Source organism: Barbus barbus, assembly GCF_936440315.1.
Source record: "Barbus barbus genome assembly, chromosome: 19".
In the NCBI taxonomy this organism is placed as follows: domain Eukaryota; kingdom Metazoa; phylum Chordata; class Actinopteri; order Cypriniformes; family Cyprinidae; genus Barbus; species Barbus barbus.
The window spans coordinates 4,768,075-4,840,163 of record NC_136747.1 but is presented as its reverse complement, the minus strand read 5'-3'; the positions used below and the strand labels follow the sequence as shown (position 1 = coordinate 4,840,163).

The 72,089-nt window shown below is 37.3% G+C and overlaps 1 protein-coding gene across 1 annotated transcript; it reads left to right on the top strand.

The window, feature by feature from the left end:
* Positions 1–38,659: 38,659 nt before the first annotated feature.
* Positions 38,660–60,335, top strand: LOC306885589 (delta-type opioid receptor-like; the record flags this gene model as incomplete). Its single annotated transcript, XM_079442234.1, has 3 exons — positions 38,660–38,898; positions 59,292–59,647; positions 59,806–60,335. 3 exons carry the CDS (start codon positions 38,660–38,662, stop codon positions 60,333–60,335), a joined length of 1,125 nt encoding a protein of 374 aa, XP_079298360.1.
* Between the last annotated feature and the right edge of the window lie 11,754 nt (positions 60,336–72,089).

Sequence of the window (72,089 nt, the reverse complement as noted above, 5' to 3'; positions counted from 1 at the left end):
GTTTCTATAGAGCTGAAGCCTCCACTTTCATGCCTTTTATCCGAGGAGCATCAGAACACACAAAGAGACTTCCAATTCCTCGCTTTCATTCTCCTCCTCTTTCAGTGTTAAGAGAAGTGATGTGCATAAGCTCATTCATCTTTATTTTTCTTTTCTGATCTCTGACAATTATGTCCACTTCGTTGATTGATAATTCATTTTAATTGTCTGCAAGATCAGAAGAGCATGAAAATGCATTCATGTTTTCTTAAAAAAAAAGAAAAAGGGTTGGACTAAAGCCTTCTATATCCTCCAGTCGTCTAATATTTGTTTATTTTAAACTGAGATATGCACAAGTCAGCTGGAATGATTAATTGTGTTAAATCTTATTGTCTTTTTTTTTATTTTTTCCCCTAAATTAACCACACGAACATTTTACAGTAATATTGTTAACAGTAGTTATAGTAATGTAATGCAATTAAGAATAACAAACACATACTTGTTACACTTCAATGGGAGCAAGGAACGAGGAGTATTTCCAAACACGATCTTTAATAGTCCACACACGTAGGAGACACAGGAACACAGGGAAAGACATTCAGAACCGACAAACACTCACAGAAGGACTGGGGCTTTTAAACACAGGGTAATTGGGGAAGACGACGAAACACACCTGGAGCAAATGAACACAATCAGACTGGGGAGAAACTGGGTCACAGTGAACACATGAGGAGCAAAAACACAACCAAAACAGTCCAGGATCCTGACAATACTGTTGAATTGATTAGTCTTTGTTAATATTATTTTCTACATACTTTCTTAACACTTTAGAATAGGGAACATGTATTCACTATTAACTATGACTGTTAACTGCCTAACTTGCAGCTTATTAATAGTTAGTAAGGTAGTTGTTAAGTTTAGGTATTGGGTAGGATTAGGGATGTAGAATAAGGTCATGCAGAATAAGGCATTAATATGTGCTCAATTATTACTAATAAATGGCTAATATTCTAGTAATATGCATGCTAATGAGCAGCCAGTTAAGAGACCCTAAAAGTTTAACAACCAGTTCTCACTATTAACTAGTTGCTTATTAGCATGTATATTATAGCATATTGCCTGATTATTAGTTCCTATAAAGCACATAGTAATGCCTTATTCTGCATGGCCATATTTTAAATCCCTTAATCCTATAACACACCTAAAATTAACAACTATCTTCCTAACTACTAATAAGCAGAAAATTAGGAGTTTATTTAGGCAAAACCAGAGTTACTAGTTAGTGAATAGTGAGAATGTGTCCCCACACTAAAGTATGACCTATAAATTAGACATTGTTCATGATGTTTATTCATAACATTAACAGACATGAATTAATAATGAATAATGACTTTCTGTGCCATTTAAATGGTTCAGAAAAGGCTAATATAAAAGCCAATATAAAAACATTACACACAAACCAATAAGACACAACTGACTGAGCGAATATTGAACTGTCACTGGTTTCTGTGAACAAGGAATTGTTCAATTAAAACCTCAGTTTATTTGCATAAGCATCAAACAACACCATTAAATCAAGCCTCTCTCACAGTGAACAGGCTTATAAAGAATTCATCAGGATTCATTCTTTCCTCAGGATCTGATTGCTGAAGTCCGATGGCGCTGACTCCCGCTAGCAGCTCAACAGTTGTGATTGCTCTTGTCATTTAGCTGTCAGCCCCTGTGATTATGTCATTTCTCTCCATGTTTGCTGAAAACAACGGCTGCATTGAGCTGAGGTTATTACTTTATGGATCCTTACTGAAAATAACAGCTGTCACGAATCCTGTCTGTGATTTTCCGTCTGCTCGCCACCAGATGATGCCTTCCAGTTACATTGACTCTCACACTACACAAACTGTTGCATGTCACCCCGGACTACATTTCCCATCCTCCATTGCACTGATTAAACACATAGCTGCAACCAATCAAACACACTTTACAAGCCATGGACTTCCTCTTTCTGATCGCCAAGTATTGTTTAGCATTTATCATTGTTTTAGCTGATAGCTACTTTACGGAACCTGCCCTAGTTTTCCTAGTCTAGTCATAGTCTTTCCTCGCCTGTTTTCCAGTGTTCATACTTTTGCCTGTGTATTTCGGATTATCTTTCGTTTTGCCATTCGGACTCTTTACCCCTGGCTGGACTATTGCTGAGTACCTAGATTTTATCTCTTCGCCTTGCCCTGTTGGATATTGTTCGCTGGAGATTGATCTCGTCTGTTCTTGGATTACTCTTTGTCTTTCCTACGCTGTACCTGTTGTTGTTATCGACCCATGCCTGTTTTTGACCACATCTTTTAATAAACAAGCTTTGCATATGGATCCTCACACCTCTCTCAGTCGCCTCGCAACAACAGCAATATATGCTTGTCTGAAAGTTCTATTACAGTGAAATCACAAAATAAAATGTAGCCAAATATGGCACCACAACTGATATACACACAGTGTGTTCATTTAAACAAAATTTCAGTCAAGCAGAATTCAAACCTGAAACTCTTGTTTGTCACTCTTAAAAATAAAGGTTCTTTATTGGCATCAGATCTGTTTTTCTCTATGACAGTGTGAACAGTACAAACCGCATGGAATCTGATCTTTTCAATTCCAATTTGTGCCACTTCCATTTGTGGTACTAAATCCAATACAGGTGCATTGCGACCGCAGTGTGAACAGTCATGTCGGAATTCATGTGACTTTTACGTCACTCTAGATCGACATTTGTCATAATTCCCTGCTGACGGGAGATGCTTAAAATATTTTACAGACCCAAAGTTATTAAGACAGTTGCGAAAGGTAATCAGTGGAAGTACAGTGATGTGTCAGAACTCATAAGAATTACAGTGGCAACTCTACAAACAAAACATGAGTGTTCGTATATAAAAGTTTCAAAACTCCTTGTCTTTATTTTTCATATTGTCTGCACATAATTTTGCCGGCTTCTGTAGCAGATCACACTATACATAAACTCATAATTGCTTTCTGTGTTTACTTCCATATGACAGTGCAAGTGTTGCCAAATCCACAGTTTCCGGTCCCGTGGAATTAGTTGCTGTGGGATGTTTTTCAACTATGTGGGTTGACCCCCCATTAATGCGATATTTACCCCTCTGAAGATGGTTGGGCTAGTTTTGGACTAGTTTTGAGAAAAGAAATTGGGCGGATTTTGTTGTCTAAACATGGAAACCCTGTTCGTATTGTTCTTTTGCGCATGCCGGTCAGTTCAGAACCATGTTCTGTTCACACTGTAAAACTGATATTAGCCACATTTAAAACAACAATGTGAACAGCTACACACACACAAAAAAAAAAAAAAAAAATCTGAGAAAAAAATCTGAATTGAGCACTAAGGCTCACAGTGTATCCCATTTCTGAATTCATATGTGGCTTCCATAGATTCTGACCTCAATGCCACCAACTAGAGTAAGCAGAAGCTCTATAAAGGTTAATAATAACACAGTCTGCAGGTGTCTAAATGTGTTTGCCATCAAGCAATTTTGGAACTTTCTTTAAAAAGGCATTCCTCCACAGCCCTTCTGTACAGCATTGACATTTAAACACTCTTTCCAGCATCAGCAAATCAATCACAAACACAGGCGGCACACTAGACGGAAAACTGGATTCAGTGCTATCGAATGAATAGTCAGGAAAATATATAAGATGTATTGTTAGCCCATTCATTTTCTTTACAACTACTTTCAAATGTTTAAGTGTGAGTTGGGTGGCAACAACATCTAGACTGGTCTGCAAGGCCATAGCCAAAATGCTACTGTATTTAGATTAGGGGTCCCGGTCCTGGATGGCCGCTGTCCTGCAGAGTTCTGCTCCACTGCTATTCCAACACACCTACAATCTAACCAAATTCTACAAGGTTGTTTGAGATTTGCACGCAGGTGTGTTTGATTAGAGATGGAGCTAAACTGAAGATGCCCATCCCTGATTTAGGTCAATCTACTATCTGGTCCAGCTCACTGAAATAATAATCACCTGCATCTATTTCTAATTCCCATCCCAATCACGGACTGCATATACACTTCCATTCTATCAGTCAGTGTCTGCTCTTAAAGTATTTACACTTGTGTGGATAGTTCCCTATCTGTTGGTCACTAAGAGTTATGTCGTGACGACATTAGGGGAATTACCTGGGAGCCCCAATCACCTCTGATAAGAGAAAACGCCAATGAAATTGGCTAGTGGATTTTGCAAAACCTGAGCCACTCCCCGGGCGACAGGTGCATCCACTCATCAGGTTTTCTGCTGAGGAGCCGAGAACGTGTCCCTGGCAACCAGCGATGATTCAAGATTGTGGCATGGGGACATAACATCTCCGTTCCTTCCATCAGGGAACGAGGGTTACGTACGTAACCGAGACGTTCTCTATACACTCTATGGGGAGTATTATTTGCTTTGAGACAAACTTCACAAAACAGCTTTCAACCAGAAACCATGATTTTTGATTAGACCAATTTGAAAATGTACTTTATATAAATGACAGTTATTTCACTTTTTTTCAGTGTGGTCTTTATTATGCTTTCCTCTTATTCACCTCTTTCTTGTATGATGGATGGATGGATGGAAAAAGTGTTGTACCAGACTGAAATCTCTTAAAAGAAAATCTCTTAAAAATTATGAAATGTCTGCATCATGATCTGTTACTAAAGGCAATGTAGTTACAAGGTCTGTTACTATCGACTGATGGAGTCAACTCTCCTGCTCAGCTGTCCAGTTATTTCAGTTGTAAAAATGTATTCCAATTCTGGAATAGGATATACTTCAGGTCAGGAATCAGATAGTTGTTATAACACTGAAATTTTTAAACCATTCATTCAAGCACAAGAAGACTTTTTCTGTAATGCATACATACAGGTATGTATCCATCATTTCAGAAGTGAGGGGGACATAAATGTAAAAAAATAAATATTAATAATAATAATAATAATTGACTAAGAAACCAAATACACTGCTGGATCATAACCAACAATTATATATATATATATATATATATATATATATATATATATATATATATATATACTAACTAGAGCATTTGGAACTAAGACTTATATTGTTGACTTTAAAAACACAATAGGCATTTGTAATGTATATCATACTGCTAGCCAAGGTCATGGGTCATACATTTGTAAATGTATATCACTGTTTTGACTCCATGTGGTGGCATTGTTCTATATTTGCTGTTTTGAGAGACCCTGCTGATAAACACTTTAAAGTGTGTTGTACTGCGTCACACATCTGATTGGAGGTTCATTCAACCTTGATTGCCCACAAAAACAATTAGAATGTTTCTCCTAACAGGGAATGCACAATTTAACTATATATAATTATAAGATTGCATTTTACATGTGCTTTAATATATAATACAAAATGCACTTATCTAGAAGAAAGTATATTAGCTTCTCTGAAGTATTTTCGCAGTTATGTGAAAATGAGTTAATGTATGTATGTAATAAAAAAGTATGTAATATATTTCACAAAAACTCCTCACACTCTTCACACAGATTTAACCATGTTATCTAGTTGCAGGAGGACAAGCATCATTAGCAGAGACAGCAGCGGTCAGATGTTCCCTAATTTGTTCCTCACGCTGCGGCTCATTACCTTTAAGGTCATGATTGCCATCCAGGTTTAGTTCTGCTTTCTCTGATTCAACAGCAATATCAGACATTTTGTAATTCAACACAACAGGTTCAACTGGGAAGCATAAATTTACTTGAAGTGCTTCAGAGAAGATGAAAGTACATCTGTTTTTCAAACTGCCAAATGACCCTTCAAAGTCAAAGCATTCGTTCTAAACAAGTATTCATATGCAATTTTGTTTCTCGGATAAATTAATCTTATTTCAGGGATGTTGAGGTAGTTTTTTACTGAAAAATAAAACAAAGAGTTGCTTAAAAGTACAGATATAATGCTATTATATGCTTTTCATATTTATTCCACGTACGGTATTTCATTCTTTTTTTAATGAATAAAGAGAACCACCTTATTGAATAAGGATAAAGCTTACCTTTTGTTTGGCATAGCATCTAATTCAAGCAGTTGTTTAGTGATCTGGCTGTAAACCTTGAAGGTCAGTGGCTACATGTGGGACCTTGCAGAAAACACCAGCAGCTGCCCATCATTTCAGTCATGCAAACTCAATGGTCAAAACATACCTGTCTGAAGCCCAACCTGAAAAAATAATTGTCTATGAAAGACATTCATAATTGATCATTTATGATTCATTTTACCCAGTATGTTTATGCCAGAGTCATGGGTAGATACAGCTTGTGATACATTTGATACATACCTGATAAAGTCTGGAGTTACAATACTTACAATATTAAGCTTAGAGCTAAAATAAGATTGTTTAAATTATAACATGATATAACATTGTATATAATGTTTACAGTGTAACACAGTGTAAAGAAAAACAGTGAATGAGCTGATTTGCAGCCATGTTGGTCTAAGTTTTTTCCCCAATATGAACTATTTTGCAATGAAAGCATCTTGATTGAGAGGAGAGACCAGTGTCACTGTTGGTAGATGAGACTCTCTCCTTCTTAGCGCCAAACCGGGCAAATCTGAAAGTCCCTGCACGTCTCTTATTGATCCACTTGTAGTAACAGGTGATTCAACTGCTGATGGGCAGATCTGTGATTGTGAACTTGAATGAAAGTGTCTGGGAGAGGCAGACTTTTTAATCAGGTCATTTTATGTCAAGCAAAATCTATTCATGGTGTTATGTCATGGTGCTCGGGCACAACTTGGATTTTATATATTATATATTATGGATTTTGTATTGGTTTATAACAAAATTATAAACGCAACACTTTTGTTTTTGCCCCCATTTTAAATGAGCTGAACTCAAAGATCTAAGACTTTTTCTATGTACACAAAAGGCCTATTTCTCTCAAATATTGTTCCCAAATCTGTCTAAATCTGTGTTAGTGAGTACTTCTCCTTTGCCGAGATAATCCATCCACCTCACAGGTGTGGCATATCAAGATGCTGATTAGACAGCATGATTATTGCACAGGTTTGCCTTAGGATGGCCACAATAAAAGGCCACTCTAAAATGTGCAGTTTTATCACACAGCACAATGCCACAGGTGTCGCAAGTTTTGAGGGAGCGTGGATTCGGCATGCTGACTGCAGAAATGTCCACCAGAGCTGTTACCCGTGAATTGAATGGTCTTTTCTCTACCATAAGCCGTCTCCAAAGGCATTTCAGGGAATTTGGCAGTACATCCAACCGGTCTCACAACCGCAGACCACGTGTAACCACACCAGCCCCTGACCTGCACATCCAGCATCTTCACCTCCAAGATCGTCTGAGACCAGCCACCCGGACAGCTGCTGCAACAATCGGTTTGCATAACCAAAGAATTTCTGCACAAACTGTCAGAAACCGTCTCAGGGAAGCTCATCTGCATGCTTGTCATGCTCATCGGGGTCTCGACCTGACTGCAGTTCGTCGTCATAAACGACTTGAGTGGGCAAATGCTCACATTCGATGGCGTCTGGCATTTTGGAGAGGTGTTCTCTTCACAGATGAATCCCGGTTTTCACTGTACAGGGCAGATGGCAGACAGCGTGTATGGCATCGTGTGGGTGAGCGGTTTGCTGATGTCAGCGTTGTGGATCGAGTGGCCCATGGTGGCGGTGGGGTTATGGTATGGGCAGGCGTATGTTATGGACAACGAACACAGGTGCATTTTATTGATGGCATTTTGAATGCACAGAGATACCGTGATGAGATCCTGAGGCACATTGTTGTGCCATTCATCCACGACCATCACCTCATGTTGCAGCATGATAATGCATGGCCCCATGTTGCAAGGATCTGTACACAATTCCTGGAAGCTGAAACATCCCAGTTCTTGCATGGCCAGCATACTCACCGGACATGTCACCCATTGAGCATGTTAGGGATGCTCTGGATCGGCGTATATGACAACGTGTTCCAGTGCCTGCCAATATCCAGCAACTTCGCACAGCCATTGAAGAGGAGTGGACAACCTGATCAACTCTATACTAAGGAGATGTGTTGCACTGCGTGAGGCAAATGGTGGTCACACCAGATACTGACTGGTTTTTGGACCCTCCCGGGCACCCCAATACAGTAAAACTGCACATTTTAGAGTGGCCTTTTATTGTGGCCAGCCTAAGGCACACCTGTGCAATAATCATGCTGTCTAATCAACACCTTGATATGCCACATATGTGAGGTGGATGGATTATCTTGGCAAAGGAGATGTGCTCACTAACACACATTTAGACAGATTTGTGAACAATATTTGAGAGAAATAGGCCTTTTGTGTACATAGAAGTTCATAGGAGTTCAGTTCATGGGGGCAAAAACAAAAGTGTTGCACCACTAATATATATATATATATATTAGTGGTGTAAAAATTAGTGCGTTAACGCAGGCGATTAATTTTTTCAGTTTAACGCGTTAAAAATATTTAACGCAGGGGCAGAGCTAGGGTTGGCCACCCACTCACAACTGCTGTTTCTGTCATTTTTTCTCTTGACAAGAAGTGCGTTTATTCAGACGCACACTCCACTTCACTTCAGCAGCAAGCAAGAGTCAAACGAGTGTGGAAACGGTACTGTGCTCCCAGCGTGTGCTCCAGTGCGTGCTGTAGCCTGTATCATTTCATGTCGAAGCACAAAATAAACTACGTGCATGCAATGTCGTGGTTAGTTAAGTCATGATGTTACCAAAAAGGCGATCAAAGCTGCCTTAAAATTGTGCGTGCATGTAATATATGTTATATGAGTAACATTTAAGAAAATGTCTCTGAAATGGTTTTCAAAATTGTCCTGGAGCAGCCCAGCACTGTCGCCCTCATCTAACAGATTCAACTCTTCAGCTCATTAATATAGACTTTATGACCTGAAGTCAGAAATGGTCAAAAAAGTTGAGAGAAAATATGATGCATGTCAGATCCGCGTCACGTTCAGCAGAGGCAGCTCTTAAAAAAATGACAGCCAAAATAATCTAATAACCAGCTGCTGTGAAGTCTATTTTTCAAATGAGAAAGAAAACTTTATAGCTTTAAGGATTTATCCATATTTAATTAAGTATTTAGTGTTTGTTAACTTAAATTTCAATTTCTGTACATTTCTGCTGAAGGGCACAGGTAAATATGACATTTATTAATGGGTTTATGTGAAGATTGTTTTAAAGTTCGCTTAAATTAGAAGTTATTTTTAAAAGTCTAATAAATGTTAAAATTGATATCTCTCAAATATACTGTAATGTTGAATGGCTATAGTCGATAGGTAAATATTGGTGGTGGGATGCAATTTTATAGAGAAATCAGTATTAGTATCAGTGATACTGGACTTCAGTCATAAAAAAAGATGCCATTAAACAAATATTTAAAAAAATACTGTTTTTGTGTTGTTTGTACATTCATTTGAAGATTGAATGTTAAATTATTGAAGTATAAAAGTATATATAAAAACTTTAATGTTAGGTGGGATTAATCGCAATTAATTTCAGAAAAATGTGTGATTAATTAGTTGTTGTTTTTTTACTTGATTGACAGCACTAATATATATATATATATATATAATGAATGCAGTGCAGTTGTGCTACAGCAGGTTGAGATGTTATACTATTCTAATCTACTATTCCAGTGACTCATTAATCTAATAAAAATGTGTGTGTGTGTGTGTGTGTGTGTGTGTGTGTGTGTGTGTGTGTGTGTGTGTGTGAAAATATTCAGATGTAACCCCTTTGTAATCGTTAACAAGTAACTAATTTAATTACACTTTTTTCTCAGTAACTGTGACCGCAGTTACATTTTTGTAAAAAACAGACTCCCAAAAACAAAACAAAAGAGACTCCCAACACTGTTTATAAGTCCTTATAAACAGTCAATATACTAGTAATATGCATGCTAATAAGCAGCTAGTTAATAGTGAGAATTAGTCCCTAATCTAAAGTGTTACCGAAACATGTTTTCTGTACAGAAAAATTGCAACAAAAAAAATCTCATAAAATCTCATCACTTCTCCACAAGACATATAGATACTCCTCAAAAAATGTTTTAGAGGAAATGAGTTCCCAAGAGAGAAAGTGTTCTTCACAGTGATTCACGCTATAGTAATAGTTCATCTCTGATTTATTTGAGCTGTAAGAGTTTTGAGTGTGGTTATAAGAGCTAGAGTCTACAGAGACAGATGAGCAGAGGCTGATGTATGAGGCTGTCGAACCAGCTGTGAATCCCATTGCAAATGTGAGTGAGAAAAATGGCCAAGATTAGGTGAGTGAACATGCTGGTGAGAGTATGGATGTAATGGTTTATGAGCATCCAGTTGGTATGAGGGTAGAGGAGGTGTTTCTGGACACATGCTGCTGCAGAGCCCTGCTGATGACAGGAAGGATGATGTAGAATTGTCACATATTCCCAAAGTAAAAGATGATTTGTTGCATTTGGGGTTAAATGAACAGCAGGAACCATGGTTATAAAGACCTTCATGAGAATCAAGGCTTCAGTGTCAGTTCTGCTCCTGTTGTAATCACTGAAATTGTCTATACTGCATTATGAATCTCATATTTACATGCATTGTGTAGGATGAAGTTCTTTTTTTTTTTACTTCGATTACTTTATACAATGTATGTAGCATTTCATATTTATTCTATTCAACCGGAATAGAAAGACTAGACCTCTCTCTCTCTCTCTCTCTCTCTCACACACACACACACACACATAGACACACACACAGACACACACACACACACATAGACACACACACAGACACACACACACACACACATAGAGAATTTAATTGATTTCTTTCCCAAATTGCATTGATTGCTTGAATATGAGACACCAATGATTCAAGAGTTTAGGATACATATAACTCACCACTAGTAATTGTTAAAGTGGACTCTACGCTGTCACGACTCATTTGCTGTCTGAGGACAAAGAGTACCGAAGACAAGAAAACAAGAACAGGTTAGTGCTGCATCGTTATCGCCACTTTATAACCAGAATGCAAATGGACTCTGTAATGCACAGTGCACTCACCAAATTAACTTAGAGAGACTGTAGAGGTGTCTGTGTTTAGTATTTGAGCAGCCTCCCAGTTCTTGAAGCAACTGCAGTTATTTGTAACACTGTGGTCACCGTGAAATGGAAAGAATGGAAAAACAAAGGAGGAAACAAGACATTTAATAGTTTTTGTAATACTCCACTGATCATCACACACAGTATGCTATTGCATATCACAGCAGACGTTCCTAGGAGTGAGTGAGAGAATGCAAACAAGGTAGAATTTAGAACGTCTCAGAGATCTCTTTCATCTCTGAGACTTTCTAAATTCTACCTTGTTTGCATTCTCTCACTCACTCCTAGGAACGTCTGCTGTGATATGCAATAGCATACTGTGTGTGATACACTTGGTGCCTTTTGTGCAACAGGATTCAAAGAAATTTAAATGTCTCATATCCATGTAATTCAGCCTAGGTGAATGAGAAAAATGAGTCATCACAGTCTATATGTTTTTTTTTGGGAACTTTCATTGTTCTTTGCCATAGACTCTTCACTAAGGAGGAATTGCACCGGCTGATATCACACACGTTCTGCACAGTTCTTCATCTTGCAGTTTGTTTCACAGTGCTAGGTTGTGTAGGATGCAGCAGATTACCACAGCCTGGCATACTTTACTGGGACTGATTTATTTCACCACTGCAGTAAACTACAGTCATATGTTAGACTGACCTAAACGGTGTATGATCGATGCCAGTGATTCAACATTACCTTGTTTCAAACAGGAGACGAATTGCTGAATAAAGTCTTTTTTTTTTTTTTTTTGTGCACAAAAAGTATTCTCGTAGCTTTGTAAAATTACGGTTGAATCCCTGATGTCACATGGATTATTTTATCGATCTCCCTGCTGCATTTCTGGACCTTGATTGTATAAGGACCCTTGCTGTCTATGGGAGGGTCAGAGCGCTCACGGGATGCATAAAAAATATCTTATTTTGTGTTCTGAAGATGAACGGAGGTCTTACAGGTTTGGAACGACATGAGGGTGAGTAATTAATGACAGAATCTTAATTTTTGGGTGAACTAACCCTTTAAGACTCAGGGAAGAAGGAAGCAGGAACCAGCAAACGTAACTTAAGAAAATAAACCTAAACGACAAAATAAAATAAGCAGCAGCCGCCTCAGAACAGACTCCAATGCGTATTGGTGTTTCCGCTCTGGAGAGCATCAAAGATTTCTATTTATGTGTTCTTGCAGCATTGAACACTGAATCACAGACATACTGTATCTGTTGAGTTCTGGAACACAATGGCCAATCAGGATGCTTCAGTTAGTCAGAATCCCTTCACTGCACAAAACACTAGGGTGCAAACGAGCTAAAGTAGCCAAATTCTTCTTCTTCTTATTATTATTTTTACCTTAAAGTATCAGTTTCAAAATCACTCTGATGGCACACTGGCTTCTGATTCTTTCCCATGCTGAGAGGCAATGAAATTTCACGAAAAGAGTGGATTGCTTTAGTGAGTGAAGTGACATTCAGCCAAGTATGGTGACCCATACTCGGAATTCGTGCTCTGCATTTAACCCATCCAACGTGCACACACACAGCAGTGAACACACACACACACAGCAGTGAACACACACCCGGAGCAGTGGGCAGCCATTTATGCTACGGCGCCCGGGGAGCAGTTGGGGGTTCGGTGCCTTGCTCAAGGGCACCTCAGTCGTGGTATTGAGGGTGGAGAGAGCGCTGGACATTCAGTCCCCCCACCTACAATCCCTGCCGGCCGGAGACTCGAACCTGCAACCTTTGGATTTCAAGTCCGACTCTCTAACCATTAGGCCACGACTTCCCCTTCTTTACGACAACAACATTGTACACTGTAATTAGGAGAGTGAAATACAACAGTGAATTCCACTCACTTAACTGTAGGGGGTTCCAAAATACAAACAAAATACATTTGCTTTAATTGCTAATATTTAAAATACTAATGAGGCTTAAAGTTATCATATAATCAAAACTGACTCTGTTTACTTTGCTTAGCACACATTGCTAGTCTTGAAGTGAGTAATTAGTGCATGCAGGTAAATCCGCTGAAAAAAAGAAAATTGCTTGTTTTGGTAATCTTTAACCAAAATCTGAACATTTACTTCTGCTTTTGTAATGGCATTCCTTCTCTGAAGACGTTTGGCGGCTTTGTCAGAACTTAACCACACCTCTCCAACCCTTAGTTTGCCATGAGTGAGAGATGAAGAGGAGGAGCGCAAAAACCCCGCCCTCTATTCAATATTCAGTTTCAGCTGGAAATACATCACTATACTGAAATAAAGTTAACAACATCTTCCAGTTCACGCAGATTTTAAACTTGGGAATAATGAAATGCATTGGATTGTTTACTACTACACCAAATAATAATAATAAAAATAATTTTAGAATGAAAAGGCAAGGTTGAATGTGGAAAGCATCATGATTTTTGTCAAAGGGAGAAGCCTGACCCCTGCTTTTCCCTTGAATAAGCAATGACAGATGCAAACCAAAAACAGAAACATTCAGCCAGAGGAAGTTTGTATGAGGGATTGGATTGGAAAAAGCGTAAAAAACCTTGTTAACCTTCGCCGTACTGCCGGCTGCACCATGATAAGATGCTTCTTGACAGCTTGAAAGAGACGGCATTATTCACACAGTTCATTCAGGGAAACAAATTCTCAAGGTAAGAGGAGGAGTTTTACACAATGTTGCTCTTTTTAGTGAAATTTAATGGTCATTACTTATTGTTCACGATGAAACAGCATATGTTTTAGCCATAGTGTGGGATTCTCAATTGATGGAAGTGTGTATGATTCATCTTTATTGTCAGTGGGATTCAGGCAGACCACAGTGTTGACTCATCAGTCCTTGCCTGCAGCAATGTCTCTCTGTGACACTTGTGTTACCAGGGTTTATGTTTCAAAGATTTCTTCATTGCATGCAGTTTTCTGCCGGTAGCTGTTTGGAGGATGTGAAGCATACAGTTGCTTTAAGAAAATATACATTGCTACAACTACTACTACTACTATGCTTGCTACTATTTCCTATTTTAGAATAATAAACTGTGAAATAACACAAATGGAAGTATGGGAATTATGCATAAGATGCTAAACAGTATTGACTTCACATGTATGCTGCACAATCTTTTCTTCAATATCTGGTCCAACTCAACCATCACCATGGAAGAATAATGTGTTCTTACCTCAGGGACTTGATGTGATGGATTAATTACTGCCTGCAGATATTGAGATTGACATTTTAAATATTAGGTATAGTTTATTACTCTGTGGATGTAGCATTTAAATATGTCACAGCGGTGAGGTTTTCCTCCTGGGTCAAACAGCTTAAAATGTATCAAAAACTATTTGTTATGTCAATGTAGGTTTGAGTGACAGCAACACTTCCTTGAGCCAGCTAACTGCCTTGTTGACTTAGTGTCTGGCTTGTCACGGATCAGTGTTTCTGACAGACTCTGCCTCCTCTTAAAGGAATTATCAATCAAGAAGGTCCAGCAGAAGGTCAGCTGTGTCAGGACCAGTTAGACGGTACCTTCATGTTTCCATAGCCTTGTGAAAGAGACTAAATAGGACATGGCATGATGGAACCTTGCTGGTATGGCTTAAGTCATCCTATCACACTTATTTGCATAATTACGATGAGAATATTTGGCATTTTCATTAGGTTGCAATGTGTACTGTCCAATTTTTGCTTGTAATAATTACCTCATGTTCTTACAGTTAATCCACATGAAAACATGGCCAGGTCACATTTCACTCAAAAAGAAAGAAAAAAATAATTAATGAAGGAATTGTTTGCATTTAGCAAATTAAGTTTAGATTTTTTTAAATTATTTGCATTATAATTAATTACACTTTCACCCCAAAATCACATTACTGTAGTACTTCCAGCCTTTCCCCCCCCTTTTTTTAATTATTTAATTTTGTTTTTCTTTTAGGTTTGTTTGTAATTTTCATTATTCACAGTGGCAATCATTTCTGTATTTTAGATTCTCATTACTATAGTGCAAAAAAGAAATCATCCTTATATTACTAAAGGTACTTCAGTTCAACACATTTTTATAATTACAGTGAGAATATTAAGCATTTCCAATTTTAACTGTTGTTTTCATTACATCGTGTGCTGTGCCATTTAATAATGAAAGTCAAGACCAGGGCTGTGGAAAAACAAAAAACAAACAAACAAAAAAAAAAACATGTCATTAGTATGATCAATCAATCAATCAATCAAATCAATCGTTTGCATAAAGCAAAAGAAAACTAAGATTGATTGGTTGGATTTCTTTTTTTTTTTTTTTTTTTTATCTCACACCCCTGTTCTCTGTTCTCTGTCCGGGGCCGGGGGCTGTGAGGATGAGCTGGCCGCCCGGTCGGGGTCTGGGCTGGTGGTCTTCTCTGCTGCTGCGGGGACCGGGGTGGTCTTCCTGTCCCCACGCCAGAGCGAAGGGGGTTCAGCTCCTGGATCGGGCGCTGATTACCCCTCTGGGGGTGGTGGTGCCTGGATCTAGGAGTATAGAGTGCATATAGGGAGTGTGAGTGTGGGTACCATGTCCATTTTTGTGTGTCTACATGTGGGGCGAAGGTGAGAATATTCGTTGCGTGCATGAGGGTGGGAACGTATGCTTGTGTATATGTGTGCTTGTTCGTCTACGTCTATGTGTCAGGTCGGGCCTTAGACTCCACCTCACTCATCATCTCAGTCGACCCCCACCCCACCACCATGCCCTGCCGGTGGAGGATGCCGCCGGTGCGTTGGTGGTTTCTCGCGCCGGGGCAGGATGCTCGGGTGAGCGCTGGCCCACTCTCGGCGGTCGCTTGGCGGGGCCTGGCCCTACTGGCCTTGCTGGGCCCCGGTTGGGGGGTGGGGGGCCCTTGGATCTCCGGGCCCAGGGCTCGGTCTGCCCTGGTGTGGTCGGCTGCCGGCGGAGCCTGCGGGCTTGCCGCCACGGCACCCTGGGGTGTCTATACTGTGGCTGTCGGATGTCCCACCTTCGGGCTCTCCTCTGCCCTTTTCTGAGGGGGGGCGGCAGTTGTCCCTGCGGTGGTTCCCCTGGGGGTCCCGTGCCCTGGGGGGCCTCCGGATGTTTGGGGCCTGGGTCTCTTCCATGCCTGCTTCATGCCTTGCGGGATGGGGCTGTTGTTCCCCACACACACACTATTAAACATTTACATGGAGGAACCTTATGAACACAAGCGCGCTCACACACACAGGTGTACACTCAAGCATTCACATTGGTGTAAAAACGGGTGCTCACAGACACACATTGTTCTGATCTGCTGTTGCTTCAAAACTTATTTTGTAATATTAGTTATGCGTGTTGCTCAATAACATTTAACATTTAGAATTTATTGTGATTCATACAGAGGTTGGTTGTTGCTGCAGTTTCTCTGATGTTGTGTCTTCTGTTGTGTCTTCTGTTGTTTTCTCTTTTTGTCAGCAGGTATCGAAGCAAATTGTTTGAAGCAAAATATCGAAGCAATTTATTTATTTTTTTTCTCTCTCTCTCTATCCCCCATTCTCTTTCTTTTCTCTCTCTCTCCCCCTTCTCTGTTGACTTTATCCACAATTTTTTTTTTTTTTTTTTTATTTTGTTTTCTAATTCCTTTTTTTTATTATTATTATTATTATTATTTTTATTATTATCATTATAATAATTATTTTTTTTTATTTATTATTATTATTTTTTTTTATTTATTTCTTTTTTTTTTTTCTTTTTTTTTTTTTCTTTCTCTCTCTTGTTTTCTCTGTCCCCTGGTCTTGTCGGTCATAGTATGGTTAAATAAAAGGGTATATAAAATTTTATTAATTAATTAATTGAAAAAAAAAAAAAAATAAATAAATAAATAAATAAATAAATGTATAAAAAAAAATATATTAAAAAAAAAAAAAAAAAGGCTGTGAATGATGATAGCATAGCTACACATACGTACTGTCATGTGTTATCTGTGTTACTGACAGTAAAAAAAAAAAAAAAAAAAAAAAAAAAAAAGATTGATTGGGTGACTGAATTGTATGTGTGTATGCATATTTTTATTTATTTATTTAGTCATTTAGCAGACGCTTTTATCCAAAGCGACTTACAAATGAGGACATACGAAGCAATCAAAACCAACAAAAGAGCAACAACGTGCAAGTGCTATTACAAGTCTTGATTAGCCTAACGCAGTACAGACAATTATTATTATTTTAAATAAAAAGACATAGATAAAATACAATTAGAATAGAGAGTGCTAGAGTTAGAGGGTCAAGTAAAGATGGAAGAGATGAGTTTTTAGCCGTTTCTTGAAGATGGGTAAGGATTCGGCTGCTCTGATTGAGTTGGGCAGGTCATTCCACCAGATGGGAACAGTTAGTGAAAAAGTCTGTGAAAGTGTTGTTGTGTGTCTTTGGGATGGCACAATAATGCATCGTTCACTTGAAGAACGCAAGCTTCTAGAGGGCACATAAGTCTGAAGTAATGAATTTAGGTAAAGGGGTGCAGAGCCAGTGGTGGTTTTGTAGGCAAACATTAATGCCTTGAATTTAATATGTATGAATGCATGTATGTATTTTTTTTTTCCAGGTGATGTACTGTAGAGTTGCAATGCAGTTCTCATTATTCAATGATTATTGCTAGATTCTCATTAATATAATGCAAAGCAAAAAAATAAAAATTAAACAAAAAAAATCAATATGCAAGTGTTCTATAATTAAAAAGACATTACAGCTCAGTGTTCTTGTCAGGTCCTGTACATTCAACCTTGTCTAGAGTTATTTTGGTATTCCATGCATCTATTTTGCTTTGCATAACCTCAAAAATTAACAAGACATTACATGCATTGACAAGCATGAATAAAGTGCAAATATGGATTATTTGGTGCTACTAAAGCCCTGAAAGAAAGTTGAATGAACCCAGTATGATGACTGTGCATATCTTTGTAAATTTTTATTTAGGTGCAAATGCCTCTTGGCACTAATCACGTTATGACTTTTTATAGTACATCATTTCAGAATTAAAGCCAATAGAGACTATAATGAGGAAGGGAAAGAATCAACAATATGCAATTATGCAAAAAGCACCACTTTAATGCAATTTACAGTTGTGTTCATGAATCATAAGAAAAAAAAAAAAATTCAGTCAGTTTGAATGGTGTGTTTGCGATGCCCTTGCAGATAAATAGAAATCTGCTGTGCAGACAATGAGACGGAGAAAAAAAATAATAAAAAAAGTCATCGCAAAAGGATAGGAACGGTAGTACACAAACAATTTCACACATTTATAAATATTCCTTTGTTTCAGTCCACATCCAGTCATCCTGTCAATGTCTGATCAACACAAGTGAAGTGTAAAAAAATCAAGAGCATATCAGGAAAGCACATAATATGTATTGAACTTTTTACCAATACAAGTACCATCCTTAAGACTAATGTCACTCCTAAAACATAAAATATTGTCCAGGTATTGGTCTGACATTTAACACTCCATATGGTGAATCACATGCCTAATGATGTAAGATTTAATCCAGTCCACTTTTCTCAATCCTCTTGTACAAAAAAAGAAAATTTTTGGGAAAATATGTTTTTGCTTGTTACCCAGTTAATGTCTCCAGTTGTGATTGACAGATAATGAGGAGGAAATAAATAGAGAAGAACAGGAAATGTTTGAGCTTCTGTCAGTTAATACGTACAGCAATGAGGAGGGCTGGACTCTAAATTATGTCAATATGAATATTTGAATATATTTGAAAAATGCATGAATAAAATAACATAGCAAAAGCATATGCATGACAGACGAAAGACTAGATGAAAAAGATTTACACTGATGTTTCAGAATTTGCTGATTTTTTTATAAGATTTATTTATTTATTTATAAGATTGTGCAAACAAACAACACGTTTTCATCAACCTGAAAAATTTTCAAGGATAAAAATAGTGAATGCAAACTATGGGAATAACTCAAATAAATTGCAAGCAGGCGTTCTTAAAGGTGTGAATTTTAGCTGGATTTAGACCCTTTAAAATGTTCTTTCACTGACTCAAAGAGAAGGGAAAAAGGCGGGAAATTATTTCACTAGTTAGGCTTAAATAGTTTAGAGCTGAGTCTGACATTATTAGGAAATATTATGAAACATTAACTAGCCAGCACAAATTGACATGCATTTAAACAAATGTACAATGAGCTAAAACAGCTCACCTGCTGATGACCAGCCTAAATATATTTTTCATTTACAATAAACAATACTGATGTGTACTTAACTTCTAACGTCAAGCACTATGGTCTTGTTATTCCAATCATTTTGAGTCAGACTTGTTGACTTTTTCCAAATGGATTACTGAGTTCTTAACTTAAGATTTGTGGCTATCAGATCAATCCAATTCATGAATGAATCATTCCATGCGATTTGTGAATCAGTTTAGTGGAATTTGAAAAAAGAATTGGGTCAAAATATGCAACATGATACAGTCATTAATATATAGTCTGCGTGCATTACAATGATGTATGTCTGCCAGTAAACCCTGACAATAAAGTTGAACTGAACTAGAATTCAAAGTCTGCTAGGCTGAAATATCTGTGGGAGGAACTCAGTTTGTAAACTTTTCGTCTTATGCACCCATACAGACAAGAAGGATATACCATTTCATCAACACCAAACCAGAAATATGATACTGTAACTTCTATTTTAACACAAATCATTTAGAATTATCAATATTGCTCTTAAAGTGGCCATTATTACAATGATGCACTTTGAAACTCAAAGCAGTCAATGCGGCTGGAGCACAGACTCGCCAAGTGCCTCCCGTTCCCTTTAATGAGCCTCCTGAGCTTGTTTAATGAGATGTTTACAGAAATGTCTCTATAGATATTGACATATATTCTGTGAGTGTCAGCCACCCAAATTGATAACACAGAAGCCAGTTGTGTTTATAGGTTTATAAACAAAGCAAAATCAAACTCTTGCCAAGTACCCCCTTGAGTGCAAGTATACCCCTGACTGGGAAAGACTCTAATTGCTTGTGATCTTGTTTATCTACTGCTGTAGATTCAGTCCTTTAATAAATGCATTTAATATGAAGTCCTTGTTCAAATCTTTAGTTTTCCCAGCATTTGAAATCCAAAGGACCGTTATGTAACATTAATTACTGTTTTCTTCTTTTACTTTTGTATGACACCCACAGTAGTTTTTTTCTTCTTCTTCTTTAGAAAATGACACCTGTGCTTTATAAGGTTGAAAGACTAGCTAACAGGTTGTCTTGCTGATTAAATCTGCATACCGTGAATAGTCATTCCCAGATGCCCTTATTATCAGTTTTTAAAATATCAATGAACTAAGTTTCAATAAGAAACTTTAATTTGAAACAATCCACTAGTTACTAACTCATTTAAATACTTCTCAGATCTACACATAGCTATTTTGGCAAATAGATAAAGACAACAATTTGGTAATGTTATTTTGATAGTCCAATTATTTTTTGGGTGCACTCTATTTTACAGTATGTGCACTTACCTATACTTACGGTGTAGTTACCTATGAAAATACTGGATAATGTAAGGTAACTACATTAGTGTTAGGTTTAGAGGTAGGTTCAGGGTTAGTACCTTATTACTCAGTTATTGCAATTACTATAACAAGAACATAGTATGTACATGAGGGACAGGACTGTAAAATAAAGTACTACCAATAACTTTAATAACTGCTAGTTGACGTGTAGTTTTAGAGTATTAGTAGACTGTCTGCCTAAAATCTGCTAACACTATTTTGTTGGTCCTCAAACACACATTCTACTGACTATAAGTAACTCTGTACTGTACATGTATTCTACTAACCTTAAACCTAACCTAACAGTTTACTAATACTCTAATGACTGCTAGTTGACATGTAGTTGAAAATTAATGAGAGTTAAGCCCAGCTCACACTGTGGTTTTGGCCACGATTCGGTCATCTGAGACAAATTTTGAAAATCCTAAAAGATTCATATAATCCTAGGCTAAAATCTGTAGTCTTTGATTGCTGGTTTGACATGTTCACCGACAGCTGATTAATGGCCATTGCGATCAAATTTTTCCTCCGACGAAATTCTGGCAGTGTCAGAAGATTTGGCGCACAGTCTTGCAGTGTGACGTCTCCTCCATATAAAGCACTGCACAGTTTCCAGTATTTCCATTTCATTTCTGTGAACTTTGAAAATGAGCTCTGAGAAAGGTATAATATTTTCATGAGTTCCCCTTTGGGAGAAACAAATTAACTGAATTTTGATTAATAATAACAGTGTTTGCCTGAACAATAAACTTTAATTATTAATTACCACATCAGTCATCAACCAACCTAATGGATTTTAGCAAGCCTGCTATGTCAAGACAAAATTACGTTGCAAGCGGAACCATGTAGCCTACCGAGGGAGGCACCCTTGAGATGAAAATAGCACGCGGCTGGCCTCTGGCTCACCTGTCAGAGCGGTTATCTCCTGCTGTGACATTATGCAGTTTTCACTGCGAGTAAAAGAATAATCTGTCAAACAAAGGACATTGCTTTGCTGTAGATGAGGTCTTTTGCCCATGTCGAGCTGTTTCAACATTGTAAGATATACAGCTATGTTGTAAATTAGAAGCTATGCTGCTAAACATGACATATTTTGTGAAGATATGAATGTAATTTTACTGGCTGTCAATTCTTGAAGTTTGGTTGCTATAGCAGTGCTATTCATTTTTGGTAGCATTATATATATAGGGCATTCCTATGTTGTTGCTAAAGTATTCTGGGATGTGTTTCCCAAAAGCATTTAGCAGTTAGCCAACTATGGTCACAAATTGATGTTGATATCAACATAGTTCAACGATTCTGTGTTTAAAAATCAATTCAAATGAGCATTCGCAAACAGCATCGTAAACTTAATGGGTGGAACTACAGCTCCTGATATGTGGATGCAAACAAGCAAGCAAACAAACAATCAAACAAATAAATAAATAAATAAGCAAGCTAACATGCAGTAGATTATACAGTACATATTTTATTCCATTAAATTGGATATGTTTTTTAGTCTACGGTATATATTCATAACAATTATGTTGTGAAGAATGCTCACGAGTTCATCAAACAACAGTGGTAAGTAAATCATTCCTCTATCACGGTGAGTAATGGCATGCACTTCATGTCACATGTATAGTTTATCTCTCTCTGTCGGCGATGAGGGATTCACATGTGATAAATGCAGGGATATAGTTAGGCTGACAGAGAAGATTTTAGAACTAGAGACACGCATCCAAACTTTAAATGAGGACAGTAAGAATGTGAGGGCTGTAGATACTGCTTTGGTTGTGACTAGCTTAGGGAGTCCTGTTAATTGTTCGGTTCCTGTAGAGCCCATGCAGCAGGGCAACTGGGTGACTGTAAGGCGGCCTAGTCGCGGGTCAAAACACCGCTCTTCCGTTCCGATCAAAACATCAAACAGGTTCTCCCCACTCAGTGATGCACCCACTGAGAAACCTGATGAAAGTGCTCTAGTTATTGGCGATTCTATTGTACGGAACGTGAAAATAGAGACACCAGCCACCATAGTCCATTGTTTACCGGGAGCAGGAGCGCCTGACATCTTGGCAAATTTAAAAGTGCTGACTAATGCTAAACATAAATTCAGTAAGATTGTTATTCATGTCGGCGATAATGATGTTCGACTTCGCCAGTCGGAGATCACTAAAAATAATGTTAAAGAGGTGTGTGAACTTGCAAGTAGGATGTCAGACACTGTAATATGCTCTGGCCCCGTTTCTGCTTACCGGGGTGACGAGATTCATAGCAGACTGTCGTCACTCAATGGCTGGATGTCTAAGAGTTGCCCGCAGAATAACATAGGTTTTATAGACAATTGGACATGTTTTTGGGGCAGACCTGACCTGTTGAAAAGAGATGGTATTCATCCCTCCTGGGGTAGTGCCGCTCTTCTCACTAGAAATATGGCACATAGTCTTAGAGTTCATACTTGACTAACTGGGGCCCAGGTCAGGAAGCAGACAGACCAACTAAACCGACCGTCTGCTAGCCGCCTCACATCACAGAAGTCAGTTAATTCTCAGCACATAGAGACTCCTTCACCTAGATATCACATAGAGACTGTGTCTGTTCCCCGAACTAGAAAATACAGAAAACATCCAAACCAAATTAAGAGTAACAATCTAATTGATGTTCAACAAATAAAAATGCTTACAATACAAAGAAACTATAAACTTGGCTTACTGAATATCAGGTCCCTTTCTACAAAAGCACTTTTTGTAAATTATTTGATCAATGATCATAACCTAGATTTGCTCTGGTTGACAGAAACATGGCTAAAACCAGATTAATACATTACTTTAAATAAGTCTACCCCCCAAGATCACTGCTATAAAAATGAGCCACATCCAAACGGTAAAGAGGGAGGTGTTGCTACAATTTATAGCAATATTCTCAGTATTTCTCAGAGGGCAGGCTTTAAGTATAACTCGTTTGAAGTTATGGTGCTGCGTATAACATTATCTAGAGAAACACGTGTTAGTGATAAATCCCCTGTGATGTTTGTACTGGCTACTGTATACAGGCCACCAGGGCACCAAACAGACTTTATTAAAGAATTTGCTGATTTTCTATCTGAGTTAGTACTGGCTGCAGATAAAGTCTTAATTGTTGGTGATTTTAATATCCATGTCGATAATGAAAAAGATGCATTAGGATCAGCATCCATAGACATTCTGAACTCTATTGGGGTTAGACAACACATTTCAGGACCTACTCATTGTCGAAATCATACCCTAGATTTAATACTGTCACATGGAATTGATGTTAGTGGTGTTGAAATTCTGCAGCAAAGCGATGATATCTCAGATCATTATCTAGTCTTGTGTAAACTTCATATTTACAGCTAAAACTGTAAATTCTACTCCTTGTTACAAGTATGGTAGAACCATCACTTCTACCACAAAAGACTGCGTTGTAAGTAATCTTCCTCATTTATCTAAATTTCTCAGCATATCCAATAGCTCAGAACAACTTGATGATGTAACAGAAACTATGGACTCTCTCTTTTCTAGCACTTTAGATACAGTTGCTCCTTTACGCTTAAGCAAGATCAAAGAAAACAGTCTGACTCCGTGGTATAATGAGCACACTCGCACCCTAAAGAGAGCAGCCCAGAAAATGGAGAGCAGCTGGAGGAAAACAAAACTAAAGGTATTTCGTATAGCTTGGCAGGAATGTACCCTATCCTACAGAAAAGCATTAAAAACTGCTAGATCCGATTACTTTTCGTCTCTTCTAGAAGAAAACAAACATAACCCCCGGTATTTATTTAATATAGTGGCTAAATTAACGAAAAATAAAGCATCAACAGGTGTTGGCATTCCCCAAGAGCACAGCAGTAATTACTTTATAAACTACTTTACTTCCAAGATCGATACTATCAGAGATAAAATTGTAACCATACAGCCGTCAGCTACAGTATCGCATCAGATACACTATAGATTACACTATGCACTATAGATCCCCTGAGGAACAATTCCACTCATTCTCTACTACAGGAGAGGAAGAATTGTATAAACTTGTTAAATCATCTAAACCAACAACATGTATGTTAGACCCTATTCCTTCTAAACTACTAAAAGAGTCATAGATCCTTTTTTGGCTAGTATTAATTCGTCATTGTCATTAGGATATGTCCCCAAAACTTTCAAATTGGCTGTAAGTAAGCCTCTCATTAAAAAAACAACTTGTCTATCGACCACAACATTCTTTTGAATAGACTAGAACACTCTGTTGGCATTAGTGGAAGTGCCTTAGCATGGTTCAAATCGTACTTATCTGACCGCCATCAATTCGTAGCAGTGAATGAAGAAGTATCATATCGATCACAAGTGCATTCTCCCCGAACGCCGAATGAGGGTTAATTAGTCAAATTACTTCACCATCTGCACATAACGTCATTATCAAATGATCCAATGTGGTTCAAAGAATGGAGGTGCGACTATGCTACTACATTTTGGGAAACAGTCATGACCAGTAGATTTCACCAAATATCCATTGTAAGCAGATCATTTTGTTGTTGTACTCGAAATGCACCTCTCAATAGTTACTAAATGTGATCACTTAATTTAACATAATTAACATTTTAACAGTAAGTAATCCCTAACCCTAAAAATTAGCAATATTAGCAGCATCTCTAGCTTCAGTGAACATCACTAGTAAGACTTTCAGCTTCAAATTTTCTCAGTAGAGATTTTGTGAGGCATATTGAAAAGAACAGTGATCAGAGGTTCATTGTGTCCTTAATCCTAATGCTAAAAAAAGAGATTAGGGAAAAACTAGTTTTTATACTTCTCATCTTATAAAGCCATTATGATAATATCATTTTCATTAACACTGGCTATTTATGCAAGATGAATTGTAATGCATGAAGTACAAGGGTAATTTACTCTTAACTTATACAGAACTTTGACAAGCTGTTACAGAATCATCTCTGGCTCACACAGGCTGTTCTTTGAAGAGAGTGTGATGTAAATTTAAAGAATTCATCTTGACAATCTTCTTGGCACCCTGCATAATTAGGTCCGGTTTCTCTCTTGTTCTTGAGAGAACCTTAGAAAAAGGCTCTGTATTGGGTACAAAGACAATCAATATTTTATATTCATGACTGAATGTTATTTACATATAATGTTCAGTCCTGAAAACTCAAACTGTGAATAGGCATTTGAAATTATTCCAAGATCAAGAAAATAATATCTTATTTCTGGCTCTGTGCAAGATGAGTGTAGATTAATAACCTGAAGAAAACAGGAGTCCTGTGTTTTATTATTTCCTATACAAAGCTACTATTCAGAAGACTTGAATTGAAGAGCTTTTTTTTCGTCGTCCGATTTAGAGCTTGAAAACTATTTGGTTCCATTTGTTAACTTCAGTTAACTAAACATAACGAAGATTAACAAAGATGCTCATTGTTGCTTACTGTTGGGTAATGTGTTATTGCTTATGTTAACTATTATAATCTTGTTGTAAAGTGTTACCAAAGTTTCATGGGTTTGGAACATTTTCGAGTGAGTTTGCCATTTAATTCCCATTTGCTGACAGATTAGATTCAGTCTCAATAGATTCTATCATTGTGGGTCCTAATAAATCAACTACCAAAGCAATTAAAAGAGCAACAAAATGAAATTGGTCGACTACAGCATCATTAGAGGCTTCTGGAAGTTAAATATTGATTATCTGCATTCTTTTCAGGAAAGCAGTTCCTTGTTTAATCCAGTCTAAAACTCTTGGCCAGGGGCGAAAGTATTGCATCATAAATGACATTTATGAAATGTCGCAGAGAGTGACTACAGATGCAGTTAGATTAGAGGTGACATGCCTTAGAGAGTATTTTCTAGAACAAAATAATAAAAGAGGCACCAGAGAAATGAGTCCTGGGGGAGGGTTATGAACCTCTGGAGGGATTATGTCGTCATTGTGAAAGCACTGAATGAATGTTCAGAGCTCAAGGTCAAAGTTCAGCGCAAACAGAGCAAGTGTTCAGGTAAAAGATAGTCCAGCTGTGTCAATCCATACTTGATTGCTCAGATTCAGTCTGCATCCACATAGGTAACCTACATTTTTATGGAAGCAATAACAAGCCTGTATAATTCAGTAATCTACCTCAAGAGAGCAAGAGAGCAAGAGAGGTCAAGCCACCGGGGTCATCATTTATTTATTGCCAGATGCCTGCAACATAACTGATGCTTTAAGTTCCTGTAGCTGAGCTGGTACTGCACTGACACCAATGAGACCCAGGGTCATGATTTTGATATCCGGAGGGCGGTTTACGTTGGGGAATATAGCATTCTCTTGACCATGGTCATGATGTATGTGAATACAAATGCTAGTGATGGGAATCCTAGATGGAACAACCATACTCAGCCCCATACTATTTCTCATTGCTGCTCCAGCAAAACATGGCCTGTAACTAGCAGTATAGTGTCAGTTTCCATAAAAAAAAGACATATGTATAACACAACATATGTGACCTTGGACCACAAAACCAGTCATTTTTTAAATTGAAATCGGAGCGCTGAATAAATAAGCTTTCCATTGATATATGGTTTGTTATGATAGGACAATATTTTGCCGAGAGACCATTTGAAAATCTGGAATCTGAGGGGGCGAAAAAATTTGAAATATTGAGAAAACCGCCTTTAAATTTGTCCAAACTACGATTTTAGAAATGCATATTACTAATCAAAAATTAAGCTGATATATTTACAGTAGGAAATTTACAAAATATCTTCATGGAACATGATCTTTACTTAATATCCTAATAATTTTTGGCATAAAAGAAAAAATTTATCATTTTGACCCATACAATGTATTTTTGGCCATTGCTACAAATATACCCCAGCGACTTAAGACTGGTTTTGTGCTCCAGGGTCATATATGTGCATAACTGTTGGAAACACTGAAATAGATGCTATGGTCGTTACATGGATAACAATAAACATCCAGTCGCAGTGGTCTTATGCTGGATCAGTGATATTGTATTTATATTTGAGTGATCAGTAACTTTATCAGCTGGTGAGTGTCTCCTTATTTTAAAATAAGCAAAAATAGAAAAATAGTAGTAACTGGAATTGTTGTGTATTAAGTGAATGTTACACAATAATAACCTTGTTTATTAAACTTATAAAAGCAAGCAATATCTGTATGTAATTATATGACTTTGGTTATAATACAGCATATTCACTAGACATATCCCTTGAAAACACTCTCTACTGGATTGTGACATTGCTGGTGTTAACTATATGAAATAATGTTTTGTATTGCCTGGATATGAGAAACTAATATCACAAATTATACTGTGACACAGCATCTGACTACAGTAACAGTGAAAGTGACACAGGGTCTTACTAAATGGGCCATTACTTTGATGGGACATAGGAGGTCATGGTAATTAAACCGTGCTTTCCAATAGTCCCACTCCTATTTAAAGAGCCATATAACCACATTAGAAATGCAGGGGGGAAACAACAATCTGGTAATTATCATCTCTAGTGCTAAAAGAGACATATTTTCCAACAGTCAGCCTAGAATCACTATAATGGCATATTTGGTGAGTGATTCATCTTTGACTGGTGCGCTAATGACTTTGATTTAGCACTAAGTATGGAGATTGCATTGAGCTCACATCTCTTATTGGTGGGGGGATGTGACTGGCCAGACCTTCCTTTAATACAAACAATTACTTTAGTGCAATTTACTGTAGAAAACCAGGTGGGATTTTTAATAAGCTTTCAAAGGAGCCCTAATTATAATTAAACACAGAAATATGAATTTGGGAAACACGCCCAGGTTCTTTTATAACGCGTGAATGTTTGTTGGAGTCTTGTGGAAGAGTGTTTATTAGACAGTGCAAGTGAAATGGTTGGTTTGTGTGTGGACATTCCATATATTGCATTTCACTGGTTTCTTTTACCTCAGATTTCTCTATTTTATTCTTTGTCCTTGAAGCATACTCAAGGAAGCACTCAAGTGAACTGACTTGCTCAACAGTGCCACAAAGATGGTGCTTTATGTCAATGCTCTGCAACACCAACATATTCAAAAGGAGTTTAAATATAGTAAACAGGTTGTATAATTCTCTATTAATTACACAAATGTGTTTTCTCCACTCTTTATGGCATTCCTTCACCAATTCATACTCTGTTAATAAATTAACCTCGTTATCTCTCGTTGCCACCTAAACGCTCTGTTCCTTATCATTCACGAAGACATGGGCCCATGGGAAGAGTTAAGAAAACAGTCAAATCTCTGTCCACAAACTCCTTCCAAGTTTATTATTACATTCTTAGATTATATAGTCACATCGTAAGGGATGGTGGAGTGGTATATCCAATGAAAATTATACACCTCATGTGTGTGGTACACAAGACAAAAACGTCATATAGAACGAAATATTAGCAGAAAGTTCTGGGAGAAGAATAACTTCTTTCCAGATGCATCCTGTTATTCTCGCGGACCTATAGCTCAAAAACCTCGATTAAGCGAATAACAATAAAGAGACAGGCAAACTCACGGAGATATTTTGGCAGAGAGCTTCATATAATTTAACACACTCATGTTGTGCCATGTCCATGGTGGCAGGGTATAATCTCAGGAAAAAAAAAAAGTTTTTTGCACCGTTAGGCTACAACAGCTTGTCACTGGGACAGTGCCCTCAAAAGGTCACCTTTGAACCTTCTTTACCCCAAAAGCTTCCATAATGATATCATAAGAGTGCATATTACTACCTTAAGGGTACATATTGCTACTCTAAGGTACCCTTTAGGAGTAAAGAAGTTATAGAGGTGTCCTTTTGAGGATACTGCCCAAGTTACAAGCTGTTGTACCCTAAAGGTGCTATTTTTGCACATTTTTATCTGAGAGTATACCCCTGCCACCATATAAAGGATATCATATAAGGGGTACAAAGGTAAAATATTTGTGAATATATTTTTTCCCCACAGTGACATCATTACATTAGTCTTTTTCTTTTGGGGGGGGGGCACACTTTATTTTCATAGTCCACTTTAGACATTCTACTAACAGTAAGTAACTTTCCAACTACATGTCGACTAGCAGTCATTAGAGTATTAGTGGACTGTCTGCTTAATATCTTCTAACACTTTATTTTGATGGGTCCACAACATACAACATACTGAGTATGAGAAACTTTACAAGTATATGTCAACTTATTCTACTAACCCTAAACCTACCCTGACAGTCTACTCTGAGAGTTAGTAGACATGTAGTTGCAAATGACTGAGAATTAGTTGACAAATAGTTAACATGTACAGTAGTTACAAAGTTACTTCGTTAGTATAATGTCTAAGTGTAACCTTTTTTTTTTTTTAATATAGGAAAATTTACTATTTTGTAGAATATTAGTGGCATTTTTTTTTTTTTTTTGAAAATTGGTGGTAATTTGTACTTGCTCTGAACAGAAGGGAACACATTTAGTCATCTAGTAGTCTGTCAGTATTGTGACTGATTTAATGAATCGTTTAAGACAGGAGAGGGTTTTTTGTTTGTTTTTTTTAAAAGAGAAATGACATGATTAAGCAATGGGATTTCTTCATTATATGCCTCTTTTGACCTGTCCTTAGCAGATATTCCCCCACAAAATTCAATCAAAACCAGCTCACCCAATCAGGCAACACTGACTTGGAGTGTAATACTGAAATATCATCTTTAAATATTAATTAGTGAAGTATGGGAAAGAGACAATATATTTAATTTTTACATGCAATGTCTTCCTAGAAATATTTCACCATCCTGAAAAAGCCAACCATCATTCAGCCACCACACTTCTTGTCGTGTTAAAGCACTGGGCAAGTATCTGTCACAGTTGAGAGATAATCCTACTAATGGTGTCCTGCACCTCTGCCAGGCTTTATTGCCAGTTTCATGCAGATATACACCTCTTGAGTGGGCCACCATCTGGAGACCACAGAAAGGCAATCCAGAACACAACATGGAGAGTAGAAGAGAGCATGTAGCTGGGGAGTTGGAGAAAGATTAATAAGGAGATGTTGCAAGAGAAATAGAAAGTCAGTCAGTCCTCAAACACCTCTGTCAGACCACTGTAACATCACACTATCTAAAACAAACTCAAAACAATGAAATATGCAGACAGCCCTCTCATTTACTAAGGCTACATAAATCCTACAAATGGACAAAAAACAGCAAAGAAAACTATCAAAGTGCACTAGAAAGTCAAACTATCACTATTATTGGACAGATTTATAATTAAAACATATCCACAAAATAAAGTAGGCATACATCTGGCACTAAAGGACATTACAGATATATTCCACCAATCAGCATCCATGTGCAATTTGGAAAAAATCATCAAAAAGAAAACCAAAAAACACCAATGAAAAGTGGTTTGACGATGAGTAAAAGAATTAGAAGGACAGTACGAAATCTATCAAATAAAAAACACAGAGATCCTGACAACCAAGAACTCTGGCCTTCAATATCATGAAGCTCTTAAAGTGTACAAACAAACTCTAAAAGCAAAAAAGGAAGAGCATACAGAACAATTATTTCAAACAATGGAGGAATCAATAAATACCAGTAACTTTTGGAACAATTGGAACACTCTCTATAGACCACAAAAGGAAGAATTGGCCATTCAAAATGAGAACATATGGAGGACACACTTTGAAAATCTGTACAAAAGAACTTCAACAAATCCTGCTCGAAATGAAATAAAAAAAAACTAATTGGAAATCCTGAAAGACAAAAATGAAAGACAATCAGAATCCCCTGGATTTCCCAATCAGAGTAAATGAGCTAACAGACAGACTACATGCACTGAAACCCAACAAGGCATGTGGCATTGATGGAATATTAAATGAAATGATCAAATACACAAATGACAAATTCAAAACTGTAATAACCAAATTATTCAACATTGTTTTGAGTGTAGGATATTTTCCAGACACCTGAAATCAAGGCCTAATTACACCCATCTTTAAACAATAAGACAAGTTCGAGCCAAGCAATTACAGAGGCATATGTGTCAATAGCAACCTGGGGAAAATATTCTGTTCGATTATTAACATACGATTACAAAACTCTCTCAAAACCCACAAAATCTTGGAGAAAAGTCAAATTGGATTTCTGCCCAAACAAAGAACATCTGACCACATTTATACCCTCCTCACTATCATTGATAAGCACGTACACCAAAACAAAACCAAAATCTGTGCTTGCTTTATTGACTTTGAGAAAGCTTTTGATTCAATCTGGCATGAAGGACTCTTTCTAAAACTACTGGAGAACGGGATTGGAGGGAAAACTTTCGATCTAATCAGTACCATGTATAAAAACGATACATGTGCTGTAAAAATAGGGAACAACCGAACAGAATTTTTCTCTCAACGACGAGGAGTTAGACAAGATTGCCCATTGAGCCCCACTCTGTTTAACATATATATAAATGAATTAGCCAAAGAATTAAACAATTCGACTGCCCCCGGCCCAACCCTAACTGAAGCAGAAATCAAATGTCTCCTCTTTGCAGATGATTTAGTCATTCTGTCAAAAACAAAAGAGGGACTACAACAGCTCCTCGACATCATAGAGACATTCAGTCAAACATGGGCTCTTAGAATGAATCTAACAAAAATAATGATTTTTCAAAAGAGACCCAGGTGTAAGGAAAATAAATACACTTTCAGAGCAGGACACAACCATGAATACTCCTATCTGGGACTAAAAATCAGCTCAACAGGAAACTTCAATCTGGCTGTGAATGCACTGAAAGCAAAGGCACTGAGAGTCTTCTACATGATCAAAAATACAATTCAGCATGAAATTCCAATTCAAACCTGGCTAAAAATCCTAAAAGCAATAAATCGAACCAATTGCACTATATGGCAGTGAGATATGGGGACCTCTAATAACCCAAGATTTATCTAAATGGGAAAAAGAAGAAATTTAAATTATGCACACCCAAATTTGTACAAACATCTTAAGTTAACAGAGCGACCCCAAACAACTCGTGCAGAGCTGAATTAGGACAATATCCACTATTAATTCATATTCAAAAGAGAGCTGTGAAATTCCACCAGCAGCTGAAATCCAGTGATCCGAGCTCTTGCCAGGCTGAAACCCTGCAGTGGCAGGAGCAGAACCTGCAGAAGAGTGCACTTTTACAGCTGGTACTCACACTACACCCAAACCAGCACAGCACAATCAGACCCAACCAAATCACAGAGTTACAAAAACAAAACTACATCGCCTACTGGAAAGATGCCACTAAAATACAAAAGAAGATGGAGCTGTATTTACACCTGAAAAGAGACTACAAACCAGCAGAATACCTGAGCTGTGTAAAAGATCACAAATTAAGAAAGACATTAACAAAGTACAGACTGAGTGATCACTGTCTGGCTATAGAGAGAGGACGGCACAGACAAAGATGGCAGCCACGAGAACAGAGACTTTGTTCACTGTGCTCGCAGAAAGAGCTGGAAACAGAGGAACGTTTCTTACTGCACTGTGATTACTATCACAACATTAGACAATGCTTTGGCAATACTGTGCAAGTCATGCCAATCAAGCTCATTTGAATTTTAAAGAGAAAGAGAATTTTGTTTAAAAAAGGATAGAGAAAAATCTTTAATAAAAATGTGATGTGAAATAAATGCATTTTTGGGTTTGGGTGATGTCTACATATCCAGTCATGTGCCTTATTGGATCTGGAAGATGTATTACAAAACCTTGTGTGTGTGAGAGAGAGAAAGTGTGAGCTTTTCAGGTCTGCCCATGCATTGCGCCAGCAGACACACATAGTACTCAGAAAAACAGATGGATCTGAGATGAGCAAGACGTCAAAACAGATTTGCCACACTCTTGACTTCTCACACATTCTGGCTGCAGATAACACAGCAGGTCAGTGTGTGTGTGTGTGTGTGTGTGTGTTCAAAAGGGTTTATGTGGCTGCGGCTCTTTGAAACACATTGATGAAACCTGCATTTATATGTTAATAAAGGGTGTGTGTTAATATATGTTAATTATGTATATTATATGTAGATAGATTAGGGGTGCTTCTCACCCAAACATTACAATAAATCAAATTATCAATCTAAAAATATATACCTGGAACACTGGGATCAAGACACTAAAACACAAAGTAAATGTCAACTCTATCGAATTATAAAATCAAAATACTAATTAGAAGATTATATCCGGAGTTTTAGAGACACAAAGCAGAGACAGATCGTGACCAAGTACAGGCTCAGTGAGCACAGACTAGCTATCGAGACCGGCAGACACAGAAAGAGCTGCTTACCCAGAGAGCAAAGAGTGTGTGTTCACGGTGAGACAGGAGAGATCAGACAGAGGTGCACTTTCTCCTTCACTGTTACCAATTTAAATCAATAAGAGACCTATACATCAACAACCTCACAAACATTATAAAGAACTTTACAGCCATGACTGAAGAGGAACAAATAAAGATAATACTAGGAGAGGGACAGACAGCAGCACTGGCTGCGAGATATGTGTGGATGTGCCACAGCCTGAGAGACAGCAGGTGAATGGGTTTAATGTGTATTATATCGGACCTCAGTGTGTTTCCCTACTGTCTACCACAGTGACCCTCAGCATGTGTGTGTTTATATGTTAAACACTGTGCTACGAAATGTTCACGTATGTTCTTATGTTACACTGTTTATTTAAGTTTAAATAGTTATGTCTCCAAAATGTGTTTTTTTCTGTTATTTTGATCGTTTCATTGTTATTATATTTCAAGCTTTGGCAATATTGTATTTTGACAGCCATGCCAAAAAAAAAAAACAATCGAGTTGAAAAATGGTGAAAATTGTCTGAAAGATTCTCTGTAGTTGTTCTGAAAGACCAGACTGAGTTGGATCCATTTGCAGCTTTTATTAAGATTGGTCACACAGGTAGGGTAAAATCACCAGCAAACTGAGCAATAGAGGCAAGGCAGAGACAGAGTCGAGAAAACAGGCGGAAGGTCGAGGCAGACAGCGAGAAGCAAAAGTCCAATAAACAAATCCAAGTCGGGGCAGGCAGAGAATAATCAGCAATGTAACACAGTCCAGGGTCGAGAGGTACAAAACAAAACACGGGTAATAACGCTCAGAAATGACAGCCGGGGCAAATCAAGACTTCACAGTGAGGTGCTGTGTGTGAATGGCTTATATGTGTGTGTGTTAATGAGGTGCAGGTGTGGAGTGCAATCAGTCCCAGGTATGAGGCATGATGGGAATTGTAGTCTGAGGTGGCGTGCAACAGTTAGTGTAGTGCAAGAGTTCATGTGGTGAGCGAGTGACCTCTGGTGGTGAGTTAATGGAAGATCATGGCCAGGATTCCTGACAGTAGTGCTCTGAGAAAGTCTGACAATTAAGTGGCTTTTTGTATGCATGCATTTTAAACATGAAAAACTCTGTGAATGGCCAACATTGGCTAAGTGCCATTTAAAAGCAAATCTTATTGTGGGTTTATTTATCTTGTTTGTAGTCATTAGCACTCTCATATACTGCTCTCCAGAATACATTTATTGATTAATTCTGAGAAATCTCAAGACCAAAGCTCTCTGCCGAGACCATTGCTTTTTGGGTAAAAACAAACCAAAGTGCATTATAATTAAAAATAAGCCTGCAACGTTAGAGACAACCTTGATTTGGGACAGAGACTGCAGGCACTTTGCAGTCAATAGGCCTACATAGATATACCAGATAAATACATATAAGACTGGATTTTTAGATTAGCAAAATAATATGTGAAATGTGAGAGGTACTCAAAGCATTGCTACTCTATGTTGCTAAGGTGTGAGTGGTTGCTAGGGGTTTTCTGAATGGTTGTTTAATGATATTCTGTATGTCTGAAGTCCCTGCTTTTGTGTAAGGATTTTTTTCTACCACTTTATAATTAAAAGTCTGATTATTTCTAAAATAGCTCATCTCTCCTCACCCAAATGCACAATCTGAAGTGTCATTCATGTACTAATGCACAGTATAGCACGTGCGGATGTTTAATAGTTTCAGGGCTTTGTTTAAATCGCTACCTGAGGATCCAAGCATTAACAAACAAGCTTGTCTCACAAGAACTTATTGAGTCTGTTATTTCTTTCATTTGTTGGCAATGATTTTCATTAATTTTTCAATTTACTTCTCAAAAGTCAATTTTGTTGCCATGGTAGTAACCAAATAAGCTTTTTGATTCTGAAACAATTTAGTAATTGTTGCACTTAACAGAAGAATTTATCATAACCAGTACAGTAGAGCAGCGTGCATCCTTTTCATCTGACAGTTTGAGGCGAAAGAAGACACACAAATGCACTTTAATTCAGCAATTATAACCCAGAACTCTGCTCTTTAAATGTAGCAACCCAAGGATTCAGAATCGCCCCACTGGATGGTGTTTGAAAGGTTTGAAAAGATTATGAGGTTCAGTTACATTTGTTTGGGTGCCTCATAATGGTTAGGCTTAAAGTTAACAATGAATAGCTATTAGTTTACAAGGATATTACTGACTAAGAATCGTCCATTGAAAACTCATTTGTCGACAACTAATCTGAATATTAAGGCATGTGTCTTACAATGGTGGTGCTCCTATGTTTATAGCGGTTACAGCCCTGGTACTTTAGTGGCCCAAAGCCTTCTGTGTATGTATGTGTGTTTATACTACAGACTGTTTAAAAAAAAAAGTGGATGACGCATTTCCACTTCCTTCCACTGTAGAAAAATTAAGTCAAAATATCCAAAATATGTATGCTGTCATCTTGTTCCAATGACGTTATCTGGCACCCGAGTCTGCGCAGTAAGGATTCATTTGGAGCCCGAGTCTGCGTAGTAGTGATTCACTTGGAGCCCGAGTCTGCGCAGTAGTGATTAATTTGGAGCCCGAGTCTGCGTAGTAGTGATTCACTTGGAGCCCGAGTCTGCGCAGTAGTGATTAATTTGGAGCCCGAGTCTGCGCAGTAGTGATTAATTTGGAGCCCGAGTCTGCGTAGTAGTGATTCACTTGGAGCCCGAGTCTGCGCAGTAGTGATTAATTTGGAGCCAGAGTCTGCGCAGTAGTGATTCGCTTGGAGCCCGAGTCTGCGCAGTAGTGATTAATTTGGAGCCAGAGTCTGCGCAGTAGTGATTCGCTTGGAGCCCGAGTCTGCGCAGTAGTGATTCGCTTGGAGCCCGAGTCTGCGCAGTAGTGATTCGCTTGGAGCCCGAGTCTGCGCAGTAGTGATTCGCTTGGAGCCCGAGTCTGCGCAGTAGTGATTCGCTTGGAGCCCGAGTCTGCGCAGTAGTGATTCGCTTGGAGCCCGAGTCTGCGCAGTAGTGATTCGCTTGGAGCCCGAGTCTGCGCAGTAGTGATTCGCTTGGAGCCAGAGTCTGCGCAGTAGTGATTTACTTGGAGCAAGCTCACACAAGCTCACAGTCATGACACCAAAATAGCATCAAATGATTAAAGAAAAGCAAACTTGTTAGAAAAATTAATACTAAAACATAGATCAGCATGATAACAACTATCTAAAATGATGGAAAACACGTTTGGAAAAAAATTAAATTTTATTAAAAATTTGATTTGTTTAGTGAGGCACACCTGAATTATACAATGTATATAGAATGCTACAACATGGATTCTCAGACTGGAGAAATAAATTGCTAAACATTACATGGAAATGTTAGTCTAATCTCCCAGTTTGGCTGAACTAATCACTGTCATGGCTGAAATGACAATGATGCTGTTACTGCTCATTCAAGCCAATAACGATAAAGGATATGACATTTATCATCTGACTGCAATGATTAAGATAGTAACAGTGTTGTTAACAAAGAAATTAAAGTCAAGACTCAAACCTTGAACACGGTCTTGAATAAAAGGCAAAAATCAAGGAAGACTAAATTACTTGACAGTGAATAATGGGGTGCAGTTAGATTTTGTGCTTGTGTCCTGTTTGAACTGGTTTGAATTCATTCTTAAGCCAGTCAAGGACAATCTTCATTTATTTGCTGTCGCTTATCTTCTTTTATGGGGTCTTAATCTCTATCTTTTTTTTTTTTTCAGTCAGAAAGCCTTTCAGACACATTGGCAATCTAAGTGTTATGGAGACATTTTATAAAAATATTTTTGGATGAAAAAGGTTAAGAAAAAAAATAAAAAATACTTACAGTGAAGGAGGATCTGAGCCATATGAGACCAGAATAGCATAACAGCATAACCAGACGACTGTTTTGACTTTGTCAGATTGGCAACTATACAGTAAACACCCACCCCAGTAACCATCTAGCAATGCAATAGCAACCATCCAGAACAACCTAGCAACCACACAACAACACACTCAGAAAGCGTCTGCAACTACATTGCAACCCATTTGAAAATACCCATAACATCCCTAGCTGACATTGTGGCAGTGCATTTTGTGTAATAATTATAAGATTTGATTGATGGTCCCCACAAAGACTTTAATACCAGTAAACTTTTTTTTTTTGGTCCTCATAAGAAAGCTTATAAAATCATAAATCAAACATATGAAACACCATTGATACTAAAATGAGAGATGTGAGAATTGCAAAGTCTCATGAGCAACACTGAGCAATTAAAAGCTAGCATAAGATACTTAATGTTACAGGTTTTACATATTTACAGACATAGGTCAAATAAAGAGACACAAATGCACCTGTTTTGTAGACTGCTATAGCATTGCGGAGTGTCACGTAGTCTAAACGTGCTTTACTGCGAGCAGCTTCACCCTTTAGTTATCTGCTTTTTCTGTGGCTGCTGTCAAATATCTGCCTTCTCAGTCACGAAGCCTATGGGGAGTTGCATTATCCGAATTAAGCAGGTTGACGTAGTGAAGCTCTCCCTCCCTCACATAAGAAAGCGCAAGAGCAGATCCGCTCAGAGCGCAGAGCGCATCTCACACCTGTAGACAGCAGCTGAACAGAGGGAAACTTTCATTCTTCCAGTCACTCACCCCGGCTGGACCCGAGTTTATACTAACCGCTTACGATTCCTGCGCAAACCGAGCTCATATTTTAGCTACTTCTACATTTCCCCGTCTCCAGATCCAGTTCAAACCGTGAAGCGCAACTTTGGGCAGCGACACTGAAGCGATGGATCCATCCGTCATGCCCGAAGCCGACATGTCCGACCTCTACTCCATTAACCCGTTTAATGTCACTTTCCCTGACGAGGTGATGGGCTTCGTTCCCGACGGGAGGAACTACACCGAGCCTCACCCGGTAAAGAGCCCCGCGGCAATCATCATCGCCATTTCCATCACTGCTCTGTACTCCGTTATCTGCGTGGTGGGACTCTTGGGAAACATCCTAGTGATGTATGGAGTGGTCAGGTAAGCGAGACAAACGCGTTTCATATCTATCTATCTATCTATCTATCTATCTATCTATCTATCTATCTATCTATCTATCTATCTATCTATCTATCTATCTATCTATCTATCTTATGAATCTATAGTTAGTTTCAAATGAACCATTTTCCATAATGATTTTCTTGAAACAACAATAACAATAATATTAAGCTTATTAAATACACACTGACCTTTTATGACATTTTAGTGATGCACGTTGCCACATGGGGTAAGTTGTCACAATGGAAACCTGCCATTAAGTAGCATATTATAAGCGTTTAATCTAAATGTAAGCATCAACATGCGTGTGTGTATATATATATATATATATATATATATATATATATATATATATACACACAAATTCAAAATTGCTTTATTGGCATGACTGTAAAAAAATACAATATTATATATGTGACCCTGGACCACAAAACCAGTCATAAGTGTCAATTTTTCGATAATCTTTCCATTGATGTGTGGTTTGTTAGGATCGGACCTGGAATCTGAGAGTGCAAAAAAATCAAGTTAAGTTAATTTATGGTGAGAAATTTACAAAATATCTTCATGGAACATGATCTTTACTTAATATCCTAATGATTTTTGGCATAAAATAAAAATCAATCATTTTGACCCATACATCCCATCCGTATTTTTGGCTATTGCTACAAATATAGCCCAGCGACTTAAGACTGATTTTGTGGTCCAGGGTCCTATATCTCTCACCACACTGTTATGGTCATGAGAAATAAAAAACTGTATCACATTACAACATAAAAATCATGTGCCGACCTGCCTCGACCTGACATTTGGAAAAAAATACTCATCTTGAGAACGGTTCAGCCTTTCTGTTAAATTATTATTATATAGTCCACTCTTGTCTGCCAGTTTGGGTTTACTATTTTGTTTACATAACAGCTGTTATTAAAATATGATGAATTATGAAAATAAATAAATAAAAGTAGGTAGAAGCCTGATTACAACATGTAAAAACCATGGTTACACTATTTTAAGGTGTCCTTGTTACAGTGTAATTAAACATTCAAGTACTCATTCATTTTAATTAACTGCATGTACTTACTACTTTCATGTTACATGTACTTACTATTATAATAACAATAAATTATGCATAATTACATGTGTAACAAGGACACCGTAAAATAAAGTGTTACCAAAACCACTGCTATAGAAAACAAGCATTTGTGCAGTTTGTCTTTGCACTGTAAACATAGTTGCTGTTGTGACAACTTGCCCCTGGTTTCTCCTCCTTCACGTTCTGTGTTGGTTAGGTGTGTTCAATTAATGTGTGAATCAGATATCCGGCTTAAAGGAGCAAATGCACATTGTGAAAAATGAATCAATAGAGCAAATTCCTCAGCATTTGTAAACCCACTGCATGAAGGTCATGCATTACTGTACTTCTGTAATTAGTTCCATGTTTTAGTCCCCGAGATTCAGCAATCGTAGATGATCGCCATATCTGTTATATGTTATCAGGTATTGATTGGTGTTGCCGTCTCTGATTGTAATAGATGTACATCTCCCCCATGTTAATTGGGCTGCTGACAGGTGGCAGTGCTAGAGGTCTGCTTATGTATCAGGTGTCAAGTCTTGAGAGAGGAGATGCTCACTGCTGTGCTCTTGCCAAACCATCAGTAAGGAGAGCTAGGACAGGAAATGACCTCATTCCGAGACCATTTGATGGAAATAGCATTATAGGCACAAACATGGCTATCTCAAGAGACGGCTCAACTCATTTTTTATGCACTCTGATCCATTTCATTCCAGAGTGTGGCATTCAGATGTGATAAATATCTCTCTGTGAGGTAATATATGCTCTCGGTGAGTGGAGCCGAAGAGGAGGTGCTAAAAAAAAATGACTTTTCTAACCTCACCCGTTTAAACTAAGGATCTATCAAACACCAGTGTGGGCCTTGACTCACCGTTTTAATAGCCTTTTATTCTTTACAAAAAGCTTTTTTTTTTGTGCAAAGCGGAATATCTTTTTAATTTATCAGCTTGTAGTTGACAGCCACAGCGAGAGTCTTCAAGTCGCTGGGATGTCTGGAAAATGACATTGTGTAAAAAGGAGCCGCAGCAGCTGTGGGTTGTCACAATGACAGTAATTGTTCTATTCTCCTGGTACTGAGGTGCTTCTACACAGACAGCTTTAATCAACATACTAATTGAGCGCTAATTCTTCTCTGCCTCAGAGTGGTGCAGAGCTTAGCTTTAACACGAGGTGCTTTCACTTTGAATAATTAGAAAATTGTAAGTTGCATACTGATAAATATATATATTAAGTGTGCAGTGGAAACATAAGCAACAATTATTATGGTTTGTAATTTATCAAGACTAACTCTGTGAACTACTCTGAATTGTTTATATTAAGATTAAAGATATTAAGACTTGGAGAATCATGTCTTTCTAGCAAAGACAAAGGATTGTTAAAATCTAAAATAAAAAAAACAGCTACATTTAAATAAAAAAAAGCATCAAATCAAAAGTTTGTGTTTGCATAATATGTGTTTACTGCACTGCATGTGTTCATATATCGCATATTATTTGCATATTATTGCTATTTTGTTGGTTTTGAATGCTTTTATTGTCCTCATGTATAGGTCGCTTTGAATACAAACATCTGCTAAATGACTAATTGTAAATATTTATGCACATTCATACATACGTGTGTGTGTGTGTGTGTGTGTGTATACACAAATATATAATAAAATGCAGTGAATGGTTAAACATTTCTTTGTCCTACATGGACCTTTTGTTATAAAAACTGCATTGTTATTTGATTTTTTTTCATTTTTGAGCCAAATCTCAAAATTGCCCTATGGTTCGACTGTCTTAATAAGCATGGTTCAATAAATTACAACTCTTACATATGAAAAAGAAAAGCATAAAAATGTTAATAAATAGATAATTGAATAAAAAAAAAAAATCCAATCCCATTTCCAGAGAAATCTTTAATTAGTTGAAGGACCCCATTCATATTCAAATATTTAACTTTTTTGGAACCACTACTAAAGTGTTAATTTTTTGTCCTTTGGTGTGACAGCCCTAAATTATATTTTTTAATTAAAAACTGCATGTTAAACTACATATTCATGTAATATTATTCAAATATGTCTTGCTTACTGCTAATGACAGGGTAGCTTAGCATAGCAAGGTCATTAATTGACAGAAAATGTCCTCCGGTGTGACCCTGGTACTGTCACACCACAGGACAAGGTCTCTTTAAAAAGCATTTTAAATAAGATTTATATAACTTTGAAAATGAACCAAAAAAAAAAAAAAACAGTGTTATTAAATGCAATAATTACATTAACTATTTTCTGATGTTTTTACAGAAAACGTAATTTTCATGTTTGTCATGAAAATAAGTATACAATGTGATGCTTTGTTTTCGAAACAGATAATTGAGGGAGAGAAATTAGTGGAAGAGAGAGAGAGAGAACATGGAAATATATATAGAGAAAATTTACAGGGATCTACGCAGAAGGGATGAGATCCTAACAGAATAATGCAGAAAGTAAAAAAAAAAGTAAAAATAAAAAAAAATGCCTGAAAAAGAGTAGCCATATAGTTAAAAAAAAAAAAAATCATTTACATCTTAATAAATATAGTTTGAATATCAGTCATATTTAGCTGTGCCACACATGCAGCGGGGGTCTAGGAGTGTTTCAGTAACACGCTGATTGACTAACAGACTTGATTTTGTTGATGAAAATATTTTTTTGCTTTGTTTAAAATGCATTTTATATTGTTTGTATCAAAATTAAACTTTCTTTCTCCTTTGAGATGTTAAAAATTAAATGGAAAACTTCAATAACTACCATTTCTGTCCTTTAGTGTGATGCAATGTCCAATGGTGTGACACACATAAAAGAACCACAGACTTGTTTTTATCTCGAAATATCTTACCAAAACTGTTGAGTATTACAATAGGGAAGACACAAATATCACTCAACTTAAAATGGAATAACAAATAACAGCAAAGTTTATCTTGTTGTCAAAGTGAAATTGTCCAACAAGTCATGGGGAAAAAAAATGTTAATCTTAATGTTTGTTTATTTTTTTTATGTCACAATATAGGACAAATTTATGGTACAGTGCAGTAAAAAAAAAAAAAAAAGCATTGAAAGATTTGAAGTTAGTGACCCTTTATATTTTCAGATCAGGCTTCACACTACATAAATATATTGGATTGGATTCAATTTATTGTCATTGCACATGTAGGTACAAGGCAATGAAATGCAATAAAGAAGAATACAGCACAACATGAGGAAAGAGAGGAGAAAAAAAATGCATAAATATATGCATCAAAAGGTTTTTTAATTTTTTTTTGTAACAACTGTTACAGTTTAAAGGTTATTTTAAATTTCAAATAATGTTTATATTATTTTTTAATGTTAATATTTTTTTTTTTTACCATATTTTTGATCAAATAAATACAGTCTTGGTGAGAATAAGATACTTACAGTGCCATCTGAAATTTTCTTCTAAAATTAGAATTTTTTTTATCAGGCTCCTATGTTTGTGTTCAATTCATTGCCATTAAAGTGAAATTACTGAACCTACACATAGGAGTCTGATAAAACACTTTATTAACCAAAATGCTCTAATTTGCTGTTTAAAATGGAGCAGCTTACAAGATGGAAACCTGAAACAGAATTATAAATCAATCTGTTCTTGCTCAATCTGCTTTATTGAACTAATCAAATTTATCTTTAGTGAGACTACATTGATTATTATTTTTTTTTTTCAATTGCAATTCTGTAAATTCCTCTTTCTGTCATCTCAATTCCAATTCAACATCCTTTGTGGTGTTGTTACAAATTCAGTGTACGAGAGTCTTATATTATATTCAACCCTGCTTCAAAATATTCTCAAGATTTTAAAGCTCTTCTCTAACACAAGCAGTGCCTCACTAGAAATAAGAAGAAATATACAGTCATTTAGCAGCAGTGGTCACCAGCAACTTGGAGCGGACCAAGTGTGCTGAAATTGCAGCAGTAAAAATTCAATCTTCTTAGCATTATTTTATGAGCAAGCCTGAACACAGGAGATGATAGATTGAGAAAGAACCGAGAAAGAAACAAAATGAGCTCATTTTGGAATGAAGGCAAAGAAATTATGTTGGAGTACAACCAGGTTATACCCTCATGCAGGCGCACATCAGAAGACGGTGGGCGTCAGTGCTATAAGGCTGATAATGATGGCGGATCACACAACTGAGTTGAAGCTCAAGGCACTTGTCAGTCGTCTGTCTGAGGGGCTTTTCATCACCCATCACTGAGAGCTCTGCAAATGAGGAGACCTGCATCTGATTATTTAGGCTGCACTAGAAAGCCTGTACAATCTTTAAAACAACAACAATTATTCTGTCCAGCATATGAGTCTGTCTGGTACAACTAGCATCACTACACAGTTATAGGTGGAGAGGAATGCTTTGCGTTTCCACTGTAATTGGTGTTCATTTTATGTATGTCTGCAATTGCCTTGTCTTACCATATAGTTGTGGCCATTAAGTATAGACAAACCCACAGGCAGATGTACTACATCTATGTCTAAAAAATATAAATGCTGTGGAATTTTGCAGGAAACCTAATAATGGGTAACATTTTTGAAGGAATAATTATGTTGTTATTTAATCTCCCTCATGTTGTTACAAACTAAATCCAGTGTCATTGGAAAAACATGCCTGTGGCAACTTTTGTGCAAAAAGTGATATTATGTTCCTTATTGCACATTTCAGGGTACTTTCAAAGTGAAAATCCAGTGAATGGCACAAAAAGCATGTTAAATTTTATCCAAAACAGATGAATGTGAATGTGGTAGCTTTTTATTACGCTGGTTGCAGCATTTTGGATACTCCCACACAAAACCTGACCCTAAACCCAGACAGTGTTAACAAAAGCAAACATATATATATATATATATATATATATATATATATATATATATATATATATATATATATATATATATAAGCATTTGAAGAAGCAACTGTGCCATTTTAGTTTTGAGTTTTTTTTTTTTTTTTTTAAATGGTGGCTCATGTTTCACAGGACTCGTAGCCAAACGCTTTGTATTGCAGATGCAGAGCTATACCGGGTGAGCGAATGAGCAAGTTTACAATGTCAGAAACTCTATATATGGAGCTATGTGATGCAAAATGTATTCGTTTATAGTTCATGCACTGTAGAAAAAAAAAGTTTCAAGGTGTTTCATAATATAGATCCCAAGTAACTGTGAAAAATATTAATTGATAATCTGCCCCTACAATAATTAGCTTGAAAAAGAATAAATGTTATTGGTGCTTTGCTACCACTAGGGTTCATTTCAACTGCAAACTGAATTTTATGTATATGTATGTTTTTGGAGTTTTGTATGTAGATATAGAAGCATGTTTTTCCAAGGTTGTTCAAACCTGTATGTTTGTATTTGGGTTTTTTTCAGTGGAACACAAAGGGGAATTTTTGAAGAGTGTACAATCCTCTTTACTATAATCTTACACTCCACTGGAGTGCACAAAGTCACCTCAGATTTGGCCCTTTAGATGTGTTGTGCCTGGTTTCATATCACTGAAGCCTAGTTCTTGTTCTTGTGTGCTGTAACCAAACATAGCACATGCAGAATCACAAATGAGACTCACAAGAGAGATAAGATTTTCATTGAACAGATTTTCAGTGACCTTCGGAATACGGCTTCAAAGTACCTTAAATACAGCGCATGAGTGATATGAATTATTTTAATGGTACTTTGTTTATTTTTGTTTTTCATTAATTGGAGCTTGACAGCAGTGGAAAATGGAGGAACAAGCACATTCTTCCAAATTTCTCCTTTTGGGTTCTTCAAAAATCAATCCATCTAGAAAGAAATAAAATTTGCAAATTTGGAACAACCTGAACTGAAATTGTATTTAAGAGGCTAACTATGTTACCCCTGTAAGAACAAAGTGTATGTTTTTGGATGTTTTGCTTGTTGCGGAAATACTCCTACGTATGAGGCAAAGACAGATATTGTATATGCAGAATATTTGTGTTTATATGCAGCTGAGATATGCATAATGGCTTCATTATATGTATTTGTGCGCGTGTGCTTCAGTTTGACTCGCTGCAGCATCTTGCATCATGCTTCCCTCTTAGCGCAGTTAGAGTCTGTGTGTGTGAGTTGCAGATCAGCCAACCGGGTAGACGGTCCAAACTTAACATCCTTCTCGTGATATCAAAATCATCCATAATAACAGCATATTTGCCAGAGATATTGTTCTCTGTTGCTTACTCTATTAGAAAAATTTAACCAACATGAATATATAGTGTATATATGATTAAACCAATTGTTAGTGGAATATAAAGCATCATAATCATGCTTCAGTGTTTCTGAGCAGATTTAGAGAGATCAGCATATGGTGATGTGTCATTGACCATGAACTGTTTTTATGTGAATCATAATGAGCGTAATGAAAGGGGTGTATGAGTTACACAATGACTTCAAAAAACAAAAGCACTGATCACATACATGTCTCTGACAAATACCAGCAGATGCTGTCAGTGTGTACTAAAATGTTTATCAATTTTAGACTACACAATAAAGTTGTAACGGGGCGAACAAGACGTGAGACGTGCGGATCCAAGTGCAAGCTTTTATTTATATACAGTCAATAAACAGGCAGGGTCAAACAACGGCGAACAGGTATGGTACGGGCAAGACACAGAGCAATCCTAGGGCTAGCGAGAGCCGACGATCGGCGAACAATATCCAACAGGGCAAGGCAGAGAGATAATCCAGGTATACGAGCAGTAGTACAAGAGAGGTGCAAACAGAGTCCAAACGGCAAGGCAAAGGGTAAATCCAGCAAACACGGGCAAGAGTCAAAACACTAGAAAAACACACAAGGCAAGACTGTGACAACAAAGTGGGTTCAGTATCGCAGCTAAAACTAGGAGAGTAGAAATGCAGAACAATACTGGAACTAAACAGAAAAACACAGAATGGCTCGGTAAGGCAGCTAACACTAGGGGAGTGATAAACGCAATACAATACTCAGCAGAGAGGAAGAGGAAGTCCATGGTTTATGTAGGGTGTGTGATCAGTGCAATCAGCTGTGTGTCGTCAGTGCAGTGGATAATGGGAACTGTAGTCTAATGGTAAAGTGCCAATAGTGTAGTGTAAGAGTCCATGCAGTGAGCGAGTGACATCTGGTGGTGAGCGAATGGAAGTTCATGGCCAGGATTCGTGACAAAAGTACTGTACAGGAAAAAATACTCCTCCCAAAATGCACTCGCAATTACATATGTCAGGTTGTTAGTAAAATAATTAGATTTTTATAAACACTTTGAGAAAAAACACTATTGGGATTTCAATTTAGCAATTTAATGATCCTGTTAATTGTTTAACTGGTTGAATAATTTCCTGGAATTTTAATTAGCATGTCTTCTCAAGGATATAAATGCTTTAATACACAGGGCGGTTGTTCTCCTAGAGAAACATAATGTACTGATGCTTAAAATGGATTTATCAGCATTTCAGTTACACAGTGTTCAGAATCGAGCACAGTAAATAGCCATGAGCCAGAGCTCCTGTATTTGAGAGCCAATAGACATACATATGGTTACTGCAGACATACCAGAATTAATTGGATTAACTTTGTACTGGAGAAAGGAGGATGATGTCTGCGTAACGTGAGAACTCAAACGAGATCAGGTGCATAATCTAAGATGGCGGCTCCCCGCTGCTAGACTACAACCTTAAACAACTGCATTCATTTTTTTTTTCTCTATCTCTTTTTCATCTCTCTTGTTTTGCATTTTTTCTTCCATTTCAAAACTGGACTATAACGCTTTGCAACCTGGATTACCTTGAGGAATACATCGACACGTATTACAACAGACTCTACAGCACCATGAACAAGGACAAACCAGACGACAACAAAAAAAGTAAAGGCAATCTCACTCCAAACTCCAAAAGACCCCGTCCACATTCAATATCCAGCACAGGTACAACACCATCCATGTACATCACCTAAACCGCCATGCTGCAAAGAGGTAAGCAACATTCTACTCTCCACCAAAAACAAACTTTCCGGACTTGATGCAAGGATCGCGCTAATAGAAGTAATACACAAGGACATTCAAGAACTACGGCACAGCTTAGAATTCAGTCAAGAACAGATACACTCTCACCAAAGAAAATAATTTTTTAAAGGACTCCATTCACTCTCTTACCGCTCAGCTCACCTCCATTGTCACACAAAACAAAACCATGAAAGAGAGCATTCTGGACTTACAATCGCGAAGCATGAGGGACAATCTAGTCTTCACAGGCATTCCGGAAACAAACCCCAGACAACCCCCGAAAAATCAGTTAAGGACTTCATGATAAAACAGCTGAAATTACATCTGAAACTGTACAGGATATCACTTTTAACCACGTACATCGGATCAGATCCCAAAACAACAGTAATCGCCCACGTCCAATCATGGCAAAATTCGAACATTATAAACAAAAAGAACTGGTTCAGAGGCAAGGCAGACAACTCAAAGGCACAAACTATGGACTCAACGATCAATATCCAAAGGACATTCGAGCGTCGAAAAAAAATGATGAATGAAGGAAAAAAGGCAACTATCTCTGTGGACAAACTTTACATAAATGGACAGTTATACCGTGATAAAGACATTACCCCATGGCTCTTCTGAACTCTTCACTCTCAATTCAGAATAAATAAAAATAGATCACCTTTACCTCGCTCCCCAGTTCTTCTGTCTCTCTCTCTACCACATTTTAAGTCATGAAATTAGCTCTCATGTTGCACCTTGGTCTCGCGTTCCCCCTCAACATAATATCATTGTTTCACACTATGTCAGTATTCAATGTTCCTTGTATTATTGTTGTTGCTGCTGTTGTTGTTGTTTTGCTTCATACACAGTCATTTGTGTTTCTTCAGTTTTGTTCGTCTGCCAACATTAACATGTTATGCACACACACACGTACATACAGTCATGACTCCATAAATATATACACTCACACCTATACATGCACGGCATTCATACAGTAATATTCATTTCCTTTCCATAACATGTCTTCTATCAATTTTCTAACCTGGAATATTTGTGGAATTCGTTCTCATGCAAAGAAGGTCAAAGTCTTGAACCATTTAAATAAACTACAAGCGGACATATGCCTTTTGCAAGAAACACATCTATCAGACGCAGATCAAGATAAAATTAAATCAAAGTACATTTATTCTCAGCTCAATATAATTCAAAACAAAGAGGAGTTTGCATTTTAATAAGTAAAAAAAATCTAATTTATTCATAATACCACTGCTATAGACCCCGAGGGACGTTTTATTATTATAAACATTTCAATCGATAATAGCCCAGTTACAATTGGTAATCTATACGGCCCAAACACAGATGACTAATATTTTTCTCAAAACTTATTTTCCTCTATTTCAAATCTTTCTAATTGTCCAGTCATAATATCAGGTGATTTTAATACAGTTCTCAACCCAGCAACAGATAGATCTAGTTTAAGAAATAAACGCATTTGGCAATCTGCAGAAACCATAAAACAGTTCATGAGTGATTTTGGTCTTGGCGATGGCTGGCGATTACAACCCCCAAACGCTAAAGAATACTCGTTTTTCTCGCCAGTCCATCACTCATATTCCCGCATAGATTTCTTTCTCACCAGTGATTCTATCATATCAAACATTTCCGTTTCAAAGATTCATCCAATTGTCATTAGCGACCATGCTCCAGTAACATTGAAATGGAATAGAAGTGAACCTCATAAACCTGCTACCAGATGACGTTTTAACATATCTCTCTTGAAAGACCCAGATTTTGACAACTATTTTAAAAGAGAGTGGGCATTCTTTCTAGAAAGGAATGACACCCCTGGATTGTCTCCCTCTCATCTGTGGGAAACAGGAAAAGCAGTACTACGAGGGAAAATAATCTCATACTCCGTTTACAAAACAAAGAAGGAAAAAGAACAAGAAACAGAATTGGAGCAGAAAATGAAACAACGTCAAGACATCAATATACATAACCCAACGGAAGAAACAAAATAAATTAAGAGAATATAAATTTAAGTTAAATGCAATAATCAATAAACATACTCAATTCCTGATTCATAGGCTCAGACAAGAAGAATTTCATCATAGTAATAAATCTGGGAAATACTTGGCAAATCAAATCAAACGAAACAAGGAAAAAGCAACAATTTCAGTTATTACAGACAAAGAACGAAAATCTACCAACTCACCGGAAGAAATTAACCAAATTTTTCACAATTTCTATACATCAGAAAAAGTACCAAATCAAAATGACATCAACTAATTTCTTAACAGTATCAATCTGCCACAACTGAATGAACACCAAAGAAATAGCCTAGAATCATCCATCACAACCCGAACTTCTTACAGCACTACAACACATGCCTAATAATAAAGCACCAGGTCCTGATGGATTCCCCGCTGAGTTCTACAAACACTTTGGGTCCACTCTATCACCACTCTTCATCAGAATGTTAAGTAGTCACAACAAAAATTAAAACTCCCAGCTAATATGAATACTGCCACCATTTCACTTCTTCTCAAACCCAATAAAGATCCAAAATTACCATCAGGCTTCCGTCCCATTTCTCTGATCAATGCTGACATTAAAATCATCACCAAAGTATTATCCCATAGAATAGAAAAGGTCACACCATCTATAATACACCCAGATCAAACCGGTTTCATTAAAGGTAGACTAGCATCCACCAATACACGCAGACTATTCAACTTAATGTACCATTTTTCAATTCAAAAAGCAAAAGCCATCATAGTCACTCTGGATGCAGAAAGAGCTTTTGACAGAGTCAACTGGAAATTCCTGTTCTCCACATTAGAGAGGTTTGGTTTTGGGGAGTCATTCATTAATTGGATTAAAATTCTATATACATCACCTTCAGCCACTGTCATCACTAATGGACTAACATCACGTAGCTTCACACTGCACCGCGGGACTAGACAAGGATGCCCTCTCTCTCCCTCATTATTCACCATTTTTATCGAATCGTTAGCAGCAGCCATCCGCCAAAACAGCTACATTAAAGGAGTTCAAACATTAAACATACAGCACAAAATCAGTCTTTACGCAGATGACATATTACTATATTTACAAGATCCCTCATCATCATTACAAGAAACAATTAAACTTATTGATTCATTTTCGAACATTTCTGAATACTAAATCTTCCATTCTTTCATTAAATCACAATAGCTTGGATGTGACATCCCCTATCCCTCTATGCACCAATCACATCACATATTTAGGCATTAATATTTCCCCCAGGCTGTCAGAGCTGGTTAGTCTTAATTTCACCCCATTACTCAAAACAATAAATGATGATCTTCAACGCTGGATGAATTTACCATTATACATTATGAGCAGAATATCAGTAATCAAAATGACTATACTCCCTAAACTAAACTATTTATTCTCAATGATCCCAACACAACCCAACACACTTGGTTTAAATCTTTAGACTTCAGTCATAAGGGTCATTTTTTTTATTGAGATTTCAATAAATAAGTTTTCCATTGATGTATGGTTTGTTATAATAGGACAATATTTGGTCGAGATACAACTATTTGAACAATCTGGAATCTGAGGGTGCAAAAAAAATCTAAATACTGATAAAATCACCTTTAAATTTGTCCAAATTACGTTCTTAGCAATGCATATTACTAATCAAAAATTAAGTTAATATATTTACAATAGGACATTTACTAAATATCTTCATGGAACATGATCTTTAATTAATATCCTAATGATTTTTGGCATAAAAGATAAATAGATCATTTTGACCCATACAAAGTATTGTTGGCTATTGCTACAGATATACCCCGGCGACTTAAGACTGGTTTTGTGGCCCAGGGTCACATATATGAAAGTGTACTGAATCAGCCTGAGCTTGACATTGAGCTAATTGTAATGTTACAGCTTATATACTGGAAACCAGAATTCTTTTAAAAAGAAGAATAATCTTCTTCAGACAAATGTCTTGTTACTTACCACAGCAGGTAAGTAAACAAGACTGTACGTATCAAGCATAGAGATATGCTATAGTAGTCCTCTTCATAGGAACGAGACCGGACACAGAGTGGTGTGAGGTGTGAGTATTTGAGGAGTGCGGGATGATTGCCATTGATGACGTGCAGGTGATTAGAATTCAGGTGAGGGAGTGTGCAGTGATTGACTGGTGATTGAGCCTGGCCCATCTGTGACAGTAATAGTGAATCGTATCGCATCTGTCGCTGCTTCGTATGTATCTTTAATGTATCGTATTGTTGGCTATACATCAAGATGCTTATCTCATCGACCTCAGTTATGGAGATGCACATCCCTAGTTTTCACGGCAATGATGTTGCGCTGGTATGCCTAAGCCAAAAACAACAATAACAGCAATAAAGTTTGCAGTACAGATGTTGTATTACTTCGTGACAACATGTTGCCATTGTACTGGATTATATTAGGTTTTATAAGATACACAAAATCCAATCTGGGGTGCGTTTCCCAAAAGCATTGTTAGCTAACTATGGAAACAAGTTCCATTGAACTCTATTGGTAACGACAAACTTGCGACCATAGCTGCTAATACATGATATCTAAACATAACAAAGCTAGTCAACGCAGCTTTCTTCATTTGGCTTTTCTCATCCCATAAATGAAACATCACTGTTATGATGCACCCTTGAACTGTTATTCTGGCTAAGACTTCCCTTGTCCCTTGTGTTTTGTCATAGACATAATGTTTGTGAATGTTATCATGCATAATGCAATATGTTTTATTATATTTATGTTGTAAATATATTTATTGAAGAGCTTTCATTATATTATTATATAGATATTTTTAAGTGCCTAACCCCACCCCTACCTTTAAACAGAACAACTTCTCAACAATATTAAAACCAGAACAGACAGATAAATGACTATAGCAGTGATGATCATTTATTCACAAAAATGAATAAAATCATTAGTCCAGTTGAGTTATATTTTGTATTCCAAGTTCTCCAAAGCATACAACAGCTTTATGAGGAAGAGGGTAAAACTAATTTTGTTATTCATACCCTCTAAATCTTCCCATGATACCCTCAATGAGGCAAATTATGTCTCATTTAAAAAGACAGACCTGTTTAATAACACTTCTGGAGACTGCAATTTGTGAATACTTACATAAGTGTAAATAATAAAGTTTGAGAGTGATGGTGATGATTATTAGTGCATGAAGATTAAATTGCAGTCTTTTGAGCTGTCATACAGCTCCTGAAGACTTGGAATAAAGTGCACAAATGGATGACTTGGATTTTATGGTACTTTTGTCATTTTTGAGCTGCTCTGATATTCAGAAAACTCCTTTAAATGTCCCACGGTAAACAAAAATTAATTGTTGACAGAATTTCCATTATATTTGTTACAAAAGTGATGTTTTGGTGGTGCAGGATGGTGAGTGTGTTGCTCATCTACATCATGTTGTTTGTGCCCTCTGGTGAAACACCTGGGGATGAATCTCTTAGCATGTGAGATTCATCCCTGTTAGGGATGTTTACTTGACATCACAAAGACAGCCTCTTTCGAGTAGATGAAACTGACTTAAGATTAATGTAGTTAATCTTAAAAAATGGGTAACACTTTATTTTGATGGTCGCGTTCGAACATCCTGTTGACAATAAGTAACATTGCACCTACATGTCAACTAACTCTCATCAGAGTATTAGTAGACTGTTTGATTAATATCTGCTTTTTTGAGATGGTGGTCCAACAGACATTCTACTGACTATCAGTAACTTTGCAAGTACATGTCAACTTATTCTAACCCTAACCCTACCAGTCTACTAATACTCTACCAAAACCCTATTGAGAGCTAGTAGATATGTAGGGGCAACTTTACTTTTATAGTCAACAGAATGTGTTAAAGGGACCACCAAAATAAACTGTAACTGAAAAATTTTCTTTCTGAACATAAAGTAAAACAGTGTGTAAACACAGAGCACACAGAGAAACTTTTGAAAGATGTGCTCATTGTTAAAAAAAAAAATCCACAATTTAGTCTTTCACACTGTGTGAGGATAAAAAAAAAAAAAAGTTCTATCCATTAGAAAGGTCATCTGACTCAGTCAGGAGTCAGGACTCCAACCAGATGCCTTTTTGCTGTGCTACCTTTAAACCATTTGACATTTCATTAAGAAATTAATATAACCTTTACAGGTTAAGTTAAAATACATCGTACTTTTATGATGTATAAGCACAAATGTTTCCCGTGCCGTCAGGTTTTGTCATACTAAGGCAGTGTGGCAATTAACTCTATATGCTGATGGATATGTTCATGGGAGAGTCAAGCCGAACAAACCTCAAATTGAGCTAATTCTGAACAAAACCACTTTTTATAATAAGGTGATTGGCTTTTGTTTCAGTCCCACACTCCCAAACATCTGTTCTGGGAGTATGGACATTTGGTGAGTGGCTATGAAATGGCCGAAAAAGGACACATTTCTTTACATTTTCTTTACAACAAATGCACGTGTAGAACGATCCGCTGTAGTTACGACAGTGGCATATTTATGACAGTGAAGTCCACTCACTTAACAGTAGGGGGCTCCGAAGTCGCAAAAATACACAAAACTACCTAAAATTTGTACAATAATACAAAATATACACAAACATTTCTTTCCGATAACATTGCATTTACCACATATTTTCCACTGGCAGAAATAGCGCAACAACATGCCAGGAATAAATAGCGGAAGAAGTCCCTTTCAAACCAAGTAGCTTTCAACGTTCAAATTAGTAGTTGCAAAGTTACCTTTCTAAAGTGGACTATCGAAATAAAGTGTTGACAAAATTTAAGGGAGTCTTTCATCCTCATATAATATCCCATGGGTTTTTATTGAAATAACTAGATTTTGCCTGTGAAAATTAGCAGAACATAATTAATAAACGTGAGTGCACATCACAAGAGTGTTTTTTGTTTGTTTGTTTGTTTGTGCTAAAGCACTGCAAGATCACACAAAGTTGTGCAGTTTTTCTGTGAATCCAGCCAGCCTGTGTCCTCAGACGACAGGTCACCCAAATCTCTTCATCCCACGGGTGTTTAGAGGAACTGCTCAACTGAATCTCAGCTGAATGTTTGAGACGTCTAGAGATGAATGCTTTCTTGACAGTGGCTTAACACACTTGACTGCTGGGTTGGCACAGAGTAAGGACGATTTCAGCTGTTGTTTGTGATTCAAAGTGACGGTTAACAAGAGAAAACACAATAGAGCACATGCTCTTCAGCTTTATTGACTTTGAAAAGATAAAAGTGTATATTTTAGAAAATATTGTGGCATACCTTTGCATTAATAATAATAATAAAAACCTTATTTATGCAAGATAATATCTGATTTGATGATTCAAGTAAAAAGAGTCTTAATGAATATGGGAAAGAATAGAACATGATTTGAAGAATTTGAATAATAAAGAATATGCATAATTTAGTCATAATTGAATGGTCTCGTTTACCCCTTCTAATTAACTTCTAAACTAAAACGTTGTAGATCAGTGGCACAACCAGCAGGCTTAAATTAACCTTTTGGTCTTATTACAGATGTAATTACTTGCTTGCAGGTTTACCAAGCTATCCCCTTAGTTTTATCATTATCATAGGTTTGACATCTTTCACATTTAAGCACGTTTGACATCTTTCACATTTTTCTCATGCTCATGTCCTTCCGGACACCTTCAATACTGCAAATGCTTTAGATCTCGCTGAGCAATGAGCAGGCTTGTGTTGATAGCTACAGATGAAGATAAAAAAAGTGGAGAATGCAAGAGCCTATATTGCATTGCCAATTGTTCTGGACGATTGCTCTGGGAATAGGCATGAGATGAGATGGTTTTTCTCTAGAGCTCTCTCTATGGACTAAATGTGATTCATAGACATTTACATAACTGCCAATTACCTGTGAAATACGGAGATCAAATCGTCTGCCTTGGGATGACTAAAATTTATTTTAAATGAGTTTTTCTCTTTTTTTCTGAATCATATTTTAAAGTATTCTTTTGTTCTTGTGCAAAAGAAAGATTTTAATTCAATGTTGATACCATGCTTGTGTGGCCTGTCCAATTAACACTAAAAAACCTTGCAAATACATCCTCAAATACCATGTATGATTAAAAGACTTTCCTGGGAGTCTTAATCTCCAGCGGTTTTGAGGTTAAGCTTCATGCCAACCTGACATACAATTCGGAGTAATACATGGAGCTGTAATAAGTGTAGTCCGTGAAAATGCGCCTCTCCTTTGGGAAGTCACATCTCTCCAGCATTTCACAAAAACACCTCCACCCACAACCTGTGGTCTGTAGCACAACTGAGATCTGCACTTGCATAACTATTATATAACTCCAGCCGTGTTCGTGTTAATAACTGTAGCTGTTATGTTACGCCTCATTGACCTGATGAAAATAGATGAAGTTTTAGCACAAGATGAAACATTTCTTTGCTGTGTTTTGAGGCATATGTAAACTGTATACCATAAATAGCATTTCAAAAACAATATACCTACTTATTTATTTCCATTGCATGGTTTTGCTTATTTAGTTTATTCATTCCATCTGATATATACACACAATACGAAAATGGTGATAGAGTGCTTTGACATTAGTCCAAAAAGCATGAACAATTTATATTTACTGTTATGCTCTTAGCAAAGCATTCTAATTAATCTGATTTATTAATGCTAAATTATTGTGCTACCTTGAATAAATATTTGGAACAAAAACAGTTTTCACATGCTGCATAGCAGTAAGTGTTTCTTCCATGATGTTGCCTCAGGGTAAACTCATTTTTCAGTTTACAAGCACATAATGCATGCAAGATGACAGCAAAATGGTTGATAATGAAGAGATGGGGGAGGGAAAGGGGGTGGGGATGCTTAGTATCCATAACCATGTTTAAATGATTGTTAATAAGATGTTTTTGGACATTTACATAAATTTGCTCTTTTAGCAGATGCTTTTGCTTATTTAAAATGGATGTTAAGATTGGAGGAATGGAAAATAATAATAATAATAATTATACATCACCACAAGGAGATGTGCTTTGAAGTGCTTTGATGGATGAGTGGATAGAAAAGTTTTAATAGACACTATGCAATACAATAAACTGTACAATATACTGTTCACATATGTCCTACATGAGCAGCAGTGCAATCAAACAACTGTTTGTTTGCTACTGCTTTTCTACAACTGTATGATGGAACAAGTATGTACAAGTAAATAAGGACAAACAAACCAAAGAGAGTCTTAAAAAACTGAAACCACCTTTTTCACCACAATTTAAAAGCAAACAAACAAAAAACATTCATATTTAAACAGGTGCAAGCCTCTATTACTAATTCTGAAATGCCACTTTACCAATGCTGGCTTGGGCTGCGCTTCAGTATTTACAGTTATAGAGTATTATGTAAAATAGAGATTGGGAAGGATCTACTGAGCATGCCTGTTTACCTGGGCCTGATAGAGCTTTCATTCTTTACCATATTCACTGAGGAAAGCAATATATTTATCATAGTATCCTTTCAATGACTAAGGTGATTTCACATGATTGGCATCAACACTGGCCAGTGCACAAATATATATATATATTTTTTTCGTCCTTGTTCTCAATGAAGTGAAGCAACAATTTGGTTCCTGTTCTTTGGTTCCCAAAGTTTCATTACTGAGTGAATCAGTGTTGTTGAGTGAATTGGTTGAATAGTCGGCTGACTTATAAATACAGTCACTTGGTGCCACTTACTGGCTCAATGCTGTTCACTCAGTGACTCGAGACTTGACTAGACTTGCACAAACTCAACAATAAAGTCCTCTGCATTTAACCCATCAAAGTGCACACACAGCATTGAGTAGTGAACACTCACTGCAGTTCGCAAGCACTTTTGCTACTATGCCTAGGAAGCAATTGGAGGTTAAATGCCTCAGTTGTGGGTAACAATTTCATGATGTGCAATGTGAAAACAATTGGACCAAAGTCCATAAGGGTTCTCGGACACTTCTGGTTTGGCACTGGAACCAAATGTTTTCTGAGCTCTTTACCCAGTATAACAATAGAGAACAGTGAAGTGATGTGTGGCAACCCATACCCAATTTGTGCTCTGCATTTATAACCCATCCCAGTGGACACACACAGAGCAGTGGGCAGCAGCGCTCGGGGAGCAATTGGGGGTTCGGTGCCTTGCTCAAGTCAATCGTGGTATTGAGGGTTGAGAAAGCACTGGTTATTCACTCCCCCCACCGACAATTCCTGCCGGACCTGAGACTCAAAACCGCGACCTTCGGGTTACAAGTCTAACTCTATATCCATTAGGCCACGACTGCCACTAAATACTGCAATTTAGGATGCTGCAATACTCCCCAGATGCTGCAATACAGATCCTGCAGCCCCAGATACTGCAATACTCCAAAGAGCTGGTTAGCACATGTCCTTGGTCCATCAGGCCACAAAGAATAGCCCAATATTTTCCAACCCTGTTCTTGAAGGCACACCAACAGTACACTTTTGAACTCTACCTAATCAAACAGACCATTTTCAACTCTTTAACTTGTTAGTAGAGACTCTAAGACATGCAAAATGTGTACTATGTGTATTTGCCTGGTTGATGTCTCTAGGTATCGAGTCACAAGAATTAAAAGAGATAGTAAATGTCGTACACAGAAAACAGAAAATTTGATCAGTTTTCTGTGTACCACCTTTACTATCTCTTTTGTAAAAAGAAATCAGCTTAAAAAAAAAAACATTCACTCTAAAATAAGTTGGACATAACCTAAAACCTACCTAAAAGTGTGATTCCTGTTACGCCAAGTTTATAGACAGTGTACATATGGGTCTGGTGTTTCAAAGGCAGCAGGTCTTACAAAATAAGAATGAATTGGAGACAGGTCACATGGATGGCATTGAATTTACCCAACTTCTAACCAAACTTTCGACTATTAAATGTTTTTGTGGTGAAAACTAGTACTACCACGTTTAGCTGCTTTCTTTTCTCTGCAGGCCTATCCCCACAGGCAGGGGAGGTGAGGGAAACCAGAGCACCTGGTGATTTGAGACAGATTTGCATGTTCTCCTCACAGACAAAGGGAGAACATGCAACTCCACATAGAACGTTTTCCTAGCTGAGCTGGTACCTGAACCAAGGACTTTCTTGCTGTGAGGCGACAGTTCTACCCACTGAGCCACCGTGCCATGCCAATTTTAAAAACTACAAAGTATAAGACCACATTAGCCAACCCATACATGTGTCCTGACAAACTGCTCTGTTGTTTTTGTGTCTGCAGATACACAAAGCTGAAAACCGCCACCAATATCTACATCTTCAATTTGGCACTGGCAGATGCTCTGGCCACTAGTACACTTCCATTCCAGAGTGCCAAGTATCTAATGAACACCTGGCCTTTTGGTGAGATTCTATGTAAAATTGTCATAGCTATAGACTACTATAACATGTTTACCAGTATCTTCACCCTCACTATGATGAGTGTGGACCGTTATATTGCCGTGTGCCACCCTGTGAGAGCCCTGGAATTTCGTACCCCCATCAATGCCAAAATCATCAATGTGTGCATCTGGATTCTCTCCTCTGCTGTTGGAGTGCCAGTCATGATAATGGCAGTCACCAGAGTGACAAACCAAGGTTAGTACATATTTAAAAGCAAGATTTTTAGAAAGCAAGTTGTATTTGTTGGAAGATGTGTCTTGATAAAAACCAAGCAATGAAAAGTTAACCTTCTTTAAAATATAATTAGAATTCTGATTCTGATTCTAGAACTGTTTCAATTTATTCCATAACAGGTGCAACTGTCTGCATGCTGAAGTTCCCTGATCCAGACTGGTACTGGGACACAGTGACAAAGATTTGTGTGTTTATCTTTGCATTTGTGGTACCAGTGCTAGTCATCACAATCTGCTATGGTCTGATGATCCTACGTTTGAAAAGTGTCCGTATTCTCTCAGGCTCAAAGGAGAAGGACAGAAACATGCGTAGAATCACTCGAATGGTCTTGGTAGTGGTGGCTGCCTTCATTATCTGCTGGACACCTATCCACATCTTCATCATTGTCAAAACACTTGTAGACGTCAACCAGAAGAACCCCTTTGTGATTGCCAGCTGGCACCTTTGTATTGCACTCGGCTATACCAACAGCAGCCTCAATCCTGTCCTCTACGCTTTCTTGGATGAGAATTTTAAGAGATGCTTCCGAGACTTCTGCCCACTCTTCCGAACCAGAGCTGACCAGAATAGCCTTAACCGAGCGAGGAGTGCCACAAGGGAGCCAGTGTCAGTCTGTGCACCTTCGGAGACAGGAAAGAAGCCAGTATGACTAGGCCTGGAGAGGATCCCACGGGGGTCCCAGTCCAGAAGAGTTCAGCAGGACCTTCAATCTGAGGTCACTCAAATCTCCACTACTGAATTCTAGGAACAGAATGGAAGAGCCACTTCCTACATCTTGGAAAGCATACAGCTCCACAGTACTCAATTCTATCTCAAGTTTTGCATATTCAGAAGATAACCAGACGGATTGAGTTCAGCAGCTCCTCTCCTGCACCATTTTTTACTTTGTACTGTGGATTGGCCCCAGTATTCCTTAGGAAGAAATGCTAACACAATGATGAGCCTCTTCTGAGACCAATGTCCAAAACAGACTTTTGGGGTCCAGTGGATTTTCAGGGTCTGAAATCTTACTGGTTTTGAGGACATAACCCAAAAATCTGGATGAAGGACCATTCACCAAAAGTCTGCAAACAATGGATGATTCAATTCCCTGTGAGAGAAAATAGCTGTTGTTACAATCAAAAAAATAAATCCAAGACAGGCTACAAAAGCAAATAGTGAAGATGGGTTCCATTTGGAGGAAACTGGCTCAAAAATGAAAACTATTTTCAGCAGTTGGTTATATATTTCATTTCCTCTATCTCTCAGATATTGGACTGGTAGCGGACACGCCTTGGGGGAAAAACTCAAACAAACATGGGAAATAGATGTAAAAACTCTCCTCAAATGTCGTATATAGTGACAGAAACTCCGGGGGAATGATGGGAAAATATGTCTTGCCCCAGAACAGACTGCTGTCAGGTTGGAGAAAATGGTATGGTATGACATACAGACCAGAGAGTATGTGGTTTGAACCTGAGCCTTGTGGAAAAATAAATTATGGAAAAATAAATATTGATGGATTATTAGCCATTATTGCTGAAGACCAGCTCATGATACCAAACTCTGTATCAACTGTGGCCTCCTCTCCAACTTACTCCATTACTATAGCCCCTGAACAAACTTATTTTCTAATGTTGCCATTCTTTGTTCAATTACAGTGAAGAGGTGTACAGACAGACATCTGAAATATACCATTTCAGGACATTCCCAATAAGGTTTACTTAAAGCGGAAAGTAAACTCTACTGAACAAACACAGTAAAATACTATTTAAGAGTGTTGAAATAATGATATATTAAATGTCATCAAATTCCATTAAATTAGTTTGGCTCTGTCTTTACAAGAAATATTGATTGCGTCCAGAAGCAAGGTCAAAATTCAGAAGAAGCTTTTCTCTGGAGTTCCTGATATAGATTTATTTAGATAAACATTATATATACTGATTTTATGTGTGTTAGTTGAATGTAAAATTGCAGTTCTTTGACCCTACAATCATTTCTGAATGTCTTGATTTTGACCTGTAATGAATGCAATTTGATCAGCTTTATATTCCTACCAAAACAGCAAGTGTTTATATATACACTGTATGTATGTATATATATATATATATATATATGGCACTGTGCTTTTACAATCAAGTCAGAAGTGTAGCAAAAGAGGAATCTCCGTAGATATGTACGTTTAATTATTTCATTGTGGTTGGCAGTTCCATTTTGTTAATTTCGGTTTAAAATCTCAAGATTTGAATTTGCCATTTAAGAGGTGGATTGAACATTCCTCATAAGTGCTTGGTGAATTTTAATTGCAGTATATCATTTGTCAATTAACTGGATCGATTTTGGTCCTAACCAAAAATAGCATAGGCCTACTAGATGACTCACAACTCAAGAGTAAGTGTTTTTGATGCCTTGCCTCTGGATATTTTCTAGTCCTACTAGCTTACTGAGTCAGCTGTTTATTGTTATGATACTAACAAATGTACTGAGCTATAATTTTGTTGGTGATAAGTGATTTAGTGAAATTGTGCTTGTGTTGCATTTTTAAGAAATATATAAAAAGGTGTTTTTTTAGAAACGGCAAGACAGTAAACATCTGCAGAAATATAATCTGATTTGTACATGGTCAAATTATATATGGGCTTGTTTAGGTATCAGTTTGTGGGTCCATGGTTAACAGAACAGACATACACTTTTTGTTCTACAACATACAATTTTCATAGTCATATATCTTAAAACAGAGGTCCTCAATTCCAAATTTCATGCTCCATGAACTGAGCTGGTTCTCAATGCTCCATATTCCCTGAGCATGTTCATTTGACACAATGCATTCATTTGGAACACCCTGCACATCCAGATGAAAATTCAGTAGTGCATAAAAGTTTGAGGTATGATGACATATACCTTTGTAAATAACAAAGAGGCATACAAAATGCATCAGGACTGGAATTGAGAACTGCTGTTTTAAAACATTGTGCATTAAAGGGGCAGTTTACCCAAAAATGAAAAATCGTGCCATCATTTACTCACCCTCACGTTGTTGAACACATATTTTGAAGAATGTTGGTTACCAAACATTCACCCCATATTATATAGAAGTCAACTGTTGTTTAAAAATATTCTTCAATTTATCTTCTTGTGTTCAACAGAAGAAAGATACTCATGCAGGTTTGGAACAATATGAGGGTGAGTAAATTATGACAGAATTTCTATTTTTGGGTGAACTATCCCTTTAAAAACAAGTTCATATGTATGTATACAAATGCAATGCTAAATCTCTTCTTTTGGACTACAAACTGAACAGCTCTATACACTCACCATAAAACCCATAAGGACTGCATATTCTGTATTGAAAGAGTTCTGAATTGATGCTGTATTTGAAATCATGTTGCCTGCCAGTTAGCAGAATATTCAGTCTAATTTCTTGATTTGTTAAATTTTCAATGAGAAGCTTCTACATTTTTGTGGAGTGATCTGCAGTTATTTTCACTTTTCATAATTTTCATATTTATTATTGATCAAAAAAGCCTGATTCCTGTTATCTTTGCTGTTGTTAATACTTGGCAGAACTAAAGGTATATTTATGTTGTTTCCATATCTCTAGACCGCTCGTGCTGCAGTGCTCAGTGTATAACTGCTCAGTCCACAGTCCATAATTGTAAAATTGACCATTAGCTTGCACAAGATCTGCTTATATTGTATAAATCCTTGAAAAAAAAATCATATTAAAATAAATAAAAGCATATGCTATTGTATCTTTTGACTTGTAATTGATAATTGGCAACAAGGCCAATGTGTGTGTTGACTACAAAAATATATGAACTCGCAGTTGATTAAACATTGCTAACTTGCTCCTGTCTTAGTAAGTTGCTACGAATACTTACCCTCAATTTTAGGTTTTCCAATTACTCTGAGTAATAGCCAAGTCTTTAGACCTGAATTCTGGAATACCCCCTAGTTGATCTTATTACTTCTTGTAATTTTGGTTGCATTCATTGTGTGGTGTCATTTGGTTTTATTGTATGTGCAATTAAACAGCAAAAGCATAGAACATGATAGTCTTTGTGTGATGACACCATAATGAAGCACACGTTTCCTGACACTTGCTGAAGTGCTTCTGAGAGGGCCACTTTCTTGTATCACTTTCAAATTGCTGCAAGCTTATTAATTAGGCCTTTCCACCAATTGGTTGAGGACAACCTAGTGGAAATTAGGCTCTTTTACACAGAGGATTTAGCAGAATGGATTCAAGAAGCACTAGAACATTCTCTTTAAGCAACCAGTCTCTTGATAAAGCAACCACAGCTACAACGGCAACAGCTTCATCTAAATAAATGGGGAATGTTTTGGAAAGAGTAAGCAATGTGCAATCCACAGTGATGTGTAAAAGGTAACCCTGGAGCACAAAATCAGTCTTAAGTGTCAATTTTTCAAAATTGAGATTTATACATCACACGAAAGCCGAATACATAAGCTTTCCATTGATGTATGGTTTGTTAGGATCAGAAAATATTTGGCTGAGGTACAACTATTTGAAAATCTGGAATCTGAGGGTGCAAAAAAATCTAAATATTTAGAAAATCGCCTTTAAAGTTGTCCAAATTAAGTTCTTAGCAATGCATATTACTTATTACAAAAAATAAGTTTTGATATATTTACGGTAAGAAATTTGCTAAATATCTTCATGGAACATGATCTTTACTTAATATCCTAATGATTTTTGGCATAAAAGAAAAATCGATAATTTTGACCCATGCGGTGTATTTTTGTCTATTGCTACAAATATACCCCAGCGACTTAAGACAGGTTTTGTGGTCCAGGGTCACATACATTTCCTTATTCTATATGACAAGCAGCAGAAATCCCAGTGAAGATAAATGAGCTCAACATGCCACGTAATGAAGAGCATTAGCAACATGCAGCTATGTTCATAATCCAGTAACACAAAACACGTCTCATTGATCCAAGTAAGGACAGATCATTAAAAGAATGTAAATGTACGGTGGCCGGGAGAGCTCAACGCACTGCAACTTCAAGAAAAAGCACCAGCAAATCAAGAAAACTTCTTCATCAATTTGACAGCAGGTGCTACAAATGTGCGTTTTATTTGCAGTGCATTTCTTTGGTTGTGTTGTGAGCATTTGCAGTGTGTGTTGTCAAATTTATGAAGTTGTTTTCTTAATTTGCAGGTGATTTTTTTTTCTTTTTTTTCTATTTGCAGTGCGTTTCTTTACTTGGTTGTGTTGTGAGCATTTGCAGTGTGTGTTGTCAAATTTATGAAGTTGTTTTCTTAATTTGCAGGTGATTTTTTTTTCTTTTTTTTCTATTTGCAGTGCGTTTCTTTACTTGGTTGTGTTGTGAGCATTTGCAGTGTGTGTTGTCAAATTTATGAAGTTGTTTTCTTAATTTGCAGGTGATTTTTTTTTCTTTTTTTTCTATTTGCAGTGCGTTTCTTTACTTGGTTGTGTTGTGAGCATTTGCAGTGTGTGTTGTCAAATTTATGAAGTTGTTTTCTTAATTTGCAGGTGTTTTTTTTTTCTTTTTTTTCTATTTGCAGTGCGTTTCTTTACTTGGTTGTGTTGTGAGCATTTGCAGCGCATGTGTTGTAAAATTGCCAAAGTTATTAACTTAATTTGTAGGGGGTTTTTTTCTATTTGCAGTACGTTGAGCTCTCTCGGCAACTGTATACATGAGATCCTTATGATGAAATATAGATAATGAAATTCTCACATTTTTAAAAGTCCATGAACAAAAGAAAAGAAAGCTTGAGGCTGAGTAGGATGGAATGAAGCAGGGACGGCTGAACAAAGACAAAAGAGAAAAAGGGAATATATTATTAAGACTGGGTTGTCATGTATATTTATGCTTATTCTCCTGTGTCCAAAACATATTCACTAAGCCACTGTTTAAATCCTTTCAGTAAGCCATTGTTACCCAACTGTAAAGTGCAATGTAACTTATCTCCTCAGAAATGAGTACACCATCATAGTGTCTGATGCAACACGTTCAATAAGCACTCTTTTGTTAAATAGTCTATTGATGCTGCATTGAACTTTCTCTACCTGCAAATGTCCTGTTCAATATCTTTCACAGAGCTATGTCAGGGAAGCTACTTTGAAAATCTATCCTTTATAGTGCTACAAGCCACTCAGAATTTAAAGTGATGTAGTCAGCCAGTCATTATAGTAGAATAAAAATACAACACCCCACCCTTGCTTTGCATTGAGGTCCTCATCATGTTTATTTTGTGTTAATGACTGCCTGAATGTATATAATGCCACCTAGACAACCACTTAGCAAATTAAAATAGGAATTTAATAAAATATTGATTTGAGTTGAATATAATAAAACAGTTTAATAAGTGCAGGTTCAATCTAAGTTATTCTATTCTGGACTAGTTAGATTACAATATTTGGTTATGTTCTCTCTCATCAGGTCATTTTGTTTGTTAACTGTTTATTGTTCAACAAGATGTAATTTTTGATGGTTATTATGAAAATGTTTGTTCACAAAAGAAAAAAGTATGCAAGTCCTTGGATGCCATTTTTATTGTATTCACGATACGGCAAAAATTAACCATTAAAACTTGCATTGATATGAAAAGAGAGAGACAAGAAGTAGCACTGGAATGTAATCATGTACAATGATCAAAGATACATTTAAGCATTCTACAAAAATCATTATAGTCAACAACTAGCTTATTTGAATGTGCCTCAACCCACAATTTCTAGCTGTAATGAACACTAGTGGCAATAAAACAACAAAAGCTTGTATTTCTTTTCACACAGATTTTGATTGCAGTGCAGATTTGCCATGACTACTTTCACACATTTCCTTGCACAATACTATGTTATGACCTTTCTGACATAGTAAGCTTGCTTGGTAGCTCACCTGGTACATCATTGCACTTGTGATGTGAAGTCCTGTGAAACAATAAAAAGATCAAAGACTTGTAAAAGAAAGCTAAAATGGCATAGTTGCCAAATGTGTTTTTATCTCACATGTTCTTTTCTCAACACTATTATGTGTTAGTGTTACATTATTTTCAAAGGTAATAAAGAGAGCATTTACCATTTAACATCACCCACCGGACATTTCATTTGTGAACTGCCATGATACGTATAACAACCAATGTAATAAAACATTACTGCATTCAGGTTCATCTGTTTTTGGACATTTCACATAGGAAGTGTCACGAACCATGCAAGCCGTAATGTAATATCATTTTGCAGAAATGTTGCCACTAGGTAACAAATAGTAAACCGTCGTGGCCTAATGGTTAGAGAGTCGGACTCGTAATCCAAAGGTTGCGGGTTCGAGTCTCGGGCAGGCAGGGATTGTAGGTGGGGGGAGTGAATGTCCAGCGCTCTCTCCACCCTCAATACCACGACTGAGGTGCCCTTGAGCAAGGCACCGAACCCCCAACTGCTCCCCGGGCGCCGCACTGCTCCAGGTGTGTGTTCACGGTGTGTGTGTGTTCACTGCTGTGTGTGTGCACGTTGGATGGGTTAAATGCAGAGCACGAATTCCGATTATGGGTAAAAAAAAAATCAAATAAGCCAAAGTCTGACGTCTGTCACACAGCCCTAGTGTCTTTCACACTTCTACCTGTCAGAAATGCCATCTGTCATTCAGGAAACTGAAGGTGCATCTATTTGCAGGTAGGTACAGTTTACCTTACCGTAGGCACATATATTTTTCAATTGTACCTGAATGCCACATGCCTTTCTCAGAGTCAGTGTGTCATTTTCACCAGCAGCTTCAGCCTCTGCAGGAGTGTTAGTTAAAGGTTCTGCAAATTATTGCAGCACTCCATGTTTTCCAATATTACCCAATCATTCCGCCTGTCTTGATAGTAGAAAACAGTATGGAATGGATAAATACAAACATCTGAAGATGCTTGGCCCACCTCTGGTGTGGCTTTTTGGTTCCTCTTTCTCAAATAAAACTGAATGACCTCTTATTCGACATTTCACTTTGAAAGGGTCATGAAACATGCAAGAAGCAACATATTTTGCAGAAATCTCACCAGAGGCACATTTGTCCATTGAGCCTGGGCAGCAAACAGTGAAATGTTTAATATCGTCTTTCTCCATTATCATCAAATGGAGTTTTTCATCCCTTGCCATAATTGGCTGTGGCTTGCACACTGGGCTGGGCGACTAAAGATAAATGTATTATGGCATGACTTTCAAATACCTTCGCTGTTTATGGGCCTGTGATTTGACCAAAATCTAAATGTGGAATTTTGTGACCATCACTATGATTGGCTATTAAGTTGTTTGCACAATAAATCACATCTGTTATGTTTGTGAGCATGTCGCATCCACAAATCGGCCTGAATTAATCAAATTGCTGTAATGCCCAGACTAATTCCTAAGTGTGTTAATAACTCACCCACTTAGAAATCACCATTTCCAATGAAACTTTAAATATCATTGAATGAGGGATTTAGGTAAGTGCTCAGCTTGCTGAAATTAAAGGTAAATCTGTGTCTGTGACTATCATGACATTTGCAGTGTTTACTGAGCTTTGATGAGTGAAACCTGAACTTGCAAATAAAATATACACAGAATATGAAAACTGTTACTGGACTCTACTCTACTCGATAGATAGATAGATGGATAGATGGATGGATGGATGGATGGATGGATGGATGGATGGATGGATTGATTGAGCATAACAATTGTTTTATATTATTATTTATTTGGAAAATGTTTCAAGTGAAACTGGAGCATAAATTTACATTGGATTAAAAACCAATCATTTTATAAAATCCACTACCCAGGCATCCAGCAAGACAAACCTGGGCCCATATGGCTCCAACAACTCCAGGAAAGCCCACAATCCTCATAAAAGTGTCTTGTATTTGCAGTATGGTTTAGCGGTCAGTTGGTAAGTCAATAAACTGCCATATAGTAGTGGCCAAAAGTGATGTCTGGCCTAGGAAATTTGACCAGATTTTGTAAGCATATTACAATTACAGTTGCTTAGACTCAGTTGTTTTATTTTTGTGATAGTAATGCAATGAAACATGCCAAATTGTGCGGCCATTATTTTAGGCCATGCTATCATACAAAGAAATTATGAACACATGCAAAAACAAGAGGACCAATTAAATATTAATACATTATTTTGTAGTTAATGTTGCCAATTTAGTGATTTTGTCACTAAATTTAGTGACTTCCTCACCCCTTTAGAGACTTTTTTTTTTTAAAGCCTAGCAACAAAATCAATTCCTTGGACAAACCTTATCTACATTCCGAGACTCCGAGACATCTTAATGGTGAGTTCACTGATCTGTATAAATATAAATATAGATCAGTGAACTCACCTTTATGAGGTCTTCTAGCAACATTCAGTGACCAGTTTTAGCTACTTTCAATAGAAAGCAGTTGGCAATATTGGTCAGTATTTTTTTAACACCCTTCTTTGATGGTTTAAGTGAAATGTGGGGTCATGAAAAGAAGTGGGGTTATTGCCGCAATATGTAAGGATTACTGTATCATCACTAGTGCATTGCTGCATTTTTACAATTTTCCAGCCAAAGAATGTAATTACTACTTTAATTTCTGCAGTTAGAGCATTCACTTGTAAAGTGGAAGAGGTTATTACATTTCATTCTTAGAATTTTGACTCATACTTCTTCCTAGAATTTTGAGTGGCTTTTTACATACGGCCCCTGAAAAACAAAATGACTCAGTTCATTCCCTCGACCCTCAAGTCCTTTTAGTAATGCCGCATGCTCCATGAAATGTTTTTGCTCCCAAGGTCCACACAGTCCCTGCCAGCATTAGGACCGCTATATTCAGAGCTTCAGTACATAAACACTGAATAGCTGATTTGCCTTTGTGTGTTGAAAATTGTCTTTGCTCTAGGAGCATTTGCAGTAAGCATATAATACTGCATGTAGGAACTAGTGTATATTGCACCTATGTTGTAGGATGTGCTGAATCTAAAATGCAGGCTAATTCTTTTGATTGTATATTGATATAATCAAACATTATACAGTATATTTTGGTGCATGTATATTTTATAAGGCCCTAAAGGCTCTAACAAGAGGGCATTTTGACCCATATACTGCATCATTTCACATATTATATCATCAACAATTCAATTACTGGACTGATGTTCTGTTGTATGAGAATGTATTGCTCCTCATTCGAGTGGCTTCTTCATCCCTGGATACAAGACACATATTTGTCTGTTAGTTCTTTATGTAATCCTCTACACTGGTGTGCTCTCTTGAGGAACAACACACAGGTCTGCAGTTCTGGGAAGACCAGGCTTCACCATGGTAACCAAAGACTGCTGAGGAAGACCTGTGCACCGTAAGATAAAGAGTGTGACATGAATGTATTAAAATGTTGCTTTGCAAAACAATACAAACTGAGCTGTAATGTATGTGTATGTGTATGCGATGTGTATAAACTACTCATCAGTTGTAAATGTTTTACAAACCTTCCGGTTACAGGTTGTTTGTTTGTGTGTATATATATTTACGCACAAACAACTGGAAACAATAAGGTTTTTTAAAACATTTACAACTGATTAGTAGTTTACTATTTAGATTAGGGGATACAGGGAGTGTTGTAAATGTCTTGTATACAGCTACAGATAATTTGTAGCAGGTAAGAAACATCTACAAATGATGTTTAACACATTTACAACCGATGAGTAGTTTACACTTTAGATTAGGGGAGGCAGCTTTGTAAATGATTTATACCATTTATTGAGATAATAGTACAATGTTGACATTTCAATGATTTATAAGTGATTAATAATATATTAATTAGCAACTATTAACCATTAAGGTTCTGTTTGATTATTTCATGATACTATTTTTTGAAGATAACTTATGACAGATTTGTAAATCGTCAGCATATTACTTAATCATTTGTGAATGTATAGTCATGTTTTGTAAATTATTAGTTCATCATCATCTAATCACTTGTAAATGATTTATAACTTAATCTACAAAACATAGATACAAATATTAACATATCACTTATTAATTATCTATGAATGCATAGTCATGTTTTGTAAATGATTAGTTCATTAGATAATTACTTGTAAATTAATTAACAAAACATTCACAAATTGTAATCATATCACTTATTAATTGCTTATGAATGTTTTATAAATCACACCAAGATGGCGCCGCTGTGTTCGGACGCCGTGCGGGTCGCTCCACTGAGACTTTGCTTAAACCTACTTTTTTCCCTACTTTTACTTTCTCTTTTTACACATTTCACGTCGGCACTGATCACCTACAACATAGAAACACTTTTGGACATTGGAAACCGCTACACCAACCTGCTTCAGGACACTTTATCCACGAATCCTGCGTGGCCTCTGGAGATTCTTCGGAACACGGAGACGAACAATAACCCCCCGAGGCGACGGACCAAGAAACACCGCGGGAAGCGCGCTGGAATTCGAGTCAGACTCAGGAAAAGGGCTCACAGTCCTCCTCTTCCAAGCATTCTCCTTGCTAATGTCCAATCCTTGGAGAATAAGATGGACGATCTTAGAGCCAGGATTAGTTTCCAACGGGACATAAGGGACTGCAACATCCTTTGTTTGTCAGAAACGTGGCTTTCGTCCTCGGTCCCGGACACTGCTGTAATGCCGAGTGATAACTTCTCTGTCTTTCGGACGGACAGAACAGCAGAGGCCGGTAAATCCAGGGGTGGAGGAGTATGTTTCATGATCAACAAGAAATGGTGTGATCCCAGGAATATCTCCATTCAGTCGCGTTCCTGCTCGCCTCATCTGGAACATCTTTCCATTATTTGCCGCCCATTTTATCTGCCCCGGGAGTTTTCATCGATCATTGTTACTGCTGTGTACATTCCACCACAGGCGGACACCGGCTTGGCTTTGTCTAAGCTTCACGATGTGCTCAGCGGCTACATCAACAAACATCCTGACGCTGCCTTTATCATCGCGGGGGACTTTAACAAAGCCAACCTCAGGCAGGTCATGCCGAACTTTTATCAACATGTATCCTGTCCAACTAGAGGACCAAACACACTGGATCATTGCTACACTCAATTCAAGGATGCCTACAAAGCCCGCTCACTACCGGCTTTTGGCAAATCGGACCATGCCACAATTTTTCTAACACCGGGATACAAACAAAGGCTCGTTCAGGAACCTCCGGTGCAGAGAGTAGTGACGCGCTGGTCCTCCCACTCAGAGGCTATGCTGCAGGCGGCGCTTGATGACGTCGACTGGGACATGTTCCGGGCGAGTTCTTCTGACGTCAGTGAGTTCACGGATGTAGCATTAAGCTTCGTAAACACGCTAACCGAGCAAGCTACAGAAACAATAACGATAAGGACATTCTCCAATCAGAAACCGTGGGTGGACAGAACAATCCGTGCCGCGGTTAACACACGCACCGCCGCTTACAATGAGGCTC